Here is a 60459-nt window from a genome sequence, read left to right as displayed (position 1 = left end):
AATATATCTCAGAATTATCACTCTATTATATTTACATCCTTTGAAAATTTAGATGTGGTAGTCACTGATTGCCTGTCGAGACCAGGAGATGACGCAATTTGCCAAGAAGCGAAAGAGTGTGTCATGTCTTTTCTGTGACTCGATAGAAATCGGTGACGAATACCACTATATTATGTCATGTAGCTACTTTAATTATGCTAGAAAAATATTTTTCTCCTTTTTGTTATGAAAATGTTAACATTTATAAGTTTGAACAACTATTTTCTCCAAACAGTGTAATCATATTAGAATGAGAAGGTCGTTCCTCCAGGTTAGAACTTTTAAGTGTTTATTATATGAATGAATGGTTTATTATAATGCAACCTGCATATATACAATAGATACATATTAGTACAATATTACATTACAGCCAGTCAGATAGGCTTACGATGCACTGACAAATTAAAACTCAAATTTTTGAAAAAATAGATAACAAATAGATTTGGACGAATGTCTAAGTTATAAGAAAATTCAACAGTTAAAGTAAAATAGTTAGAGATTTTCTCTTCGGATACGATCACAGTCCAAGATAAAGTTCGCTATACATTTGTTGTTGTTAAATAATAGTTCAATTAAGGCAGCATTTTGAGAGTCCATTTATGCGTAGAGGATAAGCAGGATCTGGTGATATTGCAGTAAATAGTTTATTTCTCAAAACCGAGCAACGATCACAGTATAAGATGAAGTGTTACTCATCTTCAATAGACCCAGAATTGAACATTTTACATACTCGTTGTTCGATTGGAATGTTTCTATAGCGTCCTCGTTCGACTTCTAGTGGGAAAGTACTATATATTATATATGTAATTCACACATGCACTACAAATTTGTGTATTGTTAATGTGTATATGTTATCTGTAATATTTGTTTTATGAGAATAAAGTATTCATTCCTTCACTTTATAGATTTAAATGATATAGATAAATTAACATAAATATATATATATATATCATCAACCCAAGATCACACGTTCAGGTAAATAAGCTTGGATCCTTAAAACAGTCTAAAGAACTGGGGACAGGGGACTCTTTAAATATTTACTTTCATAATGTGTATAAATGATCTTGTTGATATTGTTTGTTTTTATTTTGTTTTATCATACTTCACGTTAAAATATTAGATTTTGATTGGCTAAAACGATGGAGATCATTTACTCTACCTCATGGCTTAGAGGGAGACAATTTTTTGAATGTCACTCTCTCGTGCAGACCAATCAAATATCGATCATTTACAGATTGTTACCCCTTAAAAAAAACATTTTCAACCTTGGCTTCGCCTCGGTTGACAATGTTTTCTCGGGGTAACAATCTGCTCGATCACCCTCTCCGCTATGTGTTATTTATATAATGGTGTACATGTATATGGTAATGACAATAAAGACTTGAATTGAAAAATTGTAATATTACCTTGCATAATCATACATTGACAAACTCAAGAAAACCTTCACGTGACACTAACATCAAATTGTTTTTACGATATATCTTTAAAATCAGGGAAGTCAATATACTTCCATGTTAATATGCATCCGCCTTTAATTTAAGATTATAAACAGTATGATTAAGTGATCTTAAAATGTATAAATGTACACTAAAGTACATGCTGGATTATTTAGACACTTGAGACTTGTCCAACATATTGGTATTAATAAAATTCACAATAAACAACACATAATCATTTCCTTTTTATAAATCTTTAAATCCGGGAATAATCAAGAAAATTTTTGAAACAATAAAAATGCGTTTGGATGTGGTTGTTAATATTATAGTGGTGGTCATTTTAAAATATTGCTTTGCATCTCGAAATGGTAAGTCTTGATTAATAAAAAAAAAATACATGATTTACCATAACATTCTGTAGACTGTCAATATTTTGAAAAAAATATATATATTTGTTAATTTCGCGAATCCAATAGACCATTGGTATTAGAAAAACGGTCAATTCAATTTTAAAGTTGTCAGTGTTTCCCTTGTATAAAGTTGTCTTGAAGCTTTTCTATCTTTATAGCACACTAAACCCATGTAAATATATAATAATTTGTTTCTTTTATCCCTTTAACCAAACCTGAAATTCTATATTATTATTATCCGTTTTGGGTATTGGTCCATTCAGACACCCAAAGCGCATGTGTTTAAAATTAAGATCAAGGTAGAGAAAGTAGAATCTTAAAAAAATGTCACACAAATTTCATGTCTAGTTCATCCTTTACGTGTTTGGTGTGATTAGACTAAAATTGTGTGGCATGAACTTTCAGTTATGAAACACTTCTTTTTTAATCAAAACCAAAACAACACACCAAGTTTGTTTACAAAAACAAACTATATAGCTAAGTGTATTAAAATTCTTAATTAATTGGTTTACATTATCACTTACAGGCTTGTTATTGATTACATTTCCATTTGAAGATTTATACAAATACAGCATCGCTTCACACACGTTGTCGTACATCTTTCAAATATTCGCTGAAAGGTTTCCATACTTCAATGCTTACTAATATCATGTTTTAAATGTATAGTGCTGGTCCATTATTTGCTTTCAGAAGCATCACATGTCATTATATGTGAAGACAGTACATCAGCCATAGCATGTAACGTTAACCACACGCTTCATATTGTGTCTGCCATATTTGGTAGATCAATGGTGTTAGTGTGCTCGGACAATGAAACAGAAATTTGTCAGACACCAGATGCACTTCATATAGTAACAGCACTATGTGAGGGGAGATTGCAGTGTCGTATACCTGCAACCAAAGCCTTATTTGGAGATTCGTGTGGAAACATAATGAGCTATGTCGAAGTACTGTACACATGTCAATATATGAAAAATAGTGAGTAACAGTTCTGAACTTTCAAAATGATTTTAGGGAGGTGTTATGTAAAATTCAACGCATGTATATATATAGTATTTCCTTTCTTATACGGTCAGTAAACAACTTTTAAATCTCACGCAGGTAGTAAATAAAACACCATGTTCCCAAAGAAGCCAAGATTTTGACCCAAAAATCAAATGTATTTCAAACTGTCTTATATGAAAAATAAAATGTTGAATATATGTAAGCAATTTTGGTTTAGAAATACTATTTCGTCATTAAATAAATAAAAGATACTGACAAAAGCAAAATAAAATGGCAAAGCAACGGATCATGACCAAATTTTAAATGAATATACGAAAAGTCACCGAGTATTACAATGCTCTTTTCGCAAAACTGTTTAACACCATTCTCGATACTGGTGTCAAACAGAGAGATAAGAGATGGAAGTTTTTGAAAAATGAAGGCTCTAAAATGTACAAAGAGTCATACAGAGAAATATCTTTAAACGTTTCTTTCAAAGGAGCCAAAACATAGTCTCGCCAATATCCACCACCCCACAACCACTACGAACCAAACGTTTACTGTTGTTCCACTGTTCCACATCCTTTGCTGTAAAATTAATGTCTTTAAAAACAAGAAGTTTTCAATATAAAGTAAAATAAGGTCGTGCAATACTTTTGTAGGACTGTATATGTCTCATATCGAAATACCGAGATATGAAAATAATTGACACAAATGGGGTTAATTTATCAGATGATTGATAATAGTTATTTAATACTGAGAAGTAAGTTGTCTTGAACATTTCATATTTTTCAACAGTATGTATATATAGAAATTTGTATGATGAAGTTTTCTGTCTTTCGTATGATGAAGTCAAATAAATCGTTGTCACTTGTGTTAATTTGTTTTCAAATTATCAAATTTTGTCAAGTCATTATTGAAATAATGACTTCTGACGGGTGGTAAAATAAAGGCTACTAGCAAACTGCAATGGTATGGCCCATTGGCAGTAATTTAAATACCTCAGAAATAACGCAATTTTCTTAATAAATCCTCATCGCGTATAAGAGCGCTGGGTCAACAACAAAACTGCCAGTAGAGGAACAAACAAACGCGGTTGGCAGCTTTGGTTGTCTCATTCATTCTTAACTTGCTTTTGGTATCGATATTATCTATCATTGAAAGTCATTTTTTTATTTTATTGTGCTGTCTAGTTATTGTTTTAAACTGTCATCATTGCTTGGTGGAGCTTAATCATTAACTCAGGTTTTTTTTAAATTATAGACTTTAGAAACAATAACTTTCCTTCAAAATGTAGACATGATTAGTACCATTTTAGATGCGACAAATATCATTGTTCATAACCATAACGGCTAAAGGGACAATAGTTATTCAACTTAAAAAGTTTCCTCTTTTAAATACTATTAATACAAAACAATTGATATTGGTTATTGTGAAGCAATGAAAACGAACAATGTCAATTCTTTGAGGAATTATACCTAATAGGACTAACAGCTAACAGCAATTATATCGACGCCATTGACATTTGGTTATTAGGGTATATTAAAAAGTACATGCATCTTTATAAATTTAACTTTTTTTACAGATTCCGTCTCAGATTTCATATTAACAAACAACAAAGCTATAAATTTAGGTTCTCCAAATAACCGTAAGTATCTTAAACACAGATATATACACTGAATGTTCAAATCTGTTTAAAATACAGATCATGTGGACATGCATATAGAAATAAGAAGATGTGGTATGAGTGCCAATGAGACAACTCTCCACCCAAGTCATAATGTGTAAAAAGTAAACAATTATAGGTCAATGTACGACCTTCAACGCGGAGCCTTGGCTCACACCGAACAGCAAGCTATGAAGGGCCCCAAAATGAGTAGTGTAAAACAATTCAAACAGGAAAACCAACGATGTAATCTATATAAAAAACGAGAAACGATAAACACTTAAGAACCACATCAACAAACGACAAGGTTTCTGTCCCAAAAGTTTTGGAGGCGTGTATCATTACGACAAAAACTGAGGATCCCGAAGAAATTTTTCTAAACAGAAAGTAAAATTCATAGACGTCAGATCAATATAAACGAAGTGTGGATACAGGTCTGTGCTTCAAGAACTAGTAGATTGAGTATATGGTCGTTATTTGTTTCTTTTCGCGCCTTTTGTTTTCCATTTTTTTAAAAGCCAAATATGCCTATTATTTAATTCAGTAGCTGCGCATGCATTAAATGTACAAATGTAAAATCCTTCAGACTTTGGATTGTTTTACGTTAAAAAGATCGCAAATCATGAATTATAGGCAATCTCTTCACTAAAGAACAAAATGCTAATACATTTTGTCGTTTCAGTTGTTATAGCGGTTGGTATCCTTGCAACTCTCTTTACTGTAGCAACATTAACTCTTGTAATGATTGGAATAAAAGTGTAAGTGTACAAGCATATATCAATGATTTTTGTTTTACAAATGGAATGAAAGTTATTAAAGGAATTGAAAGCAATGTGAATGATTTTAAAAGTTTTTGCATGTGTTGTATTTTTTTGACGTTACATGTGGTGAATAATGTAAATTGGCATAGAAACATAAATGATTTTGAATAAAGATATGCCGTCATATATTGTAATTACAAATATAATTAGAATATTAATATTTGAGTCATTATACAATGTATTCATTCATTGATTTGCCAATTATTATTTCTCATTTTAACATTCATTGGGGACGTAAGCTTGTTGATGCTTCCTTTAATTATAGGTTGGTTCTTTGTCAATGAAAAAAAAAGATTAACAATATTTTAAAATCAAGACCGAATAATACTTAGATATAAGAAGATGTGGTATGAGTGACAATGAGACAACTCTCCATCCAAGTATGTAAAAGTAAACCATAATAGGTCAAAGTACGGCCTTCAACACGGAGCTTTGGCTCATACCGAACAGCAAGCTATAAAGGGCCCCAAAAATGATTAGTAGTAAAACCATTCAAACAGGAAAACCAACGGTCTAATCTACTTAAAAAACGAGAAACGAGAAACACTTAAGAACCACATCAACAAACGACAACCACTGAACATCAGGTACCTGATTTAGGACAAGTGCAAACAAATGCAGCGGGTTAAAACGTTTTAATAGGCGCCAACCATCATCCTACCTGAAACAATAGTGTTACATCACAACATAGAAAAACACACTATAAAATATCAATTGAAATGGCTTAACTCAATCAAAAAACATAACAAAAACAAGTGAACATACACTGAACGAATAAATTTGATCTATGACACAATGTATTAAAATACAAATTTGGTAAAACAAGGGGGTTAGATGTTTAACAATATCAGAAAGACAATCATAACCTTGGATAAAATGCCGCCAAATAAGATAACGAACACAGGTTAATAAAAATAATTTTGTTGTAAGGTATACATGGAGTGCGGAAATAACTTTTAAAAAATAAATAATTTTGTTGTTCCTAGTGCGAGAACAAAAGTGAAAATTTATAGTCATACTGATTTAGTATATTTAAATTATATGATATTCTAATGTCTGTTTACAGATGGAGAAGGTAAGTCGCCATTAATTTATATTAATATAATATAGAAATAAAAGACTAGGAAAATTGAAACACTTTGTCATTACAAAATTCAGCACAACGAACCTTATGATTATCATTCAGTTGTATCAGGAATATTTGATAAATTGACGGTTATAGCTGTAATCAAGTCAATCAAACTATTGTTCTTATTGTTGACCATGGTTGTATTGTACACAGTATAAAAATAAGGGGATGTGGTATGATTAACAATTAGACAACTATCTACCAGAGTTCAAATGAAGTAAATGTAAGCAATTATAGCCAACCGTACATCCTACAACAATGAGAAAAACCCATTCATAATAAGTAAAAGTAAGCAACTACAGGCAACTGCACGGCCCGGAACAATGAGAAAAACTCAGGTTCGCTTAAAATACTTTGATAGTTGAGATTGTTTTACTATTTGTATTAATACTGAGTTCTTGAACCATAATGGGTGGCGTGTGTGGTGAGTTCAACACTCCGTTCACGTTAAAGATTCCTTTTGTTTATTTCGAAAAAAAAGTTGATTCGTGTCGTCGCTACAAAAGATTAAAATATCCATCCCTTCTAACTGTATATTTATTATTACTGTCAAAATCAATTCCCTTTTCGTATCCAATCCAACCTCCTTTTTCTTATTTTTCTCAATTTGTATACATCGCCTTGATTTGGCCTTTTTGTGGTTGATGGTAATAGATTACCAACATTTAATTATAAGATTAAGATTAAAACAGTAGTAATACTTAGCATATGGACATGCTGCAATAAACCAGAGACCATAAAACATTTATCATGAAGTTGTCATAATAATTTGTTTCCAGTCTCAGACATGCTCTAAACAATCGGATTTTTGAAATGACAAATATTGAATTGCGTTTGAATATAACAATTATTTCATTTGGTTACTTCAAATATACTGAATTGAATTTTGTTAAAAGTAAGATTTATAATACTAAATACTATAAAATACAGAATGGAAATGGGGAATGTGTCAAAGAGACAACAACCCGACCAAAGAGCAGAAAATAGTTCAAGGCTACCAATGGGTCTTCAACGCAGCGAGAAAATCCCGCACCCGGAGGTGGGCTTCAGCTGACCCCTAAACAATAATGTATACTAGTTCAGCGAAATGGACGCCTCACTAAACTATGTTTACCGGAAAAAATTACAAGATGTATTGACAAATAAAAATGCTTTAATGAATATTTGAAAGAAAACCTTAACTTACAAAAATACATTTCATTTGAATACCTCTCTGATAATGAATAAACCAAATGCTGGATAGACTACATAAAAAAATGTTGCCTTTTATTTAATTTTCCTTATAAAGTGTATTTTATCAACAACAAAAAAATACTAAATAGAAGAAAAAAAAGATCCTCTATTTGGCTTTTAAATAACCATTTATGTTTTACCTAAATCAAATACATTCCAGAGTCGTTTTAATTCTAAATTTCCTTTTTGTGAATACGTCATCCTGTATACCTTTGTTCATACATGTTGTGCCAATCTATTTGTTTCAATAAAGTAAATTCATTATAAAAACAAATATTTAATTAATCACTAGTATCACAACATAACATATGATACATTTTTTTAAAAGTCATTAGTAACATTTAATCAATATATCATATAGTTATTTATGTTGCTCATGGTTTTCTTCAGACGGCGAGAGCGGATTAACTACACCCGTACTGATCTAGACCATAATAACGACTTGGACTGGTCACTTTATGGAAATGACCATATCATTCAACATGATCAGTTTTCATCAGACTTTCATAGCCCAATTTTTACAGGACGATTGACAGAACAGACAATACCAGATCTTATCTTTCGCTCGGATAGCAGTTCTTAATAAGAGACTATTCCACCATTTGTGTTGTGTGAGCCATTTTTGATGATATGTGATATAAATGTATTTTTATCCATTCTCAATTTTATTTTGTAATTTACTGTAAATGTTATTAAGACCAAAGACTACACGGGATGAATTTTGCTCATTGTTTAAGGCCGTTCGGTTTCTTGTTGATGTTAACATCTTTGGTCTTTATGAATAGTTGTCTTATAAGCTATCATACAACATTTTCTTATTTTCATAAAGTTTAGTTCTTTTTAGCAAGTTTGCCAAAGTCAGATTTGGTTTCGTTTATTTAAATGAACTTGACCACAACTAAGTCAATAATGCTATGTTATTAACTGAATCAATCTTTTTTGAAATCAGCTTCTTAATTACTACAAGAAATATACATGTATGTGGTTTTTGCTGAACGTATACGACAAGAAACATCTGATTTCCCAGCACGAGACACCTTATCCGTGTATAAAACTTCGTCCACTACTATAGTTTCAGAAATAAAACAGTTTTGTACTTAAAGTGTTCAGCCTTTTTGAACTAGATAGCACAGTACAAAAACAAATCCAATTACTTCGCCAGTAACGTCTCAGCACGTAATACCTGGGATCTGTTAATCAACTTTATTCAGTACTTGGAGTACAAAATGCAAAATGTGAGCTCGAAACACCAAATCCCGTATTTTGGTTGGCTGATTAATGAGTCTGAGTACGATAGTCATGTTCGAAATTTTATGGTCTTTTTCGAACGTGTGACAAGAATTTTCCGCATGACAAGTAAAGGAGACACATAACCCGTGAACAAAATAGATGTTACTGAAAAGTTTAACATTTTGTCCTCAATAGCATAGTACACACACTATCTTTAAAACTAAAATAGACAGAGGGAAACTTTAAATGCCCAAAACAACCAGCAGGACATGATCTATAAGAGAGCCGAATGATGCTAAAGGGACAATCGAACTCATAAGTCGAAAATAAACTGATAACGCTATGGTAAAAAAAAGACCAAAAGACAAACAACAGTATATAAACAAAACACAACAATGAAAGCTAAACACTAAGCAACAAATAACAAATAAGTTGATATAGTCAGTTGACCTATTAGGAGTTATTGCCCTTGAAGGACGATAACACAGATGAAAACTTTAATAGATACACGAAAATGTGAAAAGCAAAATTGATCAGCAGGACAAGGTCTATAAATCATTCAATATGGCCGAAATCGACATTTCGACTATTTTTCGGAGCTATTGCCCTTGAAAGACCCTTTAACCCATTTGTTTTGTGATTTTTGTGGAAACTAAAGTAGATAGAGGAAAACTGTAAATTGCAAAAAAAAAAATTGCTAACAGGACAAGATCTATTAATAAGTCAACATAGGCGAAATTGACAGTTGATTCATTATAGGAGTGATAACCATTGAATGACGACTTTTAACCATTTTCGGATATTTTTACGTAAACTATAGTGAGATGGAGGAAACCGGTAAAAGCAAAATTGGAAAGGACAATATTTACAAATTAGTCAACATGGTCAAAATCGTCTGCTGACTCCTTATATGAGTTATTGCCCTACAAAGACACTATAACACTTAAAAGGCATTACAGGAATTATCAAAATGTTTGTACAATACAACAGACCACACTAACACCGAGTCCTATGATAAACAGACCACACTAACCATTAACACCGAGTCTTATGACAAATAGACCACAATTACCACTAACACCGAGTCCTATGAAAAACAGACCACACTAACCACTAACACCGAGTCCTATGATAAACAGACCCCACTAACCACTAACAACGAGTCCTATGATAAACAGACCACACTAACCACTTACACGGAGTCCTATGATAAACAGACCACACTAACCACTAACACGGAATCTTTTGATAAACAGACCACACTAACCACAAACACGGAGTCCTATGATAAACAGACCCCACTAACAACGAGTCCTATGATAAACAGACCACACTAACCACTAACACCGAGTCCTATGATAAACAGACCCCACTAACCACTAACACCGAGTCCTATCATAAACAGACTCCACTAACCACTAACACCGAGTCCTATGATAAGCAGACCACACTAACCATTAACACCGAGTCCTATGATAAACAAACCCCACTTACCACTAACACCGAGTCCTTTAATAAACAGACCCCACTAACCACTAACACCGAGTCCTATGATAAACAGACCCCACTTACCACTAACACCGTATCCTATGACAAACAGACCACACTAACCACTAACACCGAGTCCTATGAAAAACAGACCACACTAACCACTAACACCGAGTCCTATGATAAACAGACCCCACTAACCACTAACACCGAGTCCTATGATAAACAGACCACACTAACCACTAGCACCGAGTCCTATGATAAACAGACCACACTAACCACTAACACCGAGTCCTATGATAAACAGACCACAATACCACTAACACTGAGTCCTATGATAAACAGACCACACTAACCACTAACACCGAGTCCTATGATAAACAGACCACAATACCACTAACACTGAGTCCTATGATAAACAGACCACACTAACCACTAACACCGAGTCCTATGATAAACAGACCCCAGACTAACACCGAGTCCTATGATAAACAGACCACACTAACCACTAACACCAAGTCCTAAGATAAACAGACCCCACTAACCACTAATACCGAGTCCTATGATAAACAGACCCCACTAATCACTAACACCGAGTCCTATGATAAACAGACCCCACTAACCACTAACACCGAGTCCTATGATAAACAGACCCCACTAACCACTAACACCGAGTCCTATGATAAACAGACCCCACTAACCACTCACACCGAGTCCTATGATAAACAGACCCCACCAACCACTAACACCGAGTCCTATGATAAATAGACCCCACTAACCACTAACACCGAGTCCTATGATAAACAGACCCCACTAACCACTAACACCGAGTCCTATGATAAACAGACCCCACTAACCACTAACACCGAGTCCTATGATAAACAGACCCCACTAACCACTAACACGGAGTCCTATGATAAACAGACCCCACTAACCACTAACACGGAGTCCTATGATAAACAGACCCCACTAACCACTAACACCGAGTCCTATGATAAACAGACCCCACTAACCACTAACACCGAGTCCTATGATAAACAGACCCCAGTAACCACTAACACCGAGTCCTATGATAAACAGACCACACTAACCACTAACACCGAGCCCTATGATAAACAGACCCCACTAACCACTAACACCGAGTCCTATGATAAACATCCTATCGTATACTTTAGGCAGTATTGGTGCAAATGAGTTGTGTCGCAAAAGGACGCATTTTTGACGCAATTTGATTTCTTCCCCTTGATTCTGTCCTTATCATTATCAAAGCTCTTGAGGTACTTATAATTTTTTTTTTGTGAATTAAAAAAAAAAGACAAGGTGAAAACAGTTTTGTTTTATTGTTTGATGTATCACTTCTATATATAGTCATGCAACATAACCTGATAAAACTTTTTTTAGTTACACGCTTTCTGCATTTTGAAGATTAACTAATGGAAATAGGATATGTAATGTTCGATTTTCAATAACCAAATAAATGAAATCACAGACATTGATTTTTACCTGTTAATTGAATGTAACCTCTCGCGCAATATTTACGGATTCTGAAAAGCCATCCTGGAAACCGACATAGAATAATAGGCAATCGATTAAAGACTAATTTAGATAAAAACCTTGCCGTTTATTAATATTGACAAAAAAGTGGTCTTTTAAACTGTTGATTTAAGTTGATCGAACTTTTAAGCAGTTCTTTATTTAACGTTTAAAAAAATGGGATAAAGTGCGTAATTTTCGTATTCACAATGGAACCATAAACAAAATGGAGTTAAAATTTTTAATAATTCTGTGTTACGTCTCTCTTCAACAAGTCTATGGTAAGTTACAATTATATATATGATATATGAAGTAATTATAAAAACCTATTTATCTGAATGAATTAGTCATATAATATCAACTGTCATACACGTGGGAGGTTTAGGTAGCTATTGAACCAGGTTAACCCACCATTTTCTTCAGAAAATGCATATATATGCCTGTACCAAGTCAGGAATATGACAATTGTGTCCCATTTGTTCCGTTAGTTAATAGTGTCTAGCGTTTGATTTTCTAAAGTTTTTATAGACTTCCCTTTTTTAATTTTCCATGGAGTTCGGAATCTTTGTTATAATTTTTTCAAAACGATTAAATATTAGATTTTACCATCCGTTCGCTAACCAATGATTTGTATAGTAAGACTTAAATAACAAACAACCCTTCAAAAGTGCACAGCTTATGTATAGAGAGATTTATAATTATTCTTCTTTCGAAGTAAAAATCAAATTTGAGATAATTGTGAAAGATACAGCAACCTGGCTATATGAGATGTATAAAATACTCTGAAACTATAGTAAAGGACTAACTATATTAACAGCTATTTATCTCTATTTTTGAAGAATCCATGATAAAATAAGACATTGCACTTTTATCCTTCGTCCGTACATGAAATTTGTTTTATTAAAATAATATCACAAAAAGAGTAGTTGAGTTTATAAACTTAATGAAATACATATCTTATTTCAAGAGGATAATTTCAAATTGAATTTAAAATACAATGTAATACGAAATAATTTTATTTGATGATATATGTACTTCGAATACAACGTAGAATCGCGCGAAACGCTCCTGAGTCACAACCCTTGTTTACTTGCTTGGATCACAGCGTAATTGATTATCTGCCGCAAACATCCAAAGGATTCTGGATCCTTCCAGTTTTCGTACATCAAATACAACTAACGTTACAACATTGGTTGGATATCAATTGGTACGTTGTTATGCTATTGGTTTGATATCATTTGGTACGTTGTTACACCATTTGTTGAATATTAATTGGCACGTTGTTACACCATTGGTTAAATATCAATTGGTACGTTATTACTATAATGGTTGGATATCAATTGGTCCATGATCGCCAACTTCGTATTTTATGTGACCCTTTTAACTTTCTTTGATTCGAGCGTCAGTGATGAGTCTTTTGTTGACTAAAACGCGCGTTTGGCATACACAATTTTAATCCTGGTATCTGTGATGATTTTATTAACAACCACTGGGTCGATGTCACTGTTGGTGGAGGTTTCCTCCCAGAGGGTATCACCATGCAGCCCAGTCGTCAGCACTTCTGTGTTGACCTGAGTTATCATTGATATGGTCATAATTATGAATTAACTGTTTACAAAACTTTGAAGTTTTAGAAATGCTAAGGATTTTCTACCCCAGGAATAGATTACTCTTGCTGTATAAAACCTTTGGGAAGTTTGGGTCCTCTATGCTCTTCAACTTCGTACTTTATTTGGCCTTTTTAACTTTTTGATTCAAGCATCACTATGAGTCTCTTGTAGACGAATGAGTTTATTGGTACGCTGTTAACCAAACCAAACAATTCGGCGCACCCTTTTAACTTGGTTATGTGTTATTTTCGTTTTTTTTTTCTTTTTTCGATAACGACTATGTAGGACCTACCCATGCTCGTTAACAAGTCCATCTACAACATTGCTAGTTTGTTTTACGAATACTGCATCTTAATCGAAACCTTTTAAAACTCATCAAAGAGATCAGGTTTATAATTCAGTACTCCATACGCGAGTTTCGTCTACATAAGATTCATCAGTGGCGCTCGAATCAAAAAATTTATTACTAAGATTAGCTTGAGAGAAAAATAGGGGAATAGAACTGCGTTGTTATAAGAAAAACATTTGTTATAGAACAAAAGGCAAAGTAATAATACATGTTCTTCCACTCAATGCAGTAAAGTCGCTAAACATGTACAAACGATTCTTCATGTCAAAAATCAAAAAGTTCTTTCATTTCACATATAGAATAATCGTGATGTTTTCTCACTATAAAATTCAGTTTTGTGGCTTTGTTGAACGCATGTATCCCATCGAACTTGAAATTAAGGATACAACAGATACGGTTAAGTCTGCCCTGCCTCATATCTTCAATTACACCAAGAAACGGACAATGAGGGTCGGCTGAGAACAAGATTTTACGACAGAAGAGATAATTTCAATTGTGAACTTTCCATTTCTATTTAGCAATATCCCAGCAGCGCCTGCATAAGGAGTATATAACTCCCAGTTGATACGATATTCCATTAACGGTGACAAAGACCTGTCAATTTATTGGTATTCTGCTACTATGACGAATATAATATTCACTCCAACCTCTGTCTTAATCTAAAAGGTCAATTTCATGAATTTTAGTTCATATTATAATCTGAATGCCAGGCAGGTGGGCGACAGGTCCAACTTGATTTATGTTGTGGGGTATGTTCTATTGGACTCATGATCAACGAAGGAGTTACATGGATTTGGCAGTGTTTGTTCTTTGAGCTATGTCCTCGCTTGATTCGCTTGCAGTCAGATCTGTGACTGCGGAGAGAGTTCGTACCGCTATAACAAGTGACGACAGTATGAATGATCTTGTTAATTTAATTGAGTCTAGTACATTGGAGTTTCCTGCACAACTGCGGGAATACTTCCAATTCCGTGGACACCTTTACACCGTTGAAGGTGTTATACTTTACAAGGACAGAACAATAATTCCCCTAGTCTCTGACAGAAGTATTGTCTGGTTTACATGCAGACCACCAATGAGTGACCGCCATTATTTCTAGAGACGAGTCGTCGGTCTTTTGGCCTGGCATTACTACTACTTTTTCGGCACAAAGAGCCGGGTGCAATAGTACCTTCTAACCCAAGTACTCCACCCTCACCTCTGTCTCTGACGTCACCATACTGCCCGTTTCAATGCGTCTGTTCGGACTTCTTTAAAATACAAGGGAATGTTTTACCTCGTCATAGTTGACCGATACTCAAACTGACCATTTGTTGAAAGATCCTCAAATGGAGCAGTCGGGCTCACAACCTAAATGTGCATGAAATATTTGCCACTGGACGTTGGGCAAATCATCATTATTTTTTTGTCAATGAAAATGAAATAACATCTCAGAAGCTTAATGTGCTTCTGAAATATTTAATTCATTTGAATCAAAGGAAAATAGCGAAAACCTGAACTTCTCAATCACCGTCTCAGCTTTAGAATGAAAACATGTTTCAATTGTCAGTTCTACTCCAGTAAACAGAAGAGATATCTGTCAAATTAATTGTAAAACGTGCAATTAAATTAAATCTGATTGATTTTGAGTTCGTTTAAAAAGCTTTTTAATGTTTTCATTTATGGTATTGACTCGTGATTGGTTAGCTTTATCATTTGACCTTTACAAATGCACGAGATGATGATGGAACAACTCGATACAATCAAATTGTTTAAATTTCTATATAGACAGTACTATTTATTGTATAAAAAGAACAATAACGCAATTAATTATTAACTAACTTTGTATTGTATGCTTTTGGTTTTTTTTTTCATTGATTCAGTAGTCAAATTAATATGAATAACATCAATTCGCGTTTAATGCATCCCCAAACACACATTACGGCATTCTTAAGTGAACATAACATGTCTCAATGTTTCTTCATATATCATAAATATTCCATACTGTTGTTGTTTGAGCAAAGATTGATTTTTTAATGGTCACGTTGTGAATTAGGAAAAATAATAATTACCGATTAATAAAATATGAACATGTATACACTATCCGCTACAACTTTTTTTTGTTCTTGAATATTTTGGTCTCGAGCATCACGGAAGAGACATTAACTGGCGAAATCTCCTCTTGTGCAGTAAAATTGATACCGTTAATGTTATAACTACATGTGTACAAGGATGCTAAATAGATATTGTACACACAGAAATTATTCGTTTATATTATAATCCTTTAGTTTAAATACGTGTATTGGAATATGAAAATAACAAAAAAAAAGTATCAAAGTTTCTAAAAGTTATTCCACATGTCATGCTCACTGAAATCAGTACCATACGATAATTGTTCCTCGTCTCTTGGAGTGGGTCGATTCTGCTTTGCCGTCCGACAAATATTTCCGTCACTTTTTTCTCAGTTCCTACTGAACAGAATAATTTCAGATTTGGTCAGTTGTTTTGTGTGTGTGGTTCTGTCAGACACATACTTCTTGTGTGTCGATACTCTGAGTTTTTCAATATGTTGAATGAACTTAGATATTTTTGTCACACGTCACACATTTCTCCAATACTTTGAATAGCTCTAATGTACTTTTGCATTAATATTGATATATAGATACGATTAAATAGAAAGTAATGTTTAAAGCATCGATAGTTATCATTTCAATTACATTTTGTAACTTTTTTCATTGTAAATATCAATTAAAGAGGAATAAATCAATTATAATACCGTTGAGAATTAAAAAAATATAATATTATTAACATGGTCGAATCAAACAAACAGGTCAATTTGAAAAAAAAGTACAATGTACCTAATGCAATGGGTGTGATAGAATAATTAACCATCCGAGCATGACCAACTTAGTTCACTTAGTTAAAACTCTGGTCTTTTTTTTCTGTCTGTCTCTCCCGTATTTTTGTATTATTGTATTGTATGGAGTCGTTTTTATTTTTGTGAAGTCTTTTGTATCTATAAGTCAGTACTTAATTAATTAATTTTAGAGATTTATTTATACTTTCACGTAGAATCTTCCGATGGACTTGTGTTCTTCCAAATACTCGCATATGAGTAGAAATAAGAACGGGGAGTCAATAGGTGTTTTGAATGAAAAAAAGGCGTTCGCGAAGACTGCATCATTTGTACTATACAAGTCATGCAATATACTGGTTACACTGTAATGTATTGTTTAAACTACTGTGTTGGTTTTTTTTTCTTAATTATTTGAATGATAGTATTTTTCTCCCTTTATTTTTCAACAGGAACTTTGCAAGTTCGTAACTGGTACGGTCATTTTCTGTTGGGATTTTTATAGATCCTATATTCTCCTTACATGGAACCCTTCATAAAATTTTATATGCGTATCGATACTATTGGTGGCGATTTTTGTTTAAATTTCACATGGTTGCAAAATCATCTCAAAACATGTATGTCATAAAAGATCATATCGTGTTGAATTAATATATTCAAAACAAAGGCGATGGTCATGTGTAGAATCAGATTGAACTTTAAAACAAATTTTATGAAGAAGTTATATTTAAACAGCCTAACATTTTAAAACCAGCAAACGAAACACAGTTAAACGCGCATTTATTATGTCAGTAATCTATCTCAACACTTGTTTCATTTTGTATCTATCTTATTTTTTTTCATGAAGAATCTTGGAATCTTTGTTCAGAGTATAATACATTAAGTAGTGAATAGGAAAAGAAGATACCGTGTTAGACAGGAAACTTTTTATCAAACAATCATCCCCAAATTAAAAAAAAAATTGCGGCATCAATTTAGAATAAAATGAATTAAAACATTTCCGATAAGGCTGTATGTATTCTTTGAAACACCAAGAATGGACTCAAGCAGATCATTTAAAGGTAAATGTTTATTACATCGCTGCAGATAGTAATTAGGTAAAGATAAAAAATGATACCACCGTTTCTATGTTAAAATGGAATGCTTGATGATGCATACACGAAACTTAATCAATAAAACAACAATATCAATTGAGCTTCCTTAAAAACGATGATATTCAAGAGTTCTAAGACCTAAGTAACAACACCATTGCTATGCTTATTTCTTCATTACTTTTGCAAATGTTTAACTCTAATACTTGACTGAGAATATTAGGCGAGTGACAATTTTCAAAAAGACGCTTAGTTAACGACTTTAATGCACCCACCTAACATACGGCTATATTATATATCATTCGAAAGCTTATTACCTGTACTTTCTTTTTTGCCCGGTCGTCAATAATTCGTACGGTGCAATTTTCGTTAAATCAAGGTCAAAGGTCAAAACTGAACATTCAAAAAGTTTGCTAGAACTACACTAAATGCCATTTTCTGGAACTTGTATGGTATTTTTTTTCTAAAAACTATCTAAACCTTATAAAACAAATTACCATGATTTCAAATCAAGTGCAAACTTAAATGTTGATTGCGCTATATCAACAGAAAATTGAATTTCTTGAAAAAAAACTTCCAAAAATGATAAAATTGCAATAAAATCTAAATTTTTTCCGAAATTTGAATATTTGTATGTCAAAAATATAATAGACTTATTGTTTATAGACGGAGGGAATGTTTTCATCATTTTAAACTGCAATTAATATGATGTAGGTCCAGATGCAGCCTTCTAATGAAGCTTTTGTAGTTGCCCAAAAAAACACCATCTGCAAATGGGGATCATTTTGCTTTTTTTTTGCTAGATGATATTGCTAATATCGGCAGATAATGATCAACCATATTTAGAAAAAGGGTAATGGAAGAACTTAAATGAACAAAAGCAGTATATTTGGTAAAAATTAGTTTTCCGATGTGGAAAGACATGTTACGAAGATTATTCTCGTTCAATGTTCGAATGAAAACTGTCTGTACCATGCGCTTTTCAATGTCAAATCCGGCGAATTCCTTTTAATGTTAGCCCATTATTATATACTTTGTTAGTTGTTTTATTAAATATGACTGAAAATTAATAATTCAGATTAATTAAGATTGAATAACCTTCATGAACAACTGTAATCACCATACTGATTTATGGAGTGTTCACACAATTCGGTAAAGTGTTTTAAGAAGATTTGTTTGTCTGTGCTACATTTTCGCCATGGTCATGCTGTTATCTGTTTTTCTTCGACTATGGTTTGAGACTGCCTCCTTATTATCTTATCCCTTCTTTCAATCAAAGAAAAGAAAAACATAAATTTCAAAGCTGAGCGAAAAAAAAAACAGAACTTTAAACTCAGATATTGATGCAAAAACAAAATTAGTAAAACAACATAAATTACCGAACTCCAAGTGAAAATTCAAAACGAAAAGTCTCTTATCAAATGAAAAATCCAAAAGCTGAAACACAACAAACGATTGGACAACAGTTGTCATAGAGCTCGTTGTTCTCTCTCCATCTCTATCTATCTTTATATGATATAGCGGAAAGGTATGACTCATCTTGTCCCTACGTCCTTTTTTCTTTTGTTCTTTCCATTCATATATCCATATGTTAGTCTCAAAATTGTAATGAGCAATATTCCTCCGACATTGCTTGGTAGAATTATGGAAGTTCAAAGTGCACATATGGAGGTTATACTTGAATGGATTTGTTTCATAATAGACATATTCAAATAGCGCTAAAACAGTAATCGCTTTAAATTTACCAGAACATACCTGCTTTCAAGCTATCTCATTAAGTTAACCCTAATCTTATTAAAATGGATTTCGTTATTCTCATGCGATATATGAGCAGGCGAGTCGTGATTGATCTGAATTTAAGTCAGATTGTTTTAACCCATGTTTTTAACACTTATACATAACATTTTGTACGGTTTATTTTTTCATGTCAACTTATATCACTTATTATTGTTGTGAGATCTTCGCACCATTAGAAACTTGAACCAAAAATATGAAAATAAAGTGAAAAAATCGCCAAAAGTCTCTGTCAGATCAACAACAGAGGGCTCACAGTAAATATCCACGTACATAATTTAAGATCAGATGACATAAAACCAATTAAAAAACTGGATAAATTCAACCACATTTTTTTTCATTTCTCACAATTGTATAGATATTTTAGAATAAAATAACTTCATTTTAACCATATGTATTCTTAATATACATGTACTATCTCTTATATACCAATGTTCAACCAATGCTTAATAGATGATCTACTAAAATAGTGCTCTCTTTTTTAAATGCCTAAAATGAAAATATTATGTGACACATCTACATTGAAATTTAAATGCAAAATCATGGCCAATTAAATTTGAAATAAAAGTGGTTCAAATGCATTTATATTTCTGTTTCTATTAAGAAACTTTACTTGTAACATTTAGCTGAAGTAAACACCAATATTAAAACTTCTTTGTTTTGTAAGAGGTTGCCTACTTTTACAAAAGGTGATCAATGCTGTTTGGTAGATTTGTGTTGTGACACCTACACAGTAACTTCGTCCTTGATACTAATAGCTATAACTAATGTATTGTTGATGGGGATTGCTAGTTTTCTGACGAAGGTCGGTGGTTCCTTGGGCATTCCATGGGCCTTAAACCATTTAAAACTGATCGCCGCAAAATACTTTAGTAGCCAAAAGTGCTAAACCGAAAATTGCGTCAAACACCAACAATCAATCAATCATCATTATATTAAGATGTATTTATATGTAAACTATTCAGGGAGTAAAATTGATTAATGGAAATGTATGTATTGTTATTGCGAATAGCTAGATTTCCCAATTCAAAAATTAATGTAAGTAAATATAATTGCGAGAGTCTCAATTTATTTACAGGAAATTACGTAGTTTGACAGGGTTAAATATCTTGGCCAGGCATGAAGAACATTTCAGTGGATAGCTTATAATAGTTTTCACTTCCTCAGTCAAGCAAGATGCAGTATAAGCAACCCCAAGAAAACATACAAATATTGAAATATTGAAATATCAAAGTTTCGCTCCCAAACTTTTCCCTAAATGCATGAATTTCCTGTGTTTTCTATCCTTTAACATCTTTGCACTTTTAAAATTTGTGTGTTTTCAACATAATATCGACTACATCCAATTGTTTTAACAAAGAAAAGCTGAAAAAGCTATCTTTTTGCAGATGGCGGTATTTTGGGCAACTGCATGGTTGTTATAATTGGCTGTTTAATTAAGAAGAAGAGTAATTGCAGTAATTTAATGATGTCAAAAACATCCTTAGCTCTAAATAAAATATGTTATATGGTTTTATGGTGAATAACAGTTGAATCACAGACATAAAATTTGATTTTCATGCATTTTTGTCATTTTCAACGGAATTTCTGAAAAACAGCGCTATTTATTAAAAATCCGACACTAATATTTCAAAGTGCTTTTGATAAGTTACTATTAAAATCTGTTCTAAGAGATTTCCATATGTACATACAGAATATCGTTATTCAGAAGACAGAATATGCAAAAATGCTGACTTCTTGTAAAATTAGAGGTTGTCCGCCCTTGACCTTTTGTTGTGATTTGACGGAAACTGCACCATACGAATTTTTGACGACCGGGCAAAAGAGGTAGTACAGATGATGTGCTTCCGAACGGTATATGATTTAGCCGTATGTTAGGTGGGTGCATTAAAAATAAAATTTTATGATTAATGTCACTCGTCTATATTGTCACCTGTGTTAAATCCGATGCGTTGTTTTCTTCACGTATTAGCTCTTCAAAAGGTTTCGTAGGAGGCCTTTTGCAAGGCAAAATTTCTTCCACTCTTCAAGGTACCCTCTTTTTCCAATGGCAGTCTAACTATCTCGATAAGCACAATTTGCATATCATACTTATTGGATTTGTTTTTGTTTACGTTCTTATTATTTATGAATAATTTGCAATTGGACGTTAAGCAAGCATAATTCAACTAACCATACAAAAATGAGAGAGGTGAAGTTCAAGTCCGAATCATACGCCCTTTGAATATCAGCATCGTTCACAAAGAATATTTTATAATCAAGACGAACAATTTTTTTCCTGTTTACATTAAGGTCGCAAAGAAAGAACGTTCTGAATATCTCCCATATCAAATTATCAACACAACTATCATGTTTCTATTTGGCAGACTGTATATAGTTATTTAAAAAGATTTAGATCACCATGCACCAAATGATACTCTGAGTTATTTCCATCATATAGCATCCGTCACTCCGAAAACTTTTTTGTGCGTTACCAACTTCACCCCACACGGATTTGTAATTTTCGTTCCTTGGTTGCCATTTAAATGAAAGCTACTGAACAAAGGAGTCATATGGTCATTATTATGTCATCTCTTCGACAGGTTTGTGGACCACATCATTGATAAATTATGTGTCCAAGATGGCCATGGTTCATTTGTCGCAGTTAAGTAAAGACCTTCTTTTCTAGTTGTTTCCTCTTTTCTTTTCTTTATTTGTTGTTGCTAGTTTTGAGTTATTGAATATGTACCACTACTGGAGCAGAAGCTGCTCACACTTCCGAAGAACACGTGCTCATTGGGTTTTGAGTAGAGTCAGGTTCCAACTTTAGTTTTCTGCAAAGTAATATTTTGACTCTTCTCTTTTCGTCTTTTATCTTTAGATCATGGTTTTGTGTGTCTTTCGAATTATATTTTTTTTTTACTTACCTTGTTATATTTTTCTCACACTAGCAAGAAGGAACCTTTGTGAGCATCATTATCAATTTCGTAAATCAAAATTGAAATAGAAAAAAAATGTATGGCAAACATTATTATTCATTTAATTTTGATCGAAAGTATCATACAGAGATAATTGGTTAATAACAGTATTTTTTCATCAGAATATTGTTAATCAACTTAGTGGGAATCCTGTTGACAAGAAAACATCTTTTTTCATAATTGGCCTCTTCAATATTTAGCACGTTCTCCATTCGGAAACTATTAATTTCAAGTTCGCTAGAACATAAACATAGACATGTAGTTCAGACTTTTTTGTGAGTAAATTGGTCCAGTTTAATCAATGAAATCCAGGAAAATAAGTTTAATCCTATAAGATGTTTTCTACAATAGGCAAACATTAAATCATTACAGATACCAGGTTTATAATGTTGTACGTCAGACGTGTGTTTCGTCTACAAAACACTCACCAGTGACGATGGAATAAAACGTTAAAAGGCGAAATTAAATACGTAGTTGAACAGCATTAATGACTCAAAATTTCGAAAAGTATTACCAAATATAGCTAAGGTAATCTATATCTGAGCTAAAAATTCTTAGTACTTCGATCAATTCAAAGTCTTGTAAACAATCAAACGACCATACAGAATGTGCAGCTCTAAGTCGCTCTTAGTCAAAGGAGTTTATGAAATTATACACTTCTTTTGATAGCAGCTATCAACTATTCTTTATTTCCCAACTGGCTTTCACAAAAATAAGCCAATATTCTGTAATCTGTAATTATAAAATAAATTCACAGTTCTATCATATTTAAAATTGAATTTTTACATATATGCATACGAAGAAAATAGGAACAAACTATTTGGTTCAATAAGAGTGCCCAAACAACACAATATACGTAGAAAATGAACCTCCAGAGGTCGAGATATACTTCACAAAATAACCAACCGTTTATTTCATGAAGTAGTTGACTCATTGAATGTATTTTTATGTCGTTTTTCTTACTTCACAAACCTTATTTCAGGATATGGAAACAATACGACACTCTCTTGTTTTGACTGTGAAGAAATATTTGAAGAAAGATGGGATCCGTATACTGATTGTCAAGTGTATCCCCACAATACACCATTGAGACCTTGCTTGGACATTGAAATGTATTGTATGGTAAGTTATAATTTGAGCATAAATAAAGAAATATTTCTTGTATCTATAACTATTCGTTGAATTCAAAAGACATGTGCAGCTACATATCATTTAATTGTTCTTGGTTTTATTTGGATTGATCTAAGCTTAAATAAATATAAAAGGGTGCACTGTTCAGCAAATATTAATACTGACAAGAAGATAATCAATGCATTAAGTAAACACATATTAAAAAGCAAAAACATATATCATAACAATACGAAGCAGACAAAAGTAAGTCACGGATTCTATTACCACAAATTTACTTAAAACCATTACTACATTCTCTCAAGTTTGGCTGTATCTGTAGAAACATTATTACTAACGGGTTATCACAATCTAATGTGTACGGTGATATTGTTTATAAAACCTGTTAATTTAGACACGGTCCATGTAAAAGTAGTGATCCTATGGATAAACTTATTCTTGAAGATTATCAATTTTAAACTGTAATACGATCTTTGAACATTGTCTTCATCGGTACAAACATGGTTTGTTTAATAATTCATTAAAAAATGTATTGCTATCAAGTTATTAACACTAATGGTCCAACATCCTGTGGCAGTGCAGAAAGTCATGTTTTTTTTCTCGAACTGCTTATAACATATTTATACTAAATCCGTTGGATGTGTACTGATTCATATTTATGTCTCGGAAAACATGGTTTATTTATTTGTTGAATTGGCTTTGAAATAGCTTTCTGTAACTGCAACCACTCTAAGATCGGTACTTTATGCCTTTTGTCTTTTTGTTTTTTTTTTTTTTTTTTATCATTCATGTCGATCTGAAATTAAGCCCTTTCAAACTGATTTTTACAGGTTGTTCTTATGTTGCACTGTTACATCACTGTCTAAGGTTGGGGGAAGGTTTGAACACTCATAAGTTCAACCCTGCCACATTCTTTTCGTGAAGAATTATCTGATTTTTTATACAAAAAGGGAATAACACTAGATGAATTAGAATTTTAGAAAGACTTTGCCATTTTATATTAATTTCTCCGGCCTATTTCCTTTCATGAAAATGTACAGGTCATTGGTGACTTTTAAGAGTAGTACACATGTTAATGCTAAGGTCGTCGTGACCCTGAAATAAGGTTTATACTCAAAAGCTTTTGACAAACTTCAAGATGGAGAATAGCAATAGAAGCATTGTTAATTTGATCTACTGGTTAGTTCCAAGAATTGTAAGATATTGATTATAATACATCGTATTTAATACCAAAGAGCGAGTTTAAAAGAGCAAAAAAGCAAACGATCAAACTGTGTTTATACAATTAACGGATCTATGCTTACCACAACCGCTAAACTGGTCAAAATCAAAAATCAAATCAAATCAATAATGCATACATCTGCTTCCGGTTATCTATTGATATTTTTCTAAGTTACTTATTTTCTTATTTTATCTTGGTGTTGAAGTATTTGCATAGTTTCGTAGTGTATTAAATGAAGTATCTATCTACTATTGAAATCGAAAATATCAGACAATAAAAGTGAGCTGTTGTAAAGTATTCTAAATTGAGAAAACTCCACAGAGATGTGACGTCCGTTCCGTTCGATTTTTTGTGATATCTCGACCTGCTCAACCAGTATTTTGGCAGTAAAATCTAGTATTTCATATGTTTACAATAGGCCTACCCATGTCATACTTTCAACCTAAAACGTTCGATTATATAGTATTACTCGTGTGCGATCGTTCATTGGACTAAAATATTTCAGGTTTCATTATGATAATTTAATGTACCACTAGTAGTTGACAAATTTTGTTTAGTATATACAGTCATTGATCATGTAAATTTAATGCAACTTCAGTTGACACATTCAAGTTTCAGGTGTCTGGTTAACAAATAATTGTTTGAACATTTTGATATGTTCCTGATTGCAGCGAACATATAATACAATTAAAAAGTCACTGTTGCCTTTTCAGAGTTAAAGTTCAGAATGATGCTGTCGATATAATAAGATTTTCACTTTTAATGATAGGCAATTAATTGTTGACTCGTCCTGAATATGCATGAAATATTTCTCATTTGATGTTAAGCAAATAACAGACATAAAGTTGGCTTGTATAGTAAATAAATACAGTTAATGATATTGCCTCCTCATTGTAAGTGCATTTAAAAAATATATTGACTCATCAGATGCGCTCGAATAAAAACAATTGGAATGCAAAACCAATAAGGATGTTGAACAGAATTAAAACCAAAACTTAGAAAAGGTTGTGCCAAATCGGGCTAAGGCAATCTATGCTTGGGGTAAAAAAAAATGGATTTGTTCAAGGTCTTAAACGTTTTAGGAACACTAAATTTACGCAACATCAACAACGGCATCGCCATAAACTGATAATTATCTTTTTTTTATGTGTAAGTAAATTAAAAGACGTATTAGAATCACAACAGTGGCCATGAATTGTAGAAAAACTACTCTATGAATTCCGTGCGTCCGAATCGCTTTTTTAGAATTACCTTTATCAAAAACGTTCAAACCTAAACATTTGAAAGCTAGGGATGTAAATATGTAGAAAGGTTAGGAGGTATATGACCGAACCTAGGATTTTAAAAGAATAGCCAAATTGATATATATTGAAAAAGATTGTATATTGTAATATAAAGCTTGCAGAAAAATTTCTATTTTAGGTAGAAAAAGTGACCATTTATGGAATGACGACGAGCATTAAACGAAGATGTACTTCCGAATGTTACTATGGCTGCAGAGCACATAACTTTGGTCTCACTACAATGAAATGCACGTCGTGTTGCCAGTTTGCAGGATGTAATATAGATGGATCAGCTTCGATATCTTTCATGCTAGGAACATATACGTGTGTTTTGACTTTCTGTTTTCTAGTGACGTTATTGACAAAACAGTAACCAACCATTTGTTCTACCTAATCATTTTTTTTTAAATTTTGCCAAATCTTTTTTCCGATCAATATGATGACATCAGTGCCTTTAATTATATTTGACTGACAATTAAAATCATTTATAAAGAATAAGTAAGGTACATGCAGACCAAGATTGCATGCACTTAGTGAAAAACAAGTTTGATCTGAGCGTCACTGATGAGTCTTATGTAGACGAAACGCGCGTCTGGCGTATTAAATTATAAGCCAGCGGCTCTTTTCACAAAAGATCTTAAGAGTAAAAATACTCGTAAGTCATACACATTTCAGTATAACTTACGATCAATTCTAATCGTAAGATTTTTTGTGAAAAGAGTTGCTGGTACCTTTGATAACTATTGACAAAATTCACAGGATTCAGATGTATGGACTTACGACGGTATATAAATTAACAAGTCGGAAGAATCACAGCGATTAAGCGATGATCTCAGCCGACATCAACAGTTTTATCTGTTGGGCCTTACATAGTGACTATAAGAGGAAGGAACAATGACATATCCCAACACATTACCTTAATTCATCGAACATTGTATCACCTTATGAAATATAAGCTGTTGCCAAAACAAAGTAAAACATGTTTATTTATCAAGCATTTCATTAGTAGACTATGAATCCTTTCAATCTGACTTTGTTTCGAGTTGTAGCATTCACGTTTATATTCAAAAGCGGACACACATTTTGCTAAAACCTTGTAATATCTTGTTTTCGTTCAATACAAAACAGTTTTCAAAACTACAGTTGACAGCCAAAATAAAAACACACTAGTCGGGATTTTCTAATCTCATGAGTGCTGCTATACATTTTAAACACTACATTGTAAATGCTTGTCGTCTTAAACAAATATATATGATATCAACTGATTCATGATTAGTCAGTTGTTGTTATATCTAGTGTTTACTTCTTCAATCGCAGTTTAAAAAAAAGAAGTATGTACCAGGCCTGATAACAATTCTTAACATCTGATTTAGAATTCAGTAGTTTCCAAATACAAAAGTATTTGATACAGCTTGATTTTTTTCTACAATTTCGTCCGTCAATACATCAGTAAATGACAAAAGGTAATAGTGAAATATTTCCCAGGCAATATTGATATGAAATTTCTAAAAATTGATTATTTTGTAGTTTTATATATTGGTTAATTTCTTTTTCCTGTTTATGATAATTTTGCTATAAAGATATAGAAAGTCTTGATTTTCCGAAAGATAAAGTTATTTGTGCTTTTTTTATTTTGAGTTGTTTTCAAGTATTGTTTTGCAGTTTATAGTTTGTAATAGAGAGACGAAAGATACCAAAGGTATATTCAAACTTATAAGTCGAAAACAAACTGACAATGACATGGCAGAAAAACGACCAAAAGACAAAAACAGTAAACAAAAAAAACATAGAAAACTGAAGACTGAGCAAAACGAACCCCCCCCCCCCCCCCCCAAAAAAAAAACGGGGTGATCTCAGGTGCTCCGGAAGGGTAAGCAGATCCTGCTTCACATGTGGCACCCGTCGTGTTGCTCATGTAAGTACAAACCCGATGATAAATATAATTCGGTAGGTAACATTCGAGAAAAAGAGGACGGGATTGCGGTTGCGTCAATTGGAATTGTTAGTTGCAGCATATGGTTTACGGAATCCATCATGATTTGGTTGAACATAGTTGAATACGTAGGTCCATGATGACCACTTATATCTTCCTTTTGTGGGAACCAAATTCACGATTGTGAAATCACCGAATGCGACTTATCACTGAGTTTTTACTTGCTATGACCATTACGATGAGTACCACTAGTGGAGCAAGAACTGCTATCCTTCTGTAGAACTTGGTAATAACCTTGCGGATTTGAATTGTCTCGTGCTTAGTTGCCTTTGCATTGTTTTGTGGACTGTTGTTTGCATTTTGGCAACGGTGTTATCTGTTTTTCTTCGAATTATGGTTTTAACTGCCCCTTGGGATCTTTTTCTTTTATGTATTTTAACTATAACAAATAGCAAAATACAATTTTGTCCAATTAAAAGTAGAATCCTATATTTTGGTGTTATGTCCACTTATTTTGAAATTCGAATATGTACAGATATTCCGCTGAATTTTATTTCCACTTCAAAAAAAAAAATTTGTTTAGAAATGCTTGGTATTTTTACCATTGGATTGCTGTCTAGATGACTTTCAAATTTGTTTTATGGGTAATTGGAGCCCGTACATCTCTCTATATTTGATTCATTAACAGTAAATTGTAGTTATTATTGATAATTGTATGGTTTTATATATGACAGACTCTCAACAAAAAAACGCTTTTATTATAAATATGCATACATCCAGAAGATGGACTTAAAATATGTAGAATATATGTCGAGGTATATCAGAAAAATCATGGAACATTGTTAGACGAACTTTGTGAAGTCATGCATAGTGTTATTAACAAAAAGTCCATTAATTTCTTTTTCTAAATTCCTTGGATTAAACAAGCAAATCTGTAAAAAAAAAGTAGTGATTTTGTAAAATGCCTTGACAAAATCAGGGATGTTATGATTCCTCAATGAATTCGAGATTAAACAAACTCCTGACATTTCAGGGATTTTACAAATTCACTGAAACGTATATACCATATATCAACAAATCATATACAGTGGTCAGATTTTAAAGAACAAGATATGAGTAAATATATAAAGTGGTAAGATATAGAGAACAAGATATGAGTAACAAATCAGTATCTAAGAAATGAATGATAACCGGGATTACTGAAAATTTGATAAAATAAATATATTTTAAAAAACAATTACTAGTATTGTATGGCACTTCTGCTGCATTAACAAATCAATCATCCAGATTACACAATTCGCCTATATATCTTTTTAATTAGTTACTGAGTAATCAGGGAATTAAGCAGAGTAAATAATTCTAACAATGTTCGTTTTAAAATATTTTAGCATCATTTATATACAATATATAATCTTCACCTATTTGTGAATCAACTGTCTTTTTTTTATTTAACTTAGTTTGATGAATAAACACACTTCTGGAAGTATTGATTTCAGGTCACTTACGAGTCTTTAGAATTCCAAACTTAAGTATATTTGGACGTCTTAAAATACTTTTAGGGCAAATGAATTTCGTATTGTTTGCCTTTAAATATACATTTTGTTCATTTTCAGTCAAGTTTCACAATATATATGGATTACACTATCACATTATTTACTCGCTATTTTGTTAAAATATATATACATAATGTTATTAACACATGAAGTCAATGAATGAGTATTTTAAAAATATTAGTATAACCGTGAGGTCATGTCGTGAAGCAAGATATCAAACTATATTTGTATAATGCAGGTGTGCTTAGTTTATAACATTCATAACTACAGCAAGTTTGGTCTTTAAACGAACTGGTGACCTTTTGTATATCTTCTTATCAACTTAGACTTTCCTTTCTTTTGCACAATTGTTTGTTCAAATTCCTCTATTTGCTCGTCTGAGAATGTATTTTTCCAGTCACCTACAATTCCTAGAAAGAGAAGATAAACAATAGGTTTTTATGTTGAATCTTCATAACTTGTCTTTCTTGTGTGCAGTTGTAACATAAAATTTCATTATGAAATAGTGTCCTTGTCCATGAAATTTTGTCACCTCCTTCTGGAAATATTTCACTATGAAATTCTGTCCATAAAATTGAGAATTGAAATGGGGAATGTGACAAAGAGACAACATCCCAACCAAAGAGCAGAAAACAGCCGAAGGCCTCCAATGGGTCTTCAACACAGCGAGAAAATCCCGCACCAAATACTTTCCATGAAAATATTTCTTAATCAAACTATTACAAAATGAAAAATAGTAACACAAGCATGCAGCATGCACATTTTTAGATTTATAACTGAAATTATTTTGTAAAGTAAGTATTTTATATATAGCAAACTAATATTTATTTTAACATAAGCTAGTTTCAAATTTGCATAGATACTTTATAAATAGTTCATTATAGATTAAAGAATTGTCTAACGTATGTTCCATTGTACTACATTATACTGTATAAATATAAGTAATGTACTGACAATCACTTATTTATGTTCAAAATTGAATGTACTAATAGTATTCGTAAATATAGGTACAGTTATGACAGTAGTACAATGTAACTGGAATTTTAATTTGTGTTTATTTGTTATTATCAGTCAAATAAAACACTTTAATGATATCATTATCCAACATGATATCTGTTGATAACCTCCCCTTCATGAGACAAAATTTCATGACAATCTGTCTATGAAATATTGTCTCAATACACACAAAATATAACCTCCCTTTAACAGGCCATTTAATAGTATTCATCTGTGAAATATTGTCTATATACAGACAAATTTCACTTTGGAAATTTGTCCTACTCTGGACATTTTTTCATAGATGATGACAACATTTCATGATACATAGTCATGAAATATTGTCTTGGAGGACAATATTTTTATAGGACAATATTTTGCTTTACACAGTATCATGTTTAGCCTTTTTAGCTTGGGTTCAGGTCAAAGGTATTGATTCCATGTTAACCCAACCTGAAGTTTGGTCAATAGTTATGAACAACTTTATAATTCTGTAGTTTACTCAAATTTGCCATGATAAGCTTCAAAGATATTTAAAAATTATGTTTGAAATACAGAATAATAATTAATCCAAAGTGTTTAAAACATATATAATATATAGTGAAAATATCAACTTCTTTACACAATATTAGAACGATATGTTTCGTGAGCTCTAATCATCCGCTAAAAGACTCGTGTTGTGACAAGGGGACAGTTATACTTTACGTTAGCTGATGTTTATAGAAATATAACCCCAACTTTCAAATGTGATATTTCGAACGGTGAAAATCGACCTTACAATACAAAAGTTGAAAATAACATAAAGTTTTTTATTATCATTATCCAAACGATGATAACATTGTACGACTTTTCATTTTATTTTATTCTGGTATCACTAGTATTGATATTGTAACGGAACTTGCACAAAATTTACTTTGAATTACCTTTTCTGAAGTAAGGATCTGTTCCATCTTTACTGATCGCTGTAAGTTTATGGCCCACGGATTTTAGTTTTTCTGTCTTGAAATTGTCAAACTGGGTATTCTTAACAATACCGTGGATTGTATCATCCGTTCTAGATAAGTCCAGAAATTCTGATATTTTCTTTACTTCTTTAAAGCAGTCCTTAAATATAAAAAAACTAAAAGTACAATTGTCAATCTTGGGTTTCAAAAAAGTGAAAGTATACAATATGTTTCTATGAAGAAATCGATTTGTTTCCAAGTAAAACTATGCAGAAAAACGTAATTAGCATATTTAAGTGTGTCTGAGCTGCAATTACCAACTTGGTATTTAAAGTATTAATTCTATTATCTTTAAATATTTATTCAAAATAGACATATATCAGATTTATACACTATTTACAGCATTTTCTGTTTACTTACATGATGAAGATCTTCATAAGATACAAACAAAACAGGATGTTCCTGGTCCAGTTGCAGTTCTTCCCAACTTTTGACGTGTTCGTACCAAGATCCATACCCAACTGTAAAAAACTAGGCGATTTTAAAACGTTTAAAAAAAACACATAACTTTTTATATTTTCACTCAGTATCTTTCGCGGAAGCAGTGATCTTGGGTGCCTGGAAAATGCATTCTACGTTTTTGTGTTTAAATCCTTTTGTCGCCAATGAATGGAAATGGCTCAAAAAAAAGATAATCATTCATATCTTTTACGTTATATATACAATATAATTCTGATAAAGAAGGTTTAATCGGCGGATTTTTTGTCTGAAGAAAGACAACTCTGGTTTTTCTTACTCATAAGCTATATCCTTTCGTTACTTCTGGTCCGAGGACACAGGTAATATAGTCCTTCGTGTGGACAGTGTATAACTTGCAATTATGTTTAAAAAAATGATGAATATTTGAGTAAAGCAGTGATTTGGTCCAGTTAAAAAGGGTAAAAAATTAGTATGTCTGAAGCTGTCAAACTAAATATAGACTCCCTTCACATAGAATTGTCCATATTTTGAGTTAGAGCTGGTAGACTGTTCTTTAATTTTGATATAACTGTCCAAAAAGTAGTATTACGCACTGTAAAAATCTTTTTGAGATAGAGCAGGTGGGATTTTTTTTAATTTGAATTTATTGTCTAAAAGAAATGCACTACAAAATAACTGTGTTTCTCGGGCCTAAGATTCTGAAGGAAAGTATTTAGTCTTGTGTCAATTCATTAAGTACATAGTAATGTCGCCTGTGTGTTTTTATCTTGTAGTCTGTTAGATCATGTGCGTGAAAAGAAACAAAGTTTTATCGGAAAATGAAAAAGATATGGACAAATAACATTCACATGGACTTAACATATTACTAAACATACAAAATTGCACAAGGAGTAAGATTTAAAATCCTTAAAGAAGAAAAAAAAAAGAATGAGAAAGGTGTGTTATGGAAGTATTTGTTGGACGGTAGTGGTAATGAACAAATGTGTTTTCAGTAGTTATCAAGAAAAAAATCAAGGTTTCAAAAAACAGAACGATGATATGAAAGCAAGTGAAAGAACTTACGTGTTCCAGTTTGAAACAGTTTTAGAAAGTTGTCCCATGATCCTTTGTAACTTGACCAGCTGTCATGTAACTTTAACATGAAATGATACATTGATACAGCTACATCTCTTGGATTCCTGATTCCATAAATTATCTTGTTTTTCTTCCGAATAATTGATTTAGGGAGGGAGTGGGGTGTCATGTGAGACTGTAGAACTCTAGGAGATTGTAATTCGTCCAGTTTTTCTGTCCCATTAAGTTCCAAGTTGGATGTATCAAAAACGCGGTCTAAAACTTCTGACTGGTTACTAATAAGTAGTGACACAATATCCCAAAGCCATAATGTACCTATAAGACATTAAAAAGTAGAAAATTAGAATACCCATTTTTATTTATACATATACAACATATTTTACATGTAACCACTCATTAACTATGATTTCCTTCCGTGTTTTTTTATGCACTACTATACCTAACCCAAAAAATTGGTTTCAAGCAAGTCTTCATATAATCTACTTTTCTTATTCAGACTGCCAATCTCATACTGCATCTTTTGATAAGAATTATTTTAAGGGATTTCCTATAGCATAAAATTCTATTTAAACATACTTCGAAATCTGCAAACAAAACTATATTGACGTAACCTTTCTACTACTGGAGCAATGTCATGACGATCTTTAATCATACTGTAACCAGTGATTTTGATTTGGTGATGGATCTATAGTATTAAAAAAGTAGAGTCAATCACGGATTGCTGGTGGAAAAAAGTCACATCTCACGATCATGAAAAGACAAAAAGACAAATAGTCTAAGGTCACAATAAAACACTTCACAAAACAATAAAGAAACACACATCCAACCAAAACGTGTTGAACGCAGGTGGTCCGGAAGGGTTCGGTGTTTCTGTTCCCTAGCGGTACCAATTACATTGCGCAGGTAACAATTAGATAAGTTTCTGTCACTAAGAAGGTATGTATGATGGTATGATACTAAAACATTTAACGAGAGGGATTGTACTTAATTTTCATATGATGACGACATAATCTTTCAATCAGTTTAATTGATTACAATATTGATTAAAGCTTCTTGGATCTCCTTTTTCCTGAATTTCGTCAGATTTTGACTTTTATGTTTCCCAAACTAAACATCGAATTTACGATATCAATAACTGGTATAGGCACAATTTATCAGCAACTCCCCCATAACTGGTAAATGGTTTTAAGTGAACTTTTCAATTACTTTTTATTACGTGAACTTGTACTTATTTGTTATCAGAACGAGTCCAGGTTTTCAATTTAGTCCTAGCGACACATCATGTTTGAATTACTAGAAAGTAATTTATTAAATAATGACGATTGCAGCATTTTTTTGTTTAATGCGAATCTGTTTTTAAAGAGAGGCGAAAGATACCAAAGGAATATTCGAACTCATCAGTCGAATACAAACTGACAATGCCATGGCAAAAATTAAAAAAGATCATTAGATAAATAACAGTATACAAAATACAACATAGAAAACTAAAGGCTAAGCAACACCAAAAACATGGAGTGATCTCAGGTACTTGTACTATAGAACGGTAAGCAGATCCTTCTATACATGTGGCACCCGTCGTGTTTCTCATGTAAATACAAACCCACCAGTGATAAGTATAATTCGGTAGGTCACATTCGAGGAGAAGAGGACGGGATTGTGGTTTCGAACATATCTGTCGTCATCAGTGAAAGATATATTTTAATATCTAAAACAACCTACCGGATTTCGGATAGGTGCACACCAACACATCATCATGCCTCGTCTCCCAGCTCTGTAGTTCTTTCAAATGGTCTGGTCGTGTTGCCATTACTTCAGGAAAATAATGACCGTTATCAACCCATACACGTATTTTCATATCATCACAGTCTTTAAATTCTTGTATCGACATTCTGTTGATAATATTGAAAGCATAGTTTTACCTCGTAGTATTAAAAGCTTTGCTGATTACAGAATAATGACAATATATAATCTTACAGACGATGGGCAATGGTATGACAACATATGCAAAACGAAAGAGATCTAAAGGTCAACGTACGACCTTAAACAATATACAAGTGTTTTACCATATATCAAGTTCTGAGACAAACCCTCGTTGATTTTTTTCAAATTATAAGCAACAGTAGTATATCGATGTTCAATCTCATATAAACAAAGAAAACCACACTGCTCATATAAACAAAGAAAACCACTGTTCATATAAACAAAGAAAACCACTGCTCATATAAACAAAGAAAACCACTGCTCATATAAACAAAGAAAACCACTGCTCATATAAATAAAGAAAACCACTGATGTGATCCCTGACCTGAGACAGGCACATTAACATATGGCGTGGTAAAATAGTTTTTGTGCACTCAACCTGCTCTGCGGTTCAGAGTCCTACATATAAATATATATATAACGTCCCCTGCACTTAGAATACGGGTAAATTATATGCCTAGTCTTGAACAGTGAATAAAAATAAAAGTGTATACAGAATTCCAAAACAGAAAACATAATAAACATTCCAGTCGTATTTTTCAACTGTAAATAAAGATATTCCTTCGAGTGGAATCATACTAGCACAATAAATCTCTGATTGCATTTGGTAAAATGTTTCAATAATTTATAACATTCAGCAATGCTGTAAGATGAAATCTGAGACGTCATCACGAAAATGTGCATATTGAAACAGCTGAAAAATATGGAATGCACGAAAAAGGAACATCGCCTCAAGGAAAATTAATAAAACAATGAGAAAGTGTTTCCGCGTGTATTAAATTTTGCTTTGAAGATTACCATGGTTAATGTCTAAAGCGACAACACCAAATATGAGACGTACGGTTAAAAAAAAAACATTTCCAATACATGAGGTTCGGAATTTGTGAAAGTATTCAGAAGTTCCATCAATTTTAGTTGGGTTTTGAAAAAGTTATAATTGTGTTGAGATAAAAAAAAATCACTGGTATGTAATATTTGAAATACGCTGATAACACATATTTTAAGATATCATGTTTTTGAAAATCATAAAAGTTCCGAAATATCTTTTCAATGGTACTTCTGAGGGAAAAGTACATTATAATTTGCAGCGGTCATACATATATGAAGATCCATTCAAGGATATTTCAGTGCAAATATATTTTCTCTTAAAAAAGTACATTACAAATGATGTAGTAACAATATCAGGAGAATACGCAGAAATATAAAAAATCATGTTAAAAATTGTATGCGTCCTAAGCCGTTATCAGAATTGCTCAAAGCCGAATATTTGACAGCCAAGGAAGTATAAGAACCGAAACAGGCGAAGAGCTATATATGACCAAAAAAAGACCCCAAAATGATAGCCAAATCCATCTAAGGTCAACTTAGCCTGATGGAGTTTAAACTTTAGTTTCTTTATAATTTCAAATATTTTACAAATCTTGCCTATATATGTATTAGATACACCTTGAGGGTGTTAGTCCGATTGGGTGTATCTAATTTACACCAAGATATTATTGCCAATGTAGAATGATAGTTTTCAATAATTTAGGAGGGAGGTCTTTAGGCGACTTGACCATATGTTATTGAAAAGAATGATAAATGCAAGGGTATCCAATTTCATTTAACGACATCTTGGTGTAAGTAAAGTTACAGTCTTTGTTCTTATAATTAATAATAATACAAATAAAAATAATAATAATAATAATAATAATAATAATAATAATAATAATAATAATAATAATGAATTAATAATAATAATATCATCATTAAATCAAACTTTATTTATTATATATAATGGTTGGGCGTACAAATATAATCGGTAGGAATAGATATCATTTTCATATTTTCAATTGATGTTCAAGGAGATACTAAAGTGGAGATGATAAGAATTTTTATCTGTTCTGTAAGTCAATAAAGTAAAGAAATGTTCTAATCTGTTTTCTGGTATTTGATTTGCTTGATCATTACCAAGGGCTGTACTTTTAAAACTATAAGGTCTTGGATTTCCAAATATTTTGGCCTCGAGCCTCACTGAAGAGACATTAATTGTCGAAAAGCGCATCTGGTGCAGTAAAAATGGGTACCGTTTATGTTATTACTATACTTATGTTCATGGTTTTTTTCAATGTTAATGAAAGAGGAGAAAAATAATATAAAATTACAGTATTTTGAAATATAAGACTTGTAATATTTATAAAGCAGGTCTTGCTGGAATATATATTGGACAAAAGAAAGTGTTAATTGAATAAGATAAACAAAAATAATTGTCAAAATTCGAAATCAACCATAATTTTACACCCCGAAACAGAAAGCAGGGTTCCCTGCATACATTTCTCATGAATATGTTAGGATCTGCATTAATTTATCTATTTTTAGTTTTTTTTCATCAATATTTGAAATATAAACAAAATTAAGTATCCAGAATAATTTTGAGACAAAATAGATTCCCAATAAATTATTAAAACCTGTTCTAAAATTGATTATTTCAATTATGTATCTTGAACTATTTTCCTCATTTTGGAAAATGGAGTATTATAAGTTATTTTGCATATCTATTTAGAAAATAAACATTAATTTTACATAGACATAAATTGATTAAAGAATACAAATATATTTATATAGCTCAGTTAAATGTATTTTATACTCATTTAAGTATATTTACCTATCTTCCAGTTTATAAGAAATGAATTGTCTTCTTTCTATCCAAAACTCTTCAAATTAATTAGAAGTCACCAAATGAAATAAAATTATAAAAATGCATATTTATATATATACTTATCTCACGTGGTTTGATTAAATGCGCACAGTTTGTTGGTACCTTGACAATTTGCTTGATTGCAATGTACTGAGTCACCCCAAAATAGTATACACACTATAAATTATTTTCAGACCTAGTGACCGTTTCTTAGTTCAGAATATAAAAATGTTTAACTGAACTGATCCGGGTTATCATTCTACCTAGTATATTTGGCTATGTCAATCAGTTCGTATTGCAGTATGGAGGAAGTCATTTACGCCTCAATTTGTGTTTTTAGGAAATCGTTTGGTGCTTTTACAGTATTTGTTATGTTAATGAGTAGTGCTAAGTAAGATGTATTATTTTAAGGAAAACAATAGAATTAACAAAAGCATATTTTTATAACTAAACAACAAAACAAATAATATCAGGTTCATGGAATCAGCATAGTAAAAACTTTCCCCTTTATGCGGAAGTTACAAGCTTGCCTAGAACCTACCTGGAACATATGCGATCGAAAGGGGCGTTTGAGCGTACCTGGCGATGGTTAATATAATGAAAAGCGCTTCGTACTTATAATTAGCAAAGTGTGTGATGCTCCTCTTAATTGTTAGAGGTCATATTCCTGTCAAAGTTCTAAAGTAAATTTTGGGAAACCATTTTGAATATCTTTTGTCTTAAGTTAAGACCCAGTGGCGTAGCTTGATTCTTATTTCTTGTTAGGCAAATAAAGTCGATGCATCGGTGCGGGCCAATAACCTGATTTTTATTTGGAGGGTATGGTTCAATTTAAGGACGAAGCCCGCGTTTTAGCATTTATAGATAAAAAAGGCAATTATTCAATGTTTGCGTAATGTCTAGTGGTTAATATTCCGTACATATTCTGGTCTAGAACAAATAAACAACAAATCTAGTTGAAGGTTCAGAATTATATGTTCACATTATGACTAGATGCTGAATATGTGTATTTATAATTAAGTCCCGCATAGCCAAGCAAACGCCACTCTTTGGCATGGGTTTACTGCTACGCCACTCTTTGGCATGGGTTTACTGCTACGCCACTCTTTGGCATGGGTTTACTGCTACGCCACTCTTTGGCATGGGTTTACTGCTACGCCACTCTTTGGCATGGGTTTACTGCTTCAACGTTGCCATACTGTGGATTCATCATTATTCGTTGGATACCAATTTTCGTGGATATCGTGGGTACAGGTGAACCACGAATTTAAATGTACAACGAATTACAAATTTTCCATCAGGTTCTATGCAGACTTTGGCAAAACCACGAAATTAAAGTTTTTCTCAATCCACGAAAATTGGTACCCACGAAAATAAAAGAATCCACAGTATTTTTTACCCTAAAATACCCTTGGCGTCATTTTTATACTGGGTAGATATATATTAACTTATTATTGTATCATGAAAAATTTTAATTTTGCAATTGTTTTAGAATAATTCATTTATCAAGAGAACTTTTCAGACTTTAACAAAGAGCATAAATCTCAACTATTCAATTGGATTGCATCTTAAAGATTTGTGTGTCATGTTGTTATCTATCGATCTTTTGTTTTTGTCTTTTTGACTTGTCATACACTTCCAGTAAGACCTCTGTGAAAAATCTAGATTTGAGGTTTTTTCTGGAAAATAATGTTACTTTCAATGCGCATAATGTTGCAAATGAATGTATTTATTCATGCAGCCTAGAAAAATGACGCTAACTTTTCTTCGACATATCTTTTTAGACAAAATAATGCAATTTAAAAATAAAATATGTGGTTTTATTATAATGAAAACATTTGTAGTTTTATGGAAGCTTTGCATTTTTCTTTATAAAATCACAATATGCGATAGCTGTTTACTGAAGTTAAGTAATAAGGAAAAAAAGAGTCCAATGATACAAATAAAAAAGGGAAGACGAAAACCAGGAGGCAATCGAAAATCATCAGTCGAAGAAAAATAGACAATGTCATGTAAATAAGAAAAACTCCGAGAACACACAAACAATTATCTATCAAACAGTGCAAGAAAAAAATTGAGCAACATGAACCATGCAAAAAAATAGGACCCAAGCAGGTGCATCGGTACCGTAGGCAGTACCTGCTCCACTAATGGCACCTATCATGTTGCTCAAGATAATTACATCCTGGCAATCAGTAAAATTCGGTAATGCCATAACTTGGAAAAGAAGACGGGGTTTTAGCTACAACAATTAAAACATCCTTGGCTATATGCAAGAAAAATATTCCATAACAGTTAATGAAATTATGATGGCGTCAGTAAAAAAGTGATGACTACAACTTTACCATTAAGAATCAATGGTTCAGCAGCTCCATTGGAAGCAGAAAAAGAGCTGTTGAATATATTATCAACTGGGAGATATATATAAATAAGATGTGGTATGAGTGCCAATAAGACAACTATCCATCCAAGTCACAATGTGTAGAAAGTAAACAATTATAGGTCAAAGTACGGCCTTCAACACGGAGCCTTGGCTCACACCGAACAGCAAGCTTTAAAGGGACCCAAAATGACTAGTGTAAAACAATTCAAACAGGAAAACCAACGGTCTAATCTATATAAAAAACACTTATGAACCACACCAACAAATAATCCATATTCAGATGCAAACAAAAATATTTTTGAAATCTTGCCATTATATAATGATATTTAGTTTGTTGTAAAGTTTAGTTCTCAAACATTTTGAGATTAGAAGCAGACCTAACTATATTTATTTTCAAGTTCAAAGGGATAGATGCGATCAACATGGTCACCAAACTTATGTTAGTCAGTCAGAGAACCGTTTATATAATAATTATGGTGAAAGTGAGGTTAAAAGATGATGCAGCTAGCCTCAGTTCCATTTTATAGAAATATTTGTATGAAGCCTGCATCATACTACACGTCGACAAAACGTAACAAATTTGTTGTCAATGAAAAACTGGCATCTTTATGAAGTCAGATTTTAAAAACTTCTTGTTTGGGTAGTTTTGGCTGCTAGATCTCAATTGTTGTCACATTAACATTCTATGACCGTTTGTGATGTTCAACCAAATGTGTCAACATAACGGAACTATAAACATGCAAATCATACACTTGGGAGGTTTAGCTAGCTATAAAACCAGGTTTAACCCACCATTTTCCATGAAAAATGCATGTACCAGGTCAGGAATATGAAAGTTGTTTTCCATTCGTTCTGTTGGTTGATAAAGTCCAACGTTCGATTTTGTTAATTTTTTATGGACTTCGCCTTTTTCAATTTACCTTGGAGTTCAGTATTTTCGTTAAACTTTTTAATTTGTTAGGTATATGTCCGATGCTAAAATAGGACATTTGTATCACTTTGATTCTTTTATTAAAAAAGATTGAACTAATTCTTCCAATCTGTGGTAAGTTTTGAAGGAGAAATACTTGTGTAAACTAGATAAGTGAAATGTTTAGAACCATCCTATACTACGAAATACAAATTGTACATTTTATCTTTCTTTTTATTTTCATGGTATAAAAATTAGTGAGGCAGTTGCCTCATTGCCTAAAGGGAAGCTACGCATCTGCCAACACAGCCGCCACATTGACGCTGAAAAGTTGGACTAATGAGACCATCTGCATACGGTGTTAGCAAGATAGGGTAAATTATTTGTTAGCATTATCTTTGAGAAGCCGTATTCATTTTAATTGGCGTAGAGATCACGCCCCCCCCCCCCCCAAACCACAAAAAAAAAAAAAAAAAATATAATAATAAAATTCGAATGTGACTTAAAAACAATCACAAATATTTCTATCTGATTTTTTGTGTTTGTGTTTGTTTTGTTTTGTCTTTGTTTCGTTTTGGGTTTTTTTCGGGGGGGGGGGGGGGGGGGGGCATATTTTGGCAATAAATTGTTAAGTGTAGTGTATGAAAAGGTAATGAAACAGTCACCACATCACTTGAGGAATCATAATACATGTATAGGTGCGTGATTTTCTCACTGCATTGAAGATCCATTGGTGGCCTTCGGTTGTTTTCTCCTAAATTGCTCGGGTTGTTGTCTCTTTGACGCATTCCCCGTTTCCATTCTCTATTCTATACAGAGGAAGTTTAATGAATGTACTAACCAACCCCAACTGTTAACAGGGGTACAGAAATATTTTCATCCTCGGATTTCTCCCATTCGGCCGTTGAACCTATGATTCAGAAGGGCGCCCCTTTTGCTAAGTTGGATGTATAAATACGCAGCATTGTCCTGTCGAAATTCGGACGTAAATTCCGATGCCTTGTGTTAGGAGAGTGCCACAACCTTTGCATGCTAAAAACCCGTTGTAATCCTCAGTTGGTATGTTTTTAAAAATTCTGCCCTATGCAACATACCCTATATTATCCAGTGGCATTCGAAATTCCTGCACCTTGCCAATCCTACCTATTTGATGGATTGTCCAGAATATATATTAAATATTTGGCACTGGACATTGAGCAAACAGCAATCATTAAATTAATCTGGTATACTAAATTTATTTTTTTATACCATTTATTCCCAAATATTTCATTTCGCCGTGTTAGCTATTTTGACTATCGTCATTTTTTTTAGTTATTCCAAATGCTACATTAAACGTTTTTGTGACCTTACTTAAAATGATATGAACGTATTATCAAAGTTAAAAATAGATTTTGAACATACTCGAGATATTTCGTTCAAAATAAGAATATATCACAACTGCACTACAAAACCTGGATTCAATGAAGTGTGTGTGTACTGAATGAGATTGTTATACTGGAATTTAACCTCGTATTCTTGATTATTTTTATGAATGGTGATAAAGGCTACCAATTCACATGGGATCCTGCGATATACTTGCTAGTGGTATTATTCAGAAACTTTTTAACGTAAATGTTGACTGATAAATGTTCTGATATTGGTCATGGGGGATGAGTTTGTGGGATCCATCCCGATCGGGGATCTTTATTTTTTTTTTTTTTTTTTTTTTGTGAAGTTGATTCTTACTGCTTTTCTTACAAGTACAAGGCATAACCGATTGCTTTCGCCTATGCCATTTTGTCTCTGATGGATATTTGTCTCATTGACAATCATATCACATCATATTTTTTAAACGAGTTAAGGGACAACTGGTCAAAATAAAGTTTATGTGTGGTGTCCCCCTAAAAATTCAGACTGGGAAAGCAGTTTTACATCCATTTTTCTTGAAATTCCATTCGCAATGTAAAAATAAGGTCAATGCTGTTGTCCTGAAAGTAGGCGTTTATTAAGCATTTTGGCAGTATGTATTTACTACTGAACTGCTACTGCAATTAAATTTGTTTCCTATCCGGGTTGGGTAACAAAACATTTCTAGTTAAAGAAGTAAAATATGAATAAAAGGAAATGAGGAATCGCGTCAAAAGGATATAAACAAACTAGGTTCACCACAAAAAAAGCAACAAAAATATTTTTGTAAGATCAGTGCCTTGTAAATGGAGAATGACACACTCTCTGCAAGTTAAATACCTCTTGCATCAGCTCTACAAGGCATATATATAGGTGACCTGTTGCATGAAAAATTACTGTCACCTTCCAAAGAACATCCTTTTTTTTTGTGGTCGTCTAAAATATACTCCCTCATTCCGGGCAGTCAGCTTTGCAGAACCTTTTTGTTTAATATCAACTTAAGATGCATGAAATGTATGCCATTATAGTCTTTAAGCATACAACAATCAATATTGTCTTACAAGTCATCAATTCCTTCTTTGAAAATAGACAAGCTTAATTCTTAGCGTTTGTCAAGCTTTAAGTCGCAAGGGTTTAGACAAGTTGTGGATCAATTCAAAACGACTCCTTAAATAAGCGCAACATAGACAAAGGCATAAAGAAACAGCGATAACAAAAGTTGACATTCCTAATTTTGGTAAGAATATAAACACACATTACAGATTTAAACTAGTTTTTATATACTTAGTATTTGGCATTGCACAAAGTCATGTTTTTTCCAGACTGTTTATGATGTCTTTACCAAAATCCATTGGATGTGTACTAGTTAATATTTTAGTCTAGGAAACGCGATTTATTTATTCGTTGCAATGCTTTAAGTAACTGCGAAGTCTTACTGCTATATTTGTGTGTGTGTGCTTTGTGTCGATTTGATGAAGCCAGCATTTTTCAACTGATGCTTACAGTTTGCTATTACACCACTGACTTATTTTAAGGGGAGGGTTGATCTTTCGCAAAACTGTGTATAACCCCGTCCCATCCTGTATATTCCTGTTCCAAGTCAGAAGCCTGTAATTCGGTGGTTGTTTTTGGTTGCTGTCTTTCCTATTTTGTTTGTTTATTGTTTTGTACATAAAACAGGCCCTTGGTTTTCTCGTTTGAATTGTTTAGCATTTTGTCGTATCTTCGTCTTCTATAGCGTTCTATCCGGTATGGGTTTTATTCATTTTTGAAGGCCATACGGTGACCTATAGTTACTTATAGCTACGTCATTTAGTCTCTGGTGGTCAGTTGTCTTATTGAAAATCATATACCTAATTTGATATTGTAAGTGCCAAACCATGTGACTATAAAATGAAAATTAAAAGGGAACTTATATTTATATATTATTATATATAATATTACATGACCAAAACATAATTTAAAAAATACTTAGTATATTTGATCATATCAAAAAGACAGAAAACAACATTTTGATATAGCAATCAGTCTGATTATCAGGAATACTATATACTCTTTAATATCAACAAGTATAGGCTGATATATAGCCAGTACTATATTGCTTCAGTGTATTTCTCGTGATTACATTATACACTTCTATCAAAGACCATTATGACAAATGCCTGACATTAATATTTATTTTATTTTACAAATATTTATTATGTTGGGTGAGTAAGGGCATGTACTTGGGTGTAGTAGTGTACTGTATTGATATTGTCGAAGGTTGATTTCACACCAAAACTGCTTTCTCATTTTTGAAGTTAAAAATAGCTAAAGAATATCAAGAAGATTTAAATAGATCACTATTACAACTGTACTGCAAGACGTGAACCCATTGACTTTGACGATTGTAAATAAGTGAAGATGTGTAGCCATTTATCTATATACAAATCAGGATATTAGTACTGAATGAAAATGAACAGATTGAAGTTGACCTCAAACTACTGTTTGTAATCCAGTCTGATGTCTTCTAGTGCAACCATCAATCAGTTCATAACTATATGTTAATCGTGCAGGAGAGTCGAACAAATGCATCGTATATCTCCTGATATTCTTAGGCCGAGGCAATTTTATTTTCGGACTGATTTGGAATGAACACATTGACAATTAAACAAGATATATTATTTCTTAAATATTAAGTAAAAAAATGATTCATCGAATATACCACCACGTTTGATTAATGAATTCTACGTTAGAAATATGAAGTTAGGTGAAATATTAACGCATGTGGACATTTTAAAAATTCTGTATACTCCAACACATAAACATGAATATATATGCACGGCTGTACTGAAACTGAAATTTTTTAATACAGTTGTTTGTGTCGAACGAAACTGGGAAAAACTTTTTAAAAAATGAAATGATTTATTTTTCACAGGTTCATTTTTCAGATGATGCAAGTTTTAAAAAAAACATGGCAATTGAATAGTCCATGGTCATGTTTTAATATGTCAATTCAAGTTTTGATTTACTAATTGTGGGTTGTTTAACTGCGTGGGTCGTAAATTATTTGTTTAACTACTTTCTAAGCATTCATAGAATTTTCCAACTTTAAACATTAAACTCAAATGGGTGTTCCTTTCAATTTTCATTTTCTTTGCAAATACACTGTCATACACAATGTTAATGATTGGATACTAACCGAAAAGTTTTAAGTTTTGAGGAGGAAATCAACACGATTTATTAGTTTCCAGAAAACTATTCATTAAAGAATAAAATTGGGAAAAAAATACGGTGTTGCGTATGGGCGTTCTTTTTAACATTTTCCTTGTGAATACGATGCCACATACAACGTTTAATCACTGATTAGACTTTAACCGAGGAGTTTAGTCTTGAGGAGGAAATCCACACAAAAAGAGACGGCGACAATCAATGTTGAAATACCGGGTTTATCAGGAGGATTGAAATTAGTTTTGTGAAAAGTGGAAAATTTATTTATTAGGCAATTAAAACAGAAAACACTATGAACAAAAGAAAAAACGACAAAAGGACAAATACCCATCTATAAAACAATACAAAGACAAACAAAAATTGAGAAAGACAAACACCACAAAAAAAACAATATGAGTGTTCCTGTTCCAGCAGTGAGACCCGCTGTAAATTCTAATCCTTTGCTCGAAACTAGACACTCTAAAGAGTCTGTGTCGCTCACATGGACATAAGTACATTCAACAATGACTACTCTCCAACATTGTACACTATAATATAATTGATGGCTAAATTTTTTTGTTGTTGATCAGATATTGCTGATCGTTTTTCTATATAGAATAAGGAGATGTGGTATGATTGCCAATGAGACAACTATCCACCAGAGTTCAAATGAAGTGAGGGTAAGATCTGTTAAGTTTCTATCTATCTGCTATAGTTTGGCCAAGAACACAAAAATAGGTAAAAATCATCTTTCAAGGGCATTTACTCCTATAAGATGTAATCTGTCAATTTCCGCCATGTTGACTTGTATGAATTTGTATTTGTTGTCTTACTGGTAGTTTTTGATATACAAAGTTTCTCTCTATCTATTATAGTTTTCAAGATAATAGGCAAAAATGAAAAAAAGAATGGGGAGAATCGACATTTAAGGACAATAACTCATAGATCACCCCCAGTTTTTGGTGGGGTTCGTGTTACTTAGTCTAAGTTTTCTATGTTGTGTTTTGTGTACTATTGTGTGTCTGTTTGTCTTTTTCTTTTTTAGCCATGGCGTTGTCAGTTTATTTTCGATTTATGAGTTTGAATGTCCCTCTGGTATCTTTCGCCCCTCTCATATAGTCTTAAGTTTCGGCAGTGTTGACTTATTTGTAGATCTTATCTTATTGATCCATTTTGCTATAATAATTTAAAGATTCTGTCTACCTATTATAGTTTTCAAGTTAATAGGCAACAACCGTTGGCCAATTTTTACGGAGATGTTGTTTACCGAGCCGGGAAATTTAGATACGACCGGGTAAACTTATCGATCCTTTAAATTTTCTATTATCTTGTGTTAAAATGTTACCAATACTGTAATTAAGATTTTTAAATATTGCTTTATTGGTATAAATATTGATTTTGTTATCAGTAAATAAAGATAAAACTAAATATTATTTGTATATGCATATGCACATTCATTGCTCTACAATCTATCGATACCTGTATCTTGGCATTACACAATGTCATGTTTTTCTTTGACTGTTAATGACGTCTTTACAAAAATAAATCCATTGGATGTTGGATGTGTGCTGATTGATATTTTAGTCTTAAATGCATGATTTTTTTATAAGTTGTTATTGGCTTTGAACTAGCTATTAGTAACTACGAGTACTCTCAGATCTGTAGTTAGTGACTTTTTTGTTGTGGGGATGTATAAATACCCTGCCACGTCCGGTCTGTGTTTTTGTTAGATGTTTTTCTGCTTTGTATCAATCTCATTGTTGAAGGCTGTATGGTGACCTATAGTTGTAAACTTCTATGTCATTTGGTTGGAGAGTTGTTTCATTGGCAATCATACCACATCCTCTTATTTTTATAAACATGATAAAAAATGGTAAAATTCGTCATTTTGATGACAGGCGGAATCGTCGGACACAATTTTTAAACTAGATACCCCAATGATGATGTGGTTAAATTTGGTCAAGTAGTTTCAGAGAAGATTTAAGTAAAATCTAGCGGACGACTAAGTGATGAGAATAGCTTGATTTGACCCTTCGGTTATATAATAACTTACCAAAGACACAACGGTATTCGATGAATGAATGGATGGATGGCTGTTTATCATCTAGGGTATTAAATGCAGATTCAGAAAGAAAACAATGATAATGTGGTATAAATCTAAACCCTGCTTTGTACTAGACCGACACGCTGAGCCGGATTTTAATGTGCTAAATCACACAATAACAGTCTGCAGGAAGACATGTCACCTTACCCGGACACATAATTCTAACTTTGAGCCGACCAGTCTTTGCTCTTACTCCTTAATGCCGAGTGCTTAGTGGAGAAGCAGCAAATCTCAATTTTAAAGTCTTTTGTCACTGGTATTAGAAAAGTGTATTGTTAGTGAAATCTTATAATATTGGCAACAGGCTATACTTTTCAAGAGACAAAATATAGTAAGTCGGTACTATTTCTTTTATTGAATTATATATACGCTTGTAATCAAAGGACTCCACTCTGATATTAATACGTATGTTGTATGTTTGTCGGTGATGTACTTGGTATATATATATATTTAAATGTCGTCGAAGGTTGACTTCACAGGAAAACTGCTATCTCATTATAAAAGTTAAAAACTAGTTGTATATCTACAGATTTAAATAGATCACTATTACAACTGAACTGTGAGCCGTTTACTCATTGACTGTCCTGAATACCCGGTAGTACATTTAAAGATGTGTATAGTATGTGAATTCATATTATATTAGTACTGAATGAAAATATGAAGAATGAGACCGACTGACCTCCAAATACGGTTTGTACTCCAGTCTTATGAAGCTTTTTAGTGCAACCTTCCACCAGTTACCCTACATAATATTCTTGTTAAACAGTATATAACATTAGATAGTGTCTGTTTTTTTGTTTTGTGGTGACAATAACATTGTCTAGAAGATTACGAGAGGTTATTCATTCAACAATTTATTATCATTCATATGCAGTAGCGTGAGATGACCTCGAGGAGATGACCTTTTGATTAGTATTGATTAATGTTGAAAAAAAATACACGCAAAACTAAGGGATTATGTTTTTGGAATGTGTTAATGTTGTTATCTTTTAACTTTTTTGCTAACATCTGGTACAGAAGTAACCAATTTGGTGCCACCACAACCACAAAGAAATATTGCTAGTATATCTAAAAAATGTAAATTGTAAATTGTGGTTTTTATAATTCAAGGAAAAACGTATTCATTTGATTATTATCAAGACTTAATAATATTCTCTGATATTTTAATGCGTATATATCAGAAGAGAGAGGGAACATGTAATAGAAAATGAAATATCAAATTGTTTCAAATACAATTATGTTCTATGCGGAGTTCAAATGATCCTAACCCCGTGCTGAACTCAGTTGTCTTTCTTGTTTGAATAATAGTGGTATTACTTATGAAATTCTGTAGAGTCTTTTTTTGTAGACTGTATTGTTAAAGTTGTTTCTGAGAAAGAGGAAATCTTAGTATACTAGCTGTTATGTCAATTAAAACAACATTTAACATAAAAGATACGCACGTGTAAAACCTGTCACCACGTATTTGTGTTCGCTAATTGCTAAAATAATCTTCGGTGCACGGCATCTAGTACGTACAGCGTACCAGTTGTACATACGTTTTAACATTTGACAATAAATTAGTGTCTTTACAATAATCTAAGCTTGGAATCTCCGGGAATCTAGGCTGTTAATAAAAACAAAGATCTCAAATCCTTAAGGACCGCGCAATATTTTTCAGGCAGGTGGGACCGGTGCAAATTCTGGTTATGACAAAAAAAAGTGAATGTCCTATACTGATTTGGGCTGTAAAAACTCAATTTCCTATGACTTGCATGCAGAAAAAAGTATGTGTCCTATTAACTTTATCTGAATTAATCTGGCACTAAGTGATAGGATGTCCCTAGTGATGGTTGTTTTTCCTGTACAGTAATAACTGTTTTTTGATATTGTTGTTTAAGTATTTACATGATCAATAATACAATAAAAAAGACATTTAAGATTGTTACTTAAGTGAAATTAAAAAGATCTGGAATTTAAAATTGATAATACGAAATATAAATCAGAACAGTATAAGTTTATAAGGAACTGATAAGCTAAAAATTGATAGGATATGGAACACCTTTTCGAGATATTTGATGTTTAAAAAATGGGGAGAAAAGATTTCTGACTTTTACCTTATATCTAGCATTGGCATTGTTTGGGCTTCAAATGGTATGAAAGGAAATCTAGAATCTGCTTTAATGTTGTCCAATGACTTTTATGACTCATCACGCTTATTAAAGTCTTCTATGAAAAGAAAAGTTTCAAATACAAATTTTGATCCTAATGTAGTTATCTTAATGTAGACCTTCAAAAAAGTAAAAGTATTTTTATTGTAGATGTGATGTTAAACTTGCAAAAAAACAAATTGAAGAAAACATGAATTAGCTCCCTTTAAAGAAGTAAACTCTTACACATGTTAAATTTGAAGAATAGAAGAGTTTGAATTTTGTACTATGATGTACTCCAATTATATTTGCCTCTTTTTGTTGTTCATTGTCATGAATATTTGATTTCATTTGTTACTGGTAATTATGAAGCTATATACATGTAAAAACTTGTAAGAACGGTTCTTACATTTATGAAATATTAAAGTGGAAAGTTTAATAGGGTATGAAAATTACATGTGATAAAATATATGTATATGCTGTTCAACTTATATACCTTGAAAGAGGTTTCTTCATTTAATTTGTTCATTTGATGATTATTACTTGCTTTTTAATGCCCATGTTTATTTTGTTTGCAAATTGTTAAAAATGAGTTGATTCTTATGACTATGAAAGTATCATTTATTTCCATGATAATATATTAGAGATGATGATTTAAGCCAAAAAATAAAGAGCCGATATGTCATACTTGAACATTAATAAAATTTGCTAATCAAACAATTACTATTGTAAATATCATTTAAGTGAGTTTCCTATTATAAGGCACATGTATACTGAGAAAAAAAGTTAGCAACATATATTTTTAATTTAATATATTTTAACAAACAAACTATACTTTTAAATATAACAAATAAATATAAGTTGACATTGTATAACTTTTTTGTTATAATATAAACTATTTTATTGATTGTACAAATGTTTCTTGTTTGATAGCAATAGTTTTGAATAAATCTTCATGTCCTATGGTCACCAAAGGTGAAAAAAGTGGAGACCCTATGCCTGAAGTGGATGAAAAATATGTTTGTCCAACCGTGGTTTGCACCGGTCCCACTCGCCTGATAAATATTGCACGGTCCCTTAATGAGCATAATATTTTTGATATTTTCAAAATCAACCATTGACAATACTCTTTCGTCACTCATTTACCTCGATCGATGGAAATAGTCATAGGTTCTGAGAAGAAAGCACAGCTACAAAGATATAAGTATTACAGACAACAAAAAACAAGCTCTCAGTAAAATATTATTGTTCCGAATGAAAGCTTGCTCGTAGCTACTGAAAGCTGCTGGTAAAGAAATGCTTCTTTTCACTATAATAGTTACTTTCAACTTTCATTAGATTTTATACAACAGTGTATAAGTGACTTTCTTTAAATAAGTTCATTATAAATAATAAAAGAAAGTCGACAAAATAGACAAAAATGAAATGATTTTACAAGAACCGTGTACAGTTTAAGCTTTATCAATAAGTTTATTCAAATCAGAAAGAAAGACGATTTCCAAAACTTGTTAACTTAATACATAAGTTTATCTAAAAAAAAATTGCAAGTAATAAAATACCATTTATTTTATCAAATTTTCGCACGTGGAATCATTCTTGACAAATAAATTCCTGTATTTGTAAAAACTTTAAAGTAAGTAAGAGTTTTGACCAAAGCCTTAGTGAAAACAATCTTTTACAAATGTTAAAATTGAGTTTATTGTTGTTCTCTTATACGTCACAGCAAAGACATACATATCCAACTATCTGAGGAATGCACGAAATTGTTTACCATAACATTTTGTTTTAATTCTAAGATTTAGGGGTCCAAAAAAGGATTGCAATCATTTTTTAACGTTTGATATACTTCGAGTTCATGGTTAATCCTTAGTCTGGAGCCTGTTGTTCAGTGGTTGTCGTTTGTTGGTGTGGTTCATAGGTGTTTCTCGTTTCTCGTTTTTTATTTAGATTAGACCATTGGTTTTCCTTTTTGAATTGTTTTACACTAGTCATTTTGGGGCCCTTTATAGCTTGCTGTTCGGTGTGAAGGCCGTACTTTGACCTATAATTGTTAACATTTTATACATTGTGACTTGGATGGAGAGTTGTCTCATTGGCACTCATACCACATCTTCTTATTTATATTAATAATGTTCTGTGGTGCAATTTTTAAAATCTGCTTTATTTAAAGAGAATATGTCGTCTCCATATCTAAAAGAAGTGTGAAAAATCTTCTAGGTGATTTAGAGTCTTCATAGGATGAATGGACGTCGTAGAACCGCAGCAAGTTTTATAGGGTTTCAAAATGTCAGACCGTGGATCTAAGCGACTACTCCTCTTGCAGCTATTTCGCTAATCCAGTCTTTATATTCTAAAATAATAAGCTTGAAAAAGCAAATTTAAAGTTAAAACAAAACTTCGTAAATATCATGTTTATGATGTTGACGATAGTGTCAATTGAACATAGGGCAAAACCAAGGAGAAAACATTACTAAGTCTTGTCTTATATAGCTTACAGCTTACTTCTCGTTTTAGGAGAAACTTAAAAACTTCTTGAAAACTACAAACCATCCAGTTGTGTAGAACGTTGAACACCCCAACTTACTAAGAATATTACAAACTGTTCAGATATACAAAGAAGACGATTTGAAAAGACTATTTACATAAATCTTTCATTTTGTGTGTTAGTGACTAATGAATAAAAAACACATCGAGCCAAAACAGTTTGCACTTTAGCTGAAATATTAGATTTGTCGTCATCAAATTCAGACCATTAACATTCGTTTTCATTTGTGAACTTTAATTCTATATACATTTTTAGTAAAAATATAAATATTCTGAATGCGTTCCACTGCGATTAAAGGTAGAAAGAACCTGTTAAACTTATCTCGTAATATATTACACTGGGTTTCCTATTCAAAAGTTTACAGGTACTGGAATACCCGGATATTTTAAAGAATTCCTTGTAAATTTTCTCTTATGTTTTTTAAATTCTACTGAAAGGAATAATTTTATCCAATTTGATATGAGCTAATGACGTACATCTATGTACTGATTTGGGGATATTCAAGCATTTTATAATTAGATATAGGAAGATGTGGTATGAGTGCCAATGAGACAACTCTCCATCCAAGTTACAATAAACACGTCTCTTTTTTGGCGAATTGCACATTCCGATTTTTTAAATAAATAGAAAAACATGACATTACAGAAAGAAATAACAGACGTAGAAAGTAAAACACACCGCCCAGCAAGAACAACACTTCAAACTCTCTATACTCATTATTTACAAAAATTACTTTAACGGGTAAAAACGCTTTGTTTTTAATGCATACAATTCAATAAAATTGATCGTTCGGGTCCGTTTCGTCAGTTACCAACACGGAAGACAATTAAAATGTTTATCACGAAAATCGAAAGAAACATACTCTTGCAAAAGAGAGGAGAAAAATACCAAAGGGATGTTCAAACTCATAAGTCAAAAACAAACTGACAATGCCATGGGGAAAAAACGGAAAAACGATCAAACAGTATACAAAACACAACATAGAAAACTAAAGACTGAGCAACAAGTACCCCACCAAAAACCGCAACTATACCAAATCACAGGGAAAGTTAATACTTCACTATCTAGATATAAGAAGATGTGGTATGAGTGCCAATGAGACAACTCTCCATCCAAGTCACAATTTGTAAAAGTAAACCATTATAGGTCAAAGTACGGTCTTCAAAACGGAGCCTTGGCTCACACCGAACAGCAAGCTATAAAGGGTCCTAAAAATGACTAGTGTAAAACCATTCAAACGGGAAAACCAACGGTCTAATCTATATAAAAACGAGAAACGAAAAACACTGATGAACCACATCAACAAACGACAACTACTGAACATCAGATTCCTGACTTAAGACAGTGCAATCTAACCCATTTCAGTGGGATATCGAGTGAACGAAAACAAAAGAAAACTCACTCTTCTTATGATAGAGTCGAGAAAGTCAATAATAAAACAATGCCGGTGACGATACTGATCAAAAGTTATTTCCAAATAATAATTGTCTGTGCAGGTTAAGAAATTAAAAATAACTATTTTCATAAAGTATGTATCTTTCTACTATATTTTATACAATTTTAAGAAAAGGTCGTCTCGATTTTTGTACATGTATTTGCGGTCTTCTCGATCTACTCACATTCAATGTTTAAATTTGCTTAGTAACTTAATTTCAAAAGTGCCAATCTTTGCTGCATATCAATCGATTCCTTTGTAATTTTTTCCCTGACTTTCTCTGATCTAGCTGTAAATATATATTCGGATAATTAGCATGTTCCAGAAAGATATACAGCCAGTAGAAAAATAAATTGAAGTTGGTACTCCAGGAATTTATTTGCATAGCAACATTTCAAACCAATTTTACATCAAGCTTCTATAGCCTGCTGTACTTGTCGTTTGCTACTTAAGGAGGAAAATGATAACATTGAATGGAAGTGTTGTTTTTATTTCAACTTATTTCTATTTTTACTATTTACCAGAACGTTTTCCTGTGAATCCATAAGCGTCCTTTCTAAAATGTGACAAACATTGAGAAGATCTAGTTTTCAATATTTACAGGGGAGGTAATATTTTGTCACTAGATTTCCCACTGATTTACGATCGATAGCATACTCTTAACCGCAAGTTACTGTACGACTGGATGTTACAAAATGTTGTGAGCATCGAAAATATTAATTTAAAACAATTACCATTCGGTAAATAAATGATTGATTATTGGTCGATTCATAATATATACTTATTTTACTTTACGCAAAGTGGTAAATATTTCATCATATCAAGGAAGAGACAAATAAAAACAAGAAATCAGCAGGTAGGTTGTACAAAAAGAGTCGAGCAGGATGAAGAGCAGGAAGTTTTGACTACCAATAAAAAAGGGTATATTGGGTAAGGACACACAATTGAATCGACACTGAACAGTGCATATACCAAAAAATCCCGGAATTAAATGTGCATTTAGTCCTTATTGCGATTTGAATTAACTTTTAATAATTGCAAGTTGATGTATCTTTAACTTGATAAAAAGTTCATGTACCGAATAGTCTGGGAAATACTACTTTTTACCCTGCATAATCTGTTGGTGCAAATCCTGTTATCACGAAAAGAATAATTAGTGAATTCAAAAGATACAACTGTAATATTGACAATTTTACAGTTTGCGTAAAGATGATCAAGTGACAAAATCTTAAAATGGACCCAAATCAATGAACATGAAATTAATAATATGCTAATAGCTTGAATATATATATATTTAAATAAAAGATTGATGAGTATAAACAACCTTTGATAAATTTACCTATTTTGCATCATTGAAAACTCAAGCCGGTGAGAGATTTTATCAGAAAATGTAAAAGCACTCAAAATTTAATCATGCTAAACGTTTACATTTGTTACTGTATAGTTACTATTCAACGAAGGAAAATGACATAATCATATAAAAAAAAATCTAAATCGCTAAGTTTTCTTGTGGAAGATATAAAATCTTGAAGCTCTCCAAAAATAGCCTTGCATATAAGGAGAAAACAGAGGGCAAGAAAAGGCGCGTGGAGTATTTTTTTGTTTTCGTCTGACAAATTGTTAACTACTTACATAATCCCGTCCACAAAACACCTAAATTGTTTTCGGTTTCAATTGAAATAAATAAACAAATAATAATGTATGCAAGACTTTCTCTCTCTCTCACTCTGTATCTCTGTTATAATTTTTTTACGAGGGTGAACTAATACAGACCAGGTTAGTATATACATTTATAGTTTTCCATCGAGGTATCCGTTTAATTTCATCATTTGTCCTGATTCATATTTAAATTTCATGCATTTCGGTCATTTATTTCAAAAGGGAAAGCCGAAAATTCTATTCAGTTGTATACCAAGTGCATTTTTTGAAAGTCCCAATAAAGTGTGTGAAGTATGTTCCAATGGGTTTGTGCATCGAAATTGTCTTTTTTTATGTTTGGGCATTGCACTACATTGTATACTCTCTGTGAAACTATTGATGTATGTCCTTATAAACAAGAATGTGTCCATAGTACACGGATGCCCTACTCGCACTATCATTTTCTATGTTCAGTGGACCGTGAAATTGGGGTCAAAACTCTAATTTGGCATTGAAATTAGAAAGATTATATCATAGGAAACATGTGTACTAAGTTTCAAGTTGATTGGACTTCAACTTCATCAAAAACTACCTTGACCAAAAACTTTAACCAAATACTTTAACCTGAAGCGGGACGGACGGACGGAAGAACGAACAAACGAACGGACGAACGAACGAACGGACGCAGTGCCCGAAAAACACAATGCCATAAGGTGGGGCATAAAAATATTATTGGCGCTTATACTATGCATGTTAAAATGTATGTTCTGTTTTCAAAAGAATCAAAAAAGTTTAAAAGGCAAAATAAAGTACGAAGTCGAAGAGCATTGAGGGCCCAAAATTTAGATTAATAGATTGGAATATTAAAACATACTGTGCCTTTGCCATAGTAAGTTATACTTCACATAAATTGACAAGTGTTCACTGTGTATCATCGCCACCGGAAATTGGGTACTAACGAAGCGGAGAGAAATGGAAAAAAAAGTAAACAAGGTAAGAATTCATTCAATTCAAAGCATTTCTACTGATTTGACGAGGGTACCGCTTAAGAAATGATTTTCTGATATATAATTCTTTAAATTATTAGGCAGATAAGTACAAAATTAAGACAATATTTTGTGTTATACTCCAAAGCTTGCCACTTAGTACCTTAAAATTTCGAGGTCGATCGTCCTCTGTCGCCCCATTGGCAAGATATTCAACTGTTTTTCATTATTTTTCCAGACACGTTTTTAGATTATGATAGTGTGACATCATATTGACTGAAATCTGTTGTCATAAAGATGTTTTTAAAGAATATGGACCAAAACATTGTTTGTTTATTGTACGGCGAATTGCTGGACGTTGTACGGCGAATTGCAAAATAACAACTTTTGTCTGTACGGCGTCTTGCAATATATTGTAATTTAAAGATGAAATTAATCACTGTTTAGATAATATCAAGTGACGAAATTTTGGCTGTATCAAAGCTTTACCGGCTTACGAATATACAAAATAAACTACTATATTATAAAATATATGCCGTTAATTTCGTTCAGAAGTCGTCGTTGCGTACATTTCTGTGCCTCTATTTGACTTTGTGTTTTTAAAGACAAAAAGGTTTTTTTCAACCATATTATCATAAATACATTCATATATCGTTATAATACTAACGATTGTTGTCTTATTTGTTGTCAGGGTTAAATTTTGTAAGTTCAATAAAAAAAAAACGACCATTCATCTTTTGTTGGTGCTTTTTTTTTTAAATATAAACAGTGGAAATGTTGTATGATAATCAGATTGCAAATAAGATAAAATTTCCACCAGGGTCAAATAAAGTGTATGTAAGCAATTATATGCTATCGTTTGGCCTTTAACAACGAAAAATCGTAACTTACAGTCGGCTACAAAAAGCCCCGACATGAAAATTGTGGAAGGATTCAACAAGAAAACTAACGGCATAACTCAACAAAACAATTTACGAAAAAATAACAAATATGATAGTGATGAACCAACGACAACCACCAAACTACAGGCTCGTGGCTTCGGACAGACACACAAAGAATGTGCTGGGTTAAATAGATATAGGAAGATCCTTGGCTTAAAGGAGATCAGGTAAGTAAAATTTTAGCAATTACTCCCTAGTTTATGTCAAACAGTATTCCAATGGACCCAGCATTTAAAATTTTATTACTGAATGGGTCTATTAAAGGTCCTGAATTAGTTTCCAGAAACGGTATTTCCAATGGACCCAGCATTTAAAATTTTATTACTGAAGGGTCTGTTAAAGGTCCTGAATCAGATTTCAGAAGCATTATTTATAGATATAAGAAGATGTGGTATGAGTGCCAATGAGACAACTCTCCATCCAAGTCACAATTTATAAAAGTAAACCATTATAGGTCAAGGTACGGTCTTCAACATTGTTTATTGTTTATTTTTTAAATTTCTGGTTGGAATAATTTGTTAAAAGAAAAGTGAAGAAAATACTTTGTTTTCATTGAAAATTAGTAGAAATAAATCATGAATTGTGTTTCGAATTAATTTTCTCGTTTCGTATTGAAAATAAGATTGTATTTTTTTTAGTTTAAGTAAATTCAATCAATCTTTTTATTTACAGGGATAAAATTATAAAAGACTGTTGCTAAGGCTGTTTGGCCTAAACTTAAATGAGTAGATGGAGGGGTAGTGAAAAGGAGTGTATTCGTCCGAATTTTCATTGTTACAGTAGTACATTTTCATGATTACTATGTATAATATTTCTCAGTAAATTTTAATGTGATATTGTGCCAATTAAAATTATATAATTAATACAAGTAAGACTTGCATTTGATTTAAAAGATATAGCAGTACGTGATTATTTGTTTTCAAACACACCTTCTCTGTTTTGAAACTTATAAAGGTATGGATCTCGGCCTATCTGTTTGGTTGAATATAAATGTGAACTCATGAGTTTCAAAATCAACAGTAAGCCCTATTTGTGTGTGTGTGTAAATAATCTAATCTTTAGATAGATGCTAAAGTTAAAATCATTTTTCTTAATAAGAAGAAAAAAGTGCAACTTAAGCACGCCTGAATGTAAAAAGGTGCCCGACTTATTCGTTCACGATAAGAATTTGCCGATTTTGGTATTTTAACAAAACTGTTTACGAGGGCAAATAAATAAATGAACGCTATCAAATCAACATTTAAATTTACGTGGATTTTTCCAAAAGAATTTATGAGTATGCACCATCAGGATTCAAAAATATTTCAACCTGTCCTTATTAGATGTTATTTCATTATAATTCTTTAAACTTACAAGTCGAAGATGCTAGCTTTTGTGAATTGTATTAATAAGTATATAATATTAAGATGACAACCAAAAAAAAACTTCATACCAGGTCATCTTTATTCTCAAGTAGAAAGTTTATATAAATAGTTTATGCCATAGCCACAGCCGGATTTGTATCCCTTGTATCGGATTCTTCTTTCATTCTTTCCAAAAATGATTAATCTAAGGTTAATATTTTTTTTAAATTTAAACAGTGCTAGCCACCGAGCATGTTCATTTCTTACTATATAGAGATGAAGTTTTTTTTTAGAAAATTAATGTTCTTTATTCTAATATATTGGCTGTATCTGCCTTTTACAAATAAGACAATAACATTAATTGAAAAAGGAGACGTGGAATGGTTTTCACTGAGAGGACTTTCAAGCAAAGTCTAAATGAAATAGATTTGACCAACTATTGGTTACTATACACTTCACAATGAACAAAACCCATACCGTATCAAAATTGCCGGATTGATGACAAAATCATAAACAAATATGTCAGGCAGCAACTTACGACAGCAGCTATATTACATGCATGTTCCTGACCAGGGACAGACACATATATATTGAGGCGGGCTTAAACATGTTTGTGAGCACTCAAACCTCCCTTAACATGGTGCCGTGGTGTAGCAATACAACTTTTTTTTTGCAGAGAATGATAATTCATTTATATTTCATTTTATCTGAAAGTTGAAAGAGAATTCATTCACTCAATGGTTCTAAATATTCAATGCGGAAAAATTCTCCTGCCATTTCCTCCTTCCTTCCCTCCACCCACAACCCATCCCCGAAATGTCCATCACTCATATGCAAATGCTGACTAATGTTGTATAGTTAAAACATTTGGTTGAGGCAATCTAAAGTTTGAGAACAGAAACGACAGCTTTAGCTTTTTTTCATTTATAAAAGGACATAACTTAAGAACGGTAACAGTGACGCTACCCGATTTATAACTTAATCTGTGTTTTGTGGTGATAAGCATTTCGTGTAAGTTTTAAAACATTTGGTTAAGGCATACTAAAGTTAGAGAACGGAAACCAATTATTGGGACTTTCTGGACGGACGGGAGAGACGGGTCGGACGGACATGGGTAACATTTAACGCTACGTCAGGGCAGAACAACAGGTCAGTAAAACAGTGACATGCCTTTCCGAAAGTTACAACATTTGCCAGCTTTTGTATATGCCGTATTCATATTGTATACATCAGTTATGTAAAAGATGTAATAGGACTGTGTTCAAGCCTTATATTGTGTATACATCTTAAAAGGTGTCAAGCGAATTGTATTTTTATCAAATGCACAATTAGATATTTGAACCTATTACTTTATTTTCTTTAAAAAGACGGCAAATAAATATTTTGAAATAAGCAAGTTGCCATACAGTTGAAAACAAGTTGCCATACAGTAAATTTGTCAACATGAGCAAGTTGCCGTACCCTAGACTTTATTTTTTATGGTCTATATTCTTTAAAAACGTTCATTTTGACAACAAATTTCAGTAAATATGATGCCACACTATAATAATCTAAAAAAGTGTCTGGAAAAAATCAGTGAAAAACAGCTGAATATCTT

At 32.3% G+C, this 60459-nt stretch overlaps 2 protein-coding genes across 2 annotated transcripts; one reads left to right on the top strand and one right to left on the bottom strand.

The window, feature by feature from the left end:
* Positions 1-11964: 11964 nt before the first annotated feature.
* Positions 11965-27867, top strand: LOC127708781 (uncharacterized). Its single transcript, XM_052213901.1, has 3 exons — positions 11965-12250; positions 23586-23725; positions 26376-27867. The coding sequence occupies exons 1-3, from the start codon at positions 12196-12198 to the stop codon at positions 26607-26609; spliced, it is 429 nt and encodes a 142-aa protein (XP_052069861.1). The 5' UTR covers positions 11965-12195; the 3' UTR covers positions 26610-27867.
* A 1006-nt stretch (positions 27868-28873) lies between these two features.
* Positions 28874-37907, bottom strand: LOC127708778 (sulfotransferase 1B1-like). Its single transcript, XM_052213897.1, has 6 exons — positions 37841-37907; positions 34936-35105; positions 33205-33531; positions 32083-32183; positions 31642-31822; positions 28874-30132 (listed from the first exon to the last, which is right to left on the bottom strand). Exons 2-6 carry the CDS (start codon positions 35102-35104, stop codon positions 30005-30007), a joined length of 906 nt encoding a protein of 301 aa, XP_052069857.1. The 5' UTR covers position 35105; positions 37841-37907; the 3' UTR covers positions 28874-30004.
* Between the last annotated feature and the right edge of the window lie 22552 nt (positions 37908-60459).

This window comes from Mytilus californianus, unplaced genomic scaffold, assembly GCF_021869535.1.
Source record: "Mytilus californianus isolate M0D057914Y unplaced genomic scaffold, xbMytCali1.0.p SCAF_7, whole genome shotgun sequence".
NCBI lineage: Eukaryota > Metazoa > Mollusca > Bivalvia > Mytilida > Mytilidae > Mytilus > Mytilus californianus.
Note: the sequence above shows the minus strand (reverse complement) of the source record. Positions and strands in the feature narration are given on the sequence as shown.

Bases quoted from the DNA above. Each gene is read 5' to 3' on its own strand.
- LOC127708781 (XM_052213901.1), top strand. From the start codon at position 12,196: ATGGAGTTAAAATTTTTAATAATTCTGTGTTACGTCTCTCTTCAACAA. The intron at 12,251-23,585 runs GTAAGTTACAAT...ACCTTATTTCAG, and splicing joins CTCTCTTCAACAAGTCTATG to GATATGGAAACAATACGACA. The intron at 23,726-26,375 runs GTAAGTTATAAT...TTTCTATTTTAG, and splicing joins ACATTGAAATGTATTGTATG to GTAGAAAAAGTGACCATTTA.
- LOC127708778 (XM_052213897.1), bottom strand. From the start codon at position 35,104: ATGTCGATACAAGAATTTAAAGACTGTGATGATATGAAAATACGTGTA. The intron at 33,532-34,935 runs GTAGGTTGTTTT...AATGTCTTATAG, and splicing joins GTGCACCTATCCGAAATCCG to GTACATTATGGCTTTGGGAT. The intron at 31,823-32,082 runs GTAAGTAAACAG...TTTATATTTAAG, and splicing joins CTTATGAAGATCTTCATCAT to GACTGCTTTAAAGAAGTAAA.